Below are 69410 nucleotides of genomic sequence, written 5' to 3'. Positions count from 1 at the left end.
CTCATTTATGAGTCCGCTGTCATTCTTCCCTTCCGTTTACCAGGCTATTTTGCTTCGATCATCATGCAGTAGGTAAACTTGGGAAAGAAGGTACATACTAGCAGTTGCAAGGCATTCTGGTGGTTTTGTTTTGGATTTCTTTCCTTTGGTTAATTAGCAAGTGCTTGCTATATACTAATCAATGAGTAGTTAATTGGAAGCAAGAGAGAATGAAATGGGAATAATCAGATAGTGTTTTTAATGAAAAGTGTACATGCAATGCTATAGGGAAATATTACTAAATAGCAAGAGATTTTCTTTTCTTTTTTTTGTTTGGTGTGTGTTTACAAAAGGATCCATTTAAAGGCACTTACAAACTAAATCCAGGTATGTGAATTCTTACGTGTTTTTAGACTCTTCCCAAGGGGTGAGCCTTGGAAGATACCAGGAGCAGGGCAGACAGAGCCTGTACCGATCGCTCGGGAATCCAAACCACCCTAACCAGAGCCTGAAGATCTGTCAATTCCCAGAGAGCAGCGAGGAAATGGTGAGCAAGTGGCAGTAGTTGCCTAGAGAATTAGGGAATAAGTAACAGTGGTTTCTGGTAAATTAACCATATTACACTGTGCACAGCAAAGCGATGGAAAAACCCTGTTAAAAAACTGAATAATAATTTGCGCACATCATTTATGTAAAATGCCTAATTTTCCCTCTTCAGTGGACTTTGGTTTGATTTGAAATATGAACAGCTCCAGTACCGCTCACCAATGCATAATCTGTGAGATAATTGAGAAGGGGAGCAGGAATCAGACTGCAGGCAACCCCGTGTGAGCCACTGCACCCCTCCTCTCACCTGCAAATTTCGGAAAATATTTGCTCATAGGTTTCTGAAGGTCTCTAAGTGAGAAGTGTGAGGCATTAATCATTGTCATTGCTATCACTAACCATGACCTCACCGTATTTGACAGGGGAAAAGCAATGCTTCATGCTATTCAGTATTTGTCTGCTCTAATTCAAATAAGTACTTGATTTTGACTTGTAGGAAAATGGAAGTGAAGCAAAGGTATATACTTAAAGCAGCAAGCGGAGAACGAAAGCAATGTGCATGCAGCCAAAGGAGACCTTGGAAGATACGGAGGTAAAACAAAAACCTGTGTTTGCCTGGGATTCTGTTTCGGAGTCAAATGCAAAATGGGCACTGTGTTCCACGATTTTGCAGTCTACAACATCTGAAATAAAAAGGCATCATGCAATCCACCTGGACATTCAGAAGCTGTGTTACTGCTGTGAATTATCATACTTACTCATGACTAATCTAGGTTTCCAGAACCAGAGTGGTCAGAAGTGAGGCGGAATCCCATAGGTGAACCAGAGACCCTTCACTTCAACCATGCACTCCCCTGTCAATCGCTGTTCATTTTCCTCTTCTCCTCCCGTCCTCCTTTCCCCTGCTCCCCACCCCCACAAGAACCACAGAACTTTTATTTGGATACTCACTCATTCGCTTCTTCCCCATCTCCCCGCAATGGACCATTATTTACTTATTAGTGTCAGCCCTTAAACTTCAGTCTTTCAGGGCAAATCTGTCTGCTCCTCCTTGGTGGCCTAATCTCACCTCTTCTATAACCCCTGCTGGCCCCAAGAGCCTGAACTTGGAACCCCTAAATCTCAGTGCTTCCTATCTCTTGGGTGTCCATTTGGACTGGGCAAAGGAGCCTTCCCCAATCCTAACACTCCTCCCCACGCCTTCTTTCTCCCCGCCTCCAAGCCCTGCCCACTGGCCTAAGATTTATTAGACATTTGTTTTGTCCCTGTGCCTCCTGCCACCAGCTATAAATTGCCTTTTTGCAAATTAAAAAAAGCTACCGTACCTCAAGACACTTTGATACCATCTGCCAGAAAACTATCGTAATAAATATGCCAAGAGGTGATGTGATTGGCGCCCCTAGAATTGTGCAGAACACCACTGGCACGGCTGCATGTGACATCCCTGTAATTGGAAATCCCTGAGCTATCCTGGAAGCCCGTGTAAAATCAGAGCCACGGTAGGTCAGGCTTTCCTTTTTATGACAGTTGGCAATTTCAAAATCGAAATCTTTCAGCCATGATCACAAACTGCTGAGGGGTAGTTTCTGGAAGAGACAAAGAGCCCCACGCAGCAGTACTTACAACAGGAAAGGGCTGTTTATTCAGCCCAAGATTTGGCCAGCTGGCTGGGCAGCTACAGCCCAAACCACACGAGTGGGCTTGGGTGACTGGGCAGATGGTGACAGCATTACCAGAGATAAAGACCAGGAGGAGGGTTAGAAAAGAGATGAGATATGACAGACTCGTTGTGGACGTGTGGCATGGGAGGGACCTACAGACATCCACAAGGCTGTCCTGGCTGACTTCCTGCCTGGCACGGCAGAAAAGCGTGAATTTCAAGTCTGGACCAATTTGGGTTCAATCCACAATTCTACCACTGTGTGACTTTGGACAAGTTCCTTCACATCTCTAAGCCTCTCTGCCTCAGTTTCCTCATAAGTAAAATGGGCTCTTATGAAAACTAAGTGAAGTAAGGGACGTACAGCATCTAGTACACCGCTTGGTATATGGCTTGGTGTGGACTACTTCCCTTTGCTTCCAGTCTGTCCTTCACACGGTGGGAAGTAACCTAAAATCACTGCTTGGACCGTGTTGTTCTCCTCCTCAGAAAACGGGATGGTCCCCACTGACCCCCACTCATGGAGGAAGACCTGCCAGCCCACACCTCTTTCTTTAAATTCTCCCCACACCATACCTATTGAAGGCCATGTTTTTCACGTGTGACCTTCCCCCCAGCAGGACAGCTGACAACACCAGGGGCAGCTGCCTGGCCAGGAGGAACCAGTTCACTGACTGGCCACTAGCTAAATGGAATTGTCTCCCTTGAATTGGAACCAAGAACCAGGAGGCTATGGTGATGGATGCTTGGCCTACAGGTTAGGTTGAATCAGGTCTGAGTGGGACCAGTGGGGAAGCAGAGGACACAGTCCACAGAGGGAAGCAATGGTGGAAGATCACTGGCAACTGGAGAGAGTTAGAGCTAAAAACCATGGCTGTCCATGCTCTCGTGAGCCAGCTCGACCTCCTAAGAGGCATTTCCATGAGATTCCTCTAACCCTTGCAGTACCCAATCTCGTCATTTAACTAATTCAAGGTCGTTTAGGCCCCTGACCTTTAGGCTCCACTGTTTTGCCAGCCCCGTCTCTCCCCGCACCTCTACCATCACCCCCACCCTAGGTCCTGATGACATGAATTGTCTAGAGCTCCTCAAGCAAGCCCTGCCGCAGTCTCTTCCCCTGGCCTGGGGTCTTCTTCTGCCCTCCCTCCTCTTCCTAACAGCCTATCCATTCTTGGAGGCCCAACTCAAATATCTCCTTCCCATGAAGCCCTCCCTAATTTCTCAGTTATAAGGGATGGCTCCCTCCCAAGAATGGCCGCACTTGGCTTCCGGTCTCCCCACAGCATTCACTGCACGCCTCTCCCTGACTTTTCCTCCTTGCCTCTATGCTCACTGAGGGTAGGAACTCGGCACACATTAGGCACCCACATGTGACACTGAATTTAATCCAGTGGTCAGAATCCTAAAATACAATCTAAGTTTCTCCAAAAAGAGTATTATGCCAATATAAGGCATTGTTCGTTGAAATGGAAATGCACTTAGACTAATGGGATGAAGATCAAAGGGCACTTTTTTGGCCAGGAGTTCTGAGTCTTAGAGACCCAAATAAATTGTAGACATTTTATTTCCTGATTTGGTTGCAACCATAACACTGGATTTGGTGCTATAATATAAAACTTTCTGAGACTTTTAGCCTGGTGGGAAGCCTGTCACCTCTCTACTGGAAGCATGAGGGCAAGTGCCTGTGCCCATGGCTGGGGCTCGTGGCAATTCTGGAAGGCCAGACTTGGAAGAAGCTTCCCTCGTGGATGTGGAACCTGTAGAGCTGGGCCCTTTGTTGGAGTTACGAACACACCCAGCTTCAAATGGATCAGGAACGGGTGTGGCCGTATTGCATGTGGACACATGTCCACTCGGGTTCAAGATCCTGTGGACCCTTGATGAGAATGGAAAGCAGCTGTTCACGCAGACAGTGCTTGAAACCATAGCTGCATTTTGTAAAAGCGTGAGAACTTCCCCTTCAGAATCTGGACTTCAGCTTCGGGCCTGGATTCTCCTCCCGGGCCGCTGTCAGTGCTGTACTCCCAGTTTGAGCCACTTCGCATCTGCCTGCCCCAGGCTCCCCCTGCGTGACAGGGCTGGGTTTGGGTTCTAAGAGATCACGGGGTAAGCCAAGCCCTTGCCCCTGTGCCCAGGGAGGAAGGGAGACTCCCAACCCCTGAAGCAAAGTCCACTTTCTCACACTGCCCTCTGACCTTTCCCATGCTCTCTGAACAAACCCCAACCAGAGTAACCTAAAACCACACAGTTCCCAAACCTGCCTGTGCAGGACCTAAGAGAATCTTTCAAAATGCAGGTTTCTGGGCCCCTCCCCAGACTTGCTGAGTCGGGCCTGCTTGGGCAGGAAGCCCAGGAGTGCGTCACCGAGCAGGTATGCTGTTTTCTCCTCTCGCCCTCCTCCCACTGGAACGTGTGGCAGCAGAACTGCATGATGGTTCTTCAGGTTCCTTTTACGTCCCTCTCTCTGAGGCCCAGCAGCCCAGACGCGGGAGGCTCCTGCCCTCACCTGCGGTCTGGGCAGCCTGGCAACCATGTCACAGTCTGCCCCTGCGGGCAGGGAGGGGTGCCCAAGGAGCTGGTGACCAGAGTGCCCCAGAGCACAGCAATGGGTGCTGAGACTGAGCACAGAGTAGTCTCAGCCCTGGGACTTTCAGTTTTTAGAGAAGCCGGCCAGGCCAGGTGCAGTGGGCTTGGCCTGACTGAGCCCCTGAGAAAGCAAGTCCCTCCAGTCAGTCTCCTGGGAGCAGCCGTGACGTTGGACTGGGCTCTGGGGAGCAGGACAACCTGATTCACCAGGGTGGGATGCCCAGCCCGCAGCCCCTCTCCCACTGGACAGGGGCCTACGAGGCCAACCTTCAGCCTGGACCTCAATCCCACCACTTCAAGGAGGTGCCGCCCTAGTGGACTTGATGAACTGACCTCCAGCGGAGAGTCCCAGAAGAGCACAGATTTACAGGGCACAAGGGACCATTTTTCAGGGCCAGCTCCTGTGTTAGAGATGAAACTAGTCAAAAAAATGCATTGAATGTACACCTGAAACTAATGTAATCAATATAAGATTGTATACCAACTATAGTTAAATTTTTAAAAAATACATTGAAAACTCCCATCGGCTTTATTCCTGCCCCTACCTCATCCTTCTCACAGTGTCTCCGTGTGAAATGTCCCAGGGCTGGCCACATTTAAGGGATGCCCCACCTCACTGTTCAGGCCCTCTTTTGATAGGTGTAACTATCTCAAATACCTGCCCTGACCCCTCAGAAATTCAAATTTGCTCCCCCAGAGGTGGGGGTGCAACCAGGGAAGCACGGAGAAGCCTTGCCCTGTAGACAGGATTCTAGCAACTAACAGGGACTTTCTCTGGAAGCTGACTGACTCTAGAGCTTCTGGGCCCCATTTGACTTTCTTCAAACTGAAACCCCTCGGACAAAGTTGTCTCTACGTCCCCCTTGGCAGGGGAAGTCCTGCAGTTTGTCTTGGGCCCTGGCTAGTCAGGCTATCAGCTCTCACCCTGGCCAGCAGCTCATGCAGGCAACTGAGAGAACAAGGTCTGAAATTTTAGCTAACTGCAACTTCTGGGCTCTTCTGATCCTGGGGCAAGACCCAAAAATCTACATTTTTAAAAACATGAAATTTTTCTTTTGGATGGACACATGTTCAAAGCCATATATTGAAACCCTAAATCCCAGTACTTCAGAACGTAACCATAATTTGTCAAAACATAATGTGTATTAGAATGTGTCTAAACTCATAACAATAGATTATGGACAAAATAACTTTCAAAAAATTTAAACAGCTCTTTTTATAAAAAGATTTTATTTATTTATTTTTAGACAGATGGAGAGAACCACCTACGGCTACCTCTCACACGCCAGGCACGTGCCCTAGCTGGGAATTGAACCAGCAACCTTTCAGTTTGCAGGCCAGTGCTCAATCCGCTGAGCCACACCAGCCAAGGATAAACAGCTTATTGAGACATAATTTACATATCATACAATTCATTCATTTAAAGTGAACAATTTAATGGCTTTTTTGTATATTCACAGACATATATAACCATCACCACAATCAATTTTAGAACATTTTCATTACCCTAAAAGAAACTCCAGACCCCTTAGCCATCAATCCCCCCATTCCCTTCTCATCCCCTTAGCCCTAGGCAACCACTAATCCATTCTCTATCTCTGTGGATTACCCTATACAGGACCTTTCATTTAAATGACATCATACAATATGTGATCATTTGTGACTGGCTTCTTTCAGTTAGAATAATGCTTTCAACGTTCACCCATGCTGTGGCATTTATTGGTACTGTTTTTATTGCCAATAATATCCCATTGAATGGATATACCGCATTTTATTTACCCTTTCATTTGTTGATGGACACTCAATTGTTTCTACTTTGGCCTATTGTGAATAACACTGCTATGAATATGTGAAGTTTTATTCAAATTATTGTTATTCAAACTAAATAATCAATGACAGATATTCCATCTTTATGGATTAGAAACTTACTAATATTAAGATGTCAGTTCTCTACAGCAATCTATAGAGTCAAGACTATCCCAGTCAAAATCCCCACAAAAATGTTATGGGCATTGACAACAAGATTCTAAATGTATGAGGAAATACAAAGGACTTAGAATAGGTGAAACCATTTGGACTCGGAACAACGAAGTTGGAGGATTTACACTACCAGAGTTGAAGACTTACTATAAAACTATGAGCCGGAGGGGTATTGGGGCAAGGACAAACAATTGGCTGATGGAACAGAATAGACTGCAGAAACAGATGCACACATACAGGGGTGGGCAAAGGTTGGTTTACTGTTGTAATACCAATAAATAATATGATAATTTAAAAAGAATACAAAAATAAACCGTGTTTTACGTACTTGCAACTGTTAACCTACTTTTTCCCATCCATATATACAGTCCTTGGATTCACAACAAAGGCACCACTGCACTCGGGCACGGGAAGGATGGTCTTTTCAATACCAGGTGCCCAGTCATTTGCAGATCCATGTGGGGGAAAAATGAACTTCCACACCTACACCATATTAATTAATCTGAAGATGGATCATATTCCTAAATAGGAATAGGTCTCTAGAGGAAGATAGAATATCTTCATGACCTTAAAGTAGGCAGAGATTTCTTTTGAAGATTTCAACTATTAAAGTAAAGCAAAGAAACAGAACCTTATTAAAAATAAGAACTTACGTTCCTCAAAAACTCCAGTACAAGTATAAGGTGAGTCACAGACTTGGAGAAGGTGTCTGTAGTATATACGTCTCACAAAGTTCTCCTAGCCTGAATACATAAGGAAGTGCAAATCTGTAAGAAAAGATGATTATTTTTAAAATGGGCAAAAGACTTGAACAGGCCCTTTATGAAAGAAGATATCCAGATGGCCACTAAGCACAGGAAAAGGTACTCAACAACACTACACATCAATGAGATAAAAATTAAACTCACAGTGGGATAGCACTGAACAGCTACCAGCAAAGACCAACAACACCACTGCTGGATGTGGGGCACCATTGGGAGTACATATTTATCCCACCACTTCGGAACACTGGCAGTAAAGTTTGCCACATGCCTACTACCCTCCGTCCCGCAGTTCCACGCTCAAGTGCAAGCCACCAGAAATTAGTGCACATGCCCACAAAAAGACATGGACATGAATATTCATGGCAAGCAACTGTATTCGTAATAGCTAAAAACTGGAAATAGTCCAAATGTTTTCAACAGAATGGATCAGTGAATTGTGGATAAATTCATACAGTGGAATATACTGTGCAGCAATTAAAAAAAGAACTATTAATATATACCACAATATGAATAAAATCTCAAAGTTATAATGTGAGTAAAAAAAGCCAGACACAAAAGAGTACATTTTGTGCGATTCCACGTTTATGAAGTTCAAAAACAAACAGACCTCGTCAGTAGTGACGAAAGTTAGCCTAGCAATCATCCCGGGGCTGGGGGATAGTAACTGGGAGAGGGCGCGGAGGAAGCTTCCGGGGTGAAGGAAGTGCTCTAAATCTTGATTGGGTTGGTGTGTATGTAAGTAAAAATCCACTGAGCTGTACACTTAAGACTAGTGCACATTACTGAATCTCAGTTATTCCTTAATCAAAAAGAAATAAAATAATTGAAGAAAACTGCTCATATCAAAACATTATAGTGACTTAAACTTAAATGTGCTCCGTTTTGGGGGATGTGGCAGGTGGAATGTTTAACTTCTCTGAGCCTCCATTTCTCAGCAGTAAATAGAGATAAGACCTCCCTCAGGCATATTCACTTGATAATGAGTTACTATAGAGAATATGTGTCCTTTAACTTCTCTTCCTCCATTTTCCCATCTATAAAATGGGTATGAAAGTGGTAACTATCGCGTACCAGAAGCTAACCCATGTAAAGTAGTAAGAACAGTGTCTGAGACAGGAATCTTTCAACAAACGCTGACAGTAATGCTGTGGATGTTCTGTCAACGCTGTGGCCGTGGCCGGGGTTCGCTGCGAGGCCCACCCCGCGGCCACAGGCATCTGTAATAAGGGGAAGCCAGGAGGGTTGGGAGGGCGCCTGTGATGCCTGTGGCAGGGCTGTGATAGAAACACAGGCCTCTGGACTCCGGGCCCAAAGATCTTTCCACCACCCCTTCCAAACAAAAGGGAGGAGCCAAGGGCTGTACTGATTCTGTGCTGATTTTTATTCGTCTGTTCCTCTGTGTCTGCCAGTAGAGTTTCTATGTTCATGAAGCGTAAGGGGCCTCAAGCATGGGGAGGATAGGACACAATCTCTCTTTTTCTTCCCCTACAGGTGCTTAGACAATAACCACTGCTCCTAAATCAACCCCTGACATGCCATATCTGTTCTAAACAGTTTACTCACAGTAAGTCTTTTATTTCCATTTCATAGTGGAGAAAACAAGGTGCCTAAGTGACTTGTTCAAACCCTAGTAAGTGGGGGGAGCCAGGAACTGAGTGCCGACTGCTTCTGGCCAGAATCCACTCTGCATTCGACACCTCCTTCAGTGTGGGCTGAGTTTGCGTAGGAACGGTTGTGGGTCAGAAGACCCTCCCTGAAGCACCTTGCCTCCTCTCTTCTCCACCTCCTTTCTTGGCATGGAAGGAGCCCCAGCAGCATCAGCATTCCAGGTCTTCCCCAGACCACAGTTCACCGGCCCCAGTGGCACTGAGCTTCCTCTGAGGCTGCCTCCCATTCCCAAGCCTGCAAAGCTGCCTCTGTGGCTAGCTGTGGGGATGGTCTAGGTCTGACCCAGACTTCACATCTTTTTAGGGTGACACTCCCTTCCTCCAACACCTGCCCTACTCCCTTACCCTCCCTTTCAGCTTTCTAAGCCCTACATCCACCTTTTTTTTTTTTTTTTTTTGAGAATAATGATTTTGGAACATCTTGGCCAGCCTAGCAGTTGCCATAAGCCAGCCTGTCAGGGTTCATTTGGTTTGGGGCTTAGGTGTGTGAAAAGCTCTCAACTCTGTAGGCTCCAGGGTCCCTCGTGTTCAAAATTGTCAATGTGTGCAACCCTACTAAATCGAAAACAAAGCTGAATAACGTGGATTCTGCAGCAAATATGGGAGGCTGATGCAGATTTCAATGTAAAAAGCCCCTAAAATGTTTGGTTCAGTGAGTTCTTTCGGAGATTCTTTTTTTTAAAGATTTTATTCATTTATTTTCAGAGAGACGGGAAGGGAGAGAGGAAGAGAGGGAGAGAAACATCAATCTCACACATCCCAACTGGGGACCGGCCTGCAACCCAGGCATGTGCCCTGACTGGGAATTGAACCAGAGACCTTTCAGTTCACAGGCCAGCACTCAATCCACTGAGCCACCCCAGCCAAGGCTCCTTTGGAGAGTCTTTCTCCTAAACCAGAACTCTAAAGTAGAGCCACATAACCACAGGGAAGGAATAAAACTGTTGCTCCCCCAATCTACCCACCGTACTTCACCCATTGCCATCCCCGCCCCACCTTCTAATTCTTTGGTTTCTCTGGAGTCCATCAAAACCCCCAAAAAAGTTCCTGTTTGCTATCAGAGGGTGCTGCCTTCAGTGGAATTCAGGGACATGGATGCCTGTGCCCATGTCTGACCTTGGACCTCCTACAGACCCTCATCCTGTGGTCTGTTAGGCTACTGAAGCCTCCAGCTGACAGAATTTGCAATTCAATCAAGGGGTGAGTGGGTCTTACAGCAGACCAGCCTCACTGCCTGTCACCCCAGGAAACAGTGCTCTTTCCAGACTCAAATTCACGCCCGCCCTGCATGAACTTTACACAGTGCCCTGCTGCTGTTAAAAGTGGTTTTCTCACGAGGGGCCTGATCCTAGGGGGCAGACCTTCAGGAGACGTGTGCTAACCCCACTGGTGTCCCATAAACACACTGCCTGAAAGTCAGAGTGTTCAGTTCCCCAGAGGCCCTGGAATCGCGAGGTCTGGGGTGACACTTCCCTCAGGCTGTGGAGGCCAAGGTGTCTCCTGCTGGCCTTGAAGCCTGACAGCCTAATAACAGAAGAGGCCTCAGAAGCAGATCTCTCATGTTGTTACAGATGGTAGAAAACTCATGTGCTATATTCTTCCCTTTAACCAATACACACCCAAAAGGGGTTCAAACATATTGAAAGGAAAAGAATGTATGTGTGGCCCTGGCTGATGTGGCTCAGTGTGTTGAGTGCCAGCCTGTGAACCAAAGGGTCACCAGTTCGATTCCCAATCTAGGGCAAATGCCTGGGTTGCGGGCCAGGTCCCCAGCAGGGGGTGTGAGAGAGGCAACCACATATTGATATTTCTCTCCCTCCCTTCCCCTCTCTAAAAATAAATAAATAAAATCTTTTTTAAAAAATGTATGTGGACATGTGTTTGTGACAATGCATTTTGTAGGTATTTGTAGAGGGGTCCAAATCTGCCTCTGCTCTTCAGTGAGTAACGGAGAGAAGAGGCCCCTGCAAGAGGTCCAGACCTGGAGCCCCTGTGCCCCATGAAAGTTCTCTGTGCACTGAGGTCAACTGCGGGCCTCCATGGCAACATCGAGCTGTGGAGTTTGCACCAACAACCAACTCCCCGAAGTGAGAAATAATGTGCCCTCATGCTCACCTCAGGGAGGCTTTGTTCTGTCCCGTAGAGAAACCCAAATGCCACATTTTGTGCTTCACAGTGGATCATGGGAAATTGCTCTGGGGCTCTGAAATACCACACTTGTGAGTCATATTACCAAAGGAAGTATGTGATCCAGCTTCCTCGTTTGATAAGCTGAAACAAAAAGAATGATGGGTATTATCTCTCTGCTGTTTAAGTTCCAGGCTGAGGCTGTCCCCAGGCTCCAATGTGCCCAGTGCCTCAGTCGGAGAAATTAACACTAGATGCTGTACCAAAACTCCCAGAAGTCTCAGGGGTGTAACACAGTGTAGTCCCATTCTCGTCTAATGTGGGTTGAACAGCTCTCCTGCGGATCACTCCTCCGAGATGTGACTCAGGCTCTGTCCCTCTTATGACACCACCACCCGCTAAAGCTTCTGTGGAGCCCTCTCCTGGATCTTCTGCCTTCACCCGGACCTCAGTGAAGGCATAGTGAAATGACGGTCTACAGGGACATACACTTTGGAGGCCAGATCTGGAAGTAGCATTGATTATTTCTTCTCACACTCTATTGACCAGAACTTGTTGTATGCTCCACCTAGAAGCAAGAAGTATGGGGATGTAATCTCCTCATGTGCTTGAAAGAAGAAATGGAATTCGTGGGAATCTAGCCAGTTTCAGAGCCTTCTCTGCTGTCCTGTGAGCCACAGCTGTGCCGTCCTCAACAAATCTGAATGTGACGCTGGGAGAGCTCTACTTTGGGCACTCTACCTCAGCCATAAGGGTAGCTGATGTTCCTTTTCTGCCATTCCTATGTTCTTTAGAATTCTCTTTTATTTCTTACTAGTGCTTTGTTATTTAATTGTCTGTTCTCTTTAATAATTCTTTATATTATATTTCCCTTGTCCAAATTACTATGTAGATTCTCTCTCTTGATTGGATCAAGAGTGATATGGAATGCAAATGATCTTGGGGTAGAATTAACAAGAAGTCAATAGCACTCTAGTATAAAATAGTTGGTGGTGTTTTTTCTGGCACCTAGAGAACAGTGGGTGCCTTGGAGCTGAGAGAGAGAACAGTAAAAGGAAGACCCAGCAAGGGATGAGGGAGGAATCCTAAGGACAAACTTTGCCTGTTTCAGTGTTGTGCTGGGTTGACTGTAAGTGTTAAGTGCTACTCTTTATTTCAGTAGAACACATCTTTGGTTCCCCAGGGTCAGCCTAACAGCACCAGAAATAGGATCAAAGAATTAGTTTTGGGTTTTGTGTTTTTGGTTTTGTTGTTTTTTTTTTTTTTTTTTGGTGAAGCAGCAACTCTCGTCCTTTGATAAGTTCAGTACATTCTTCCCTTTGTTGTTGTGTTTCTTAATCACACATAAAAGTGTGCCACCGTATAAAACAAATAGAGGAGAGTTCCGGACGCTTTATTTCTTTGACAGAGCCTGGCTGCTCCCTGGGTGCGCATCAGACAGGACATTATCACCCCACAGCTGCAGGGAAAACATGAATCAAAACCACGAGCGCTGTCAGACGATGGAACGGCTCTGTCAGGGAGGCTGGTGCTGCCTTCTCTGCGGTTGTTAAAGACAGGAGGGCAGCTGAGTCTAGGATGGTATAAGTGTGGTCTTGATTAAAACCCTGAGTAGGAGGACCAAGACAACAAAGGTCCCTTCCAACTTAAAGAAAAAGAATCTTTTTTTAGCAGAGCAATATATCCACACAATTTCAAAAACAAATGGCACAGAGGATTTAGTGAGAAAATCAACAGTCCTCTCTCTTACCTCCCTTCTCCCAAATCCACGGGCTCCTGCTCCTCTGTTCTCTTTGTGTGCTGGGGTTCTACTTCTTTCCTACTCCTTCTTCACCATTTTCATAGGTCCTGGTGAGGGAGCAGAGAGAAACCCATGTGCCAGTTCACCATCTTGAAAAATCAACCTTCCTCTCAACACTGACTCATTTTTTTTCCTTAGACAAAGACGTAAGAAATAGAACCCAGTGTTCTGAAAATTCTCTGCTTACTAAGTCAAAATGCGTGTGTGCGTGTGCGTGTGTGTGTGTGTGTGTGTGTGTGATGTAATTCCTGTAATGGAAACATCCTTCCAACTAATCTAGTTTTTTTGACCTTCTAGCTATCTCTCTATCCTGTTGGCCATTTGGGTTCAGAACCCAGGCATTTGTCCTCATCTATGTGTTATTCTTTGGACAAACATTACCTGAACATCTACAGTTTGATGAAACTTGATATAGGACAATCGTTACAGTACCAGATTATAATGTGATTATCAGAATGAAAACAGCAATATTTCAAGTAGTGTATTGGCTACGACCCCAAAGTGCCATGCCCTGTGAAGACAGCCAAAGCAGCAAAGCAACTAGACCCCGGGTGGCTGCAGTGTGGGTGGGCACACCGTGTCCTCCTCTCCCCAGGGCGGTTATCCCCTCTCACAACCGCTGTCCCCTCAGCTGGCGTCTCCTGCTTTCGCCCACCATCTCTGCGCTTTCCAACAGGAAAATGGAGGGCTGGGTGGCGCGTGAAACAGAGACATTAGGCTAAGGGGATCTTTATCCAACCCAATGCTCATTAATCCACCTCTACTCACTTCCTCCCAATTGTGCTTCTCCCCGCGTGCAGCCACACCGCACAAGGCCCTGCCTGCCCAGCTCCCAAAAGCCGAAGCTGTGTTTTAATTAGCACCACACTCAAGCTCCTGTAATGCTATGGCCATTCGTCTCTCATCTTTGCGTATTAACAATTGTTTTAAAGACGGCTAAGCAGACAACACTCACAGACCGCATATGTATCTGGGTGGGTGTCAGCAATGGGAAGAGCTGGGACATTCGCAGCGCCAAAAAATGTCATTAAAACTCCTCAGCACATATTACATTTTAGCAATCAGAGCCAGAATCCAAAAGCATAATAAAGAAAGGCAAATGAAAATGCTTATAATTGTCATATTTTAAATGCCTTGTTTCCTGCCAATCTTACATCCGTTTCCAGAGAAGCAAAAGTTGCCCACTTCGCCAGCACCTCTGTCAGCTGCCAGCTGTTACTTCCCTGCAAAAAGGGTCAGAAGGCTGCTGGTAGCTAATAGCCAGCCAGAAGCTGCGAGTAAGAACCGTCCCTTGTGGGGTACAGATGCTGGCTGATTGTCAGCCGAGAGCTACAAGTTCCGGTTTGATAAAAGCTAGCTCTAGATTTCAAGCCATCTTTTTTTTCTTTTTCCATTTGTGCTCTGAAATTGTCATGCACTCCAAATGGAACTCTGCGAGCATGAGGGCCTTTGTTCTGCCTTGTTAGGCTCCAGCAGTTAGAGTCCTCTCTAGACAGTCACTTTGCAGGGAGGGCCAGTGGAGTGAGATGAAGCGAGGGGGGGTGGGGGTGGGAGGGGGAGGGTTGGGGCTGGATGAGCCCCACAATGCCTGATGGCACCTGTGCAACCCTGAGTGAGGGTGGACCTAGCAGAAGGGGTTTCATGCTTGGTCTGAGAGACATGCTCAGACTCTCCGGCTGTTTCTGTGATGGCGGGGGGTAGGGTGGGATTCACGTGTAAGTTAGAATCAGAATTTATTGACTGTAGCCCCCTGAAATGAAATGAGTCACCAGCTCGATGCGCTAGGCATGAAATCCAAATCTTAAACTGCCTTAAGGCTCCCAACTGTTCCCATAGGCCAGCAATCAAGAATTACCTTCTCTGAGCTGCAGTGTGGAACTCAGCTCTGTCGATTTCAGGGGGCTGGGGGAGAGGCAGGGGGCAGCAGGAATTCTCTACAATGCTGTGCTTTAAATTCGGATGCTTAGGGGCTGTCATGTGCAATGCATCATCGGCGAAAAATAAACACCCAGCAGAAGCTGGCTTTGAGTTAAGGCGAGTGCACAATAAATTTCAACTGGTTAAATTAATCGCTCGCTGCTTGTTGTGAATATTAATCCCAGGGAGGGAGCTGGCTTCAACCCAATCAAAAGACAGGTGAAAACTGAAAACAGCAAAACATTTGGGACCTTTAGAAGGAAGGTTTACCTGGGAGCTGAGCGTTGATGCTGAGTCCCATAGAGGAGCAGAATGTGGAAAAACAGCCCCTCCTGAGCAGGCACAGCCTTGCTGTAATAACCAGCTCCCTCTGCCCTCAGCCCTCACCTGCCCCCTCCAGGGCTCTCCAGGGACCGGTATGGAGGAGGGTCTTGCCTGAGGATATAGAAGATGAGAGAGCCAAGACTCCCAGTTTTCTATTTTATTGTGGTAAAGTATATACAATATAAAATTTCTTATTTTAACCATTTCCAAATATACAATTCATTGGCCTTAAGTACATTCATATTGTTGTACAACCATCATCTCTATCAATTCCCAGAATCTTTCCATCATCCCAGACAGAAACTCTACACCCATGAAACAGTGGCTCCCCAGTCTCCCCTCTCCCAGCCCCCAGTCTCCCCTCTCCCAGTCCCCAGTCTCCCCTCTCCCAGCCCCCAGTAACCTCTCTTCTACTTTCTGTCTCCATGAATTCAACCTCATGTAAGTGGAATCATACAATATTTGCTCTTTTATGTCTGCTGTATTTCACTTAGCACAATGTTGTCAAAGTTCCTTCATGGTCTGTCACGTGTCAGTACTTCATTTCTTCTTAAGGCTGAATGATATTCCATTGCATGGCTACACCACATTTTGTCTATTCATCCATCCGTCGATGAACATGTGGCTTGTTTTCACCTTTTGGCTGCTGTGAGTGGTGCAGCAATAAACACAGGTGTGCAAATATCTGTTCAAGGCCCTGCTTTCAGTTCTTCTGGGTATATGTGCCCAGAAGGAAAGCATTGCTGGATCATATGCTTAACTTTTTAAAAAATCCCCAAACTGTTTTCTAATTTGTTGTTAATATCCCTAAAATTCTTGATGTGACAGAAAGAAACAAAGTCATTACAGAACACAAAGGGATGCTCACTTTTGGCATTTAGGAAACGGCACTGATCTTGGTGGTAAGTGGCTGTTTATGGCATGGCCTTGATGGGACCCTGTGGGCAGTGAAAGGCGAGATTCTTACAGTGGTCAGGGGGAGGAACTTCCTACCAGGAGAAAGAACTAGATGGCGCTGCCTGTTGCAAGAGTATTGTTTTCCCTGGTGGTGCCAAGGAAGGGGTCTGGGGCCCTGGAGGGAGGGAAAGTCGAGATTTCTGGGTAGAGGGGGGAGAAGCTTTGTGCCACTGAGGCGAGGTATCCAAAGATGAAAGATGGCCAGTGAGCTATACACCAAGGCAAAGAGAGCCAATCAATGCCTCATAGTTCCTTTTATTTTTTTTATTTCTACTTTTTAGCTTCACCCAAGGACATGTTTATTGATTTTAGAGAGAGAGGAAAAGAGAGAGAGAGAGAAAGAACCAGCGATGTGAGAAACATCAATCTGTTGCCTCCTGTACGCACCCTGACCAGGGATGGAACCTGCGAATGGGAGGACACTCCAACCGACTGAGCCACCTGGCCAGGGCCTCTTAGTTCATTTTAAATACTTCTTGGTCTGCCCTGGGCTGTATGTAATTCCCCTCCAATGTCCCTAAAACCTTCAGCTAAAATCTGTTACATGCGAGGGAGTTGTTATAGTGGCCCTGCCAGCAAATAGGGAGAATGGGAGGGACAGGAAGGTAGGGAAGGGACTCTCCAATGTGCAGGGAGATGGGCTGCACTCACATTCAGTGAGATCAGGAGCTCAGAGTGCAAGATGGCTGCGAGGCACTTCAGAAATCCTCCAGGAAATGAGGGGGACTACAGCCACTTGGAGTAGATATTAAAGGAAAAGGGGGCTGCAGACCACAGAGGACTCCGGCTTCCTGGTTTTCCTGAAGATACCATGTCTCTGAGCAGGCCCACCAGAGCCGCCTGAAGCCTCACCTCATGTGCTGAGTAGGAGAGCTCTGCCTGGCGACTGTCCCAGCAGACCGGAAACCGAGCTGGCCTCCAGAGACATGTCTGGGCAATAGGCACAGCTTGTGAGTTCTGGCTGTGGGTTGCAGGGAGTTGGGGAGCATGGGCAGCTTAGGTTCAATCTAACCTACCATCACGATGAAGAACATCCCCAGACAAGGTGCGCCAAGGCAGGCCAGCCCTGAGCCACACAAAGCAGGTACTAGCCGTGGAACATGAACTTGCTTGGACACACCCAGCCTTCACTGAGACGAGAGCACATAAAGTGCCGTCAGCCTCAATAGGGCTACTGAGAGCATCAGAACTTTGGTTCTAGTAGTCAGCTGGGGTCACCTGTCTAGAGATTCACTTATAGAAATGAAAGACTTGTTGATAGTGACCGAACCCACATTCTGCAGGTGGAATCAGGTGTAGTTATATTATTCTCTAGTTGCACTTTTGTTCACCAAACTATGAACGATTGATTCACTATCACTTTAGTTCTGAGCCAAGTCCTGCATGGGCCCGGGGAGAGCAACCTGTGCGACTACGGGAATAACCTGTTGGGCCCCTCTGCTCCACGTGCCGTCTTGTTCTCATCCTGCAGCGGCTGCTCTGTGCAGGCCGTTCATACCTGCAGCAAGGCCCTTCCCACTAAGTCTCGGTCTTTGTCGATGTAACAGGAAAGAAAAACAGTTGATACTAAAAATAAATCACTGTAGCTGTGAGTCTGAATGCTAGAGGTGTTGGCTGGGGAGCTGGGGGAAGCAGAAAGAAAATGATGTGATTGTTTAAGAAAACACCTGTTTGGTTAGGAAGGCGAGGCGAGGCGAGCCTCCTGGCAGGGTCCAGAAGAACTAGGCTGCCTGATGAGATGGCAGGAAATGGAGGTTTTCCCAAGGCATCAAGGGAGATGAGTGTCCCATACCCAGAAGAGCACAAAGGGATCTGACTAGACTCCAGAAACATGGCTACAGTCAGGGCATCAGGAGAAAGGTAACTTCAGTGAGAAACGCTCCATGACAGGCAAAGCCGAGGGCCGTCAGAACGGCCTGCCGCCCTCGGGCCCTGGGCTTCAGACTCTTGCTGCTTAGACTGCGGTCCACGGAATGGCAGCAGCGGTAGCGCCTAAGAGCTTATTAAAGTGCAGAAGCCCAGGCCTCAGACGCTGTCATTTAAAAGACCCCCAGGCAATTTTTATTTACCCTGAAGTTTGATAAGAGATGTTTTAGAGCTTCAGTCTACAACTTTGGAAGTACATTGGAATTATCTAGGAAACTTGAAAATACTGATGGCCCACCACCGGAGCTCTCAGGTGATTCTAACATGTAGCAAAATCTGAGAACCACTGCCTTTGAGGGCTCCGAACTGGCCTTTCCTGGCTGTGCCCTGTGTATGGAGCGAGGTGTCCATGGGCCAGTGGCGCAGGGATAAACAGGCTCTCCAGGGGAAAAATATCTCATTTGTAGATTGAGATGTTTGTTAGTTCCCAATGTGGAAATAGTCCCACCTCACCATAGCTGATTTCAAGCTCCCAGTGGGAGGGCACTGAAAATGGAGGTAGAAGGAGGTGATTCGGCTCTGAAGAGGCATACTGGCCAGCACACTCTGCGTGGGGCCAGTGCGTGTGTGCCCACTGAGCCTCCCTCCTCTTTCAGAACCATGGAATTCCCTGATCCTAGGCAAGCCTCTTCCCAAAGAGGGTGGTACAGAGCTGAAACACAGGCTGGGTGTTCATACGTGAGGTCCCTCATGTGCAGGATGGACTGGTGTTAGGAGGACCGTGGGTGAGAGGCTGAGTGTTGGGGCCTCCATTTGTACTTCCGTCCCATCCCTGTAAGTGTAGGGCGGACCTCCAGAATAGCCATGGCTCCATTCTGAATCTGCAGCTCTTTGCTGAGCTCTGCTATGGTATGGTGTTCCTCAGTTATCGCCAGACACCCCAATCCATGAAAATCCTTTAACATGCTGGGTTTGGCTTAGGTGTGCCTTGGGAAATGAGGGGGTGAGACAGTGCTCTCAAACTGGGTGAAGAAAGGGGAGAGAGGACAGAAGATGCCAGAGGCAAAAGGGCTTAAAGAGATAAAGAATGAAGTGGAAATAAGCAGGAGAATATAACTCAACCGCCCACCCAGGAATCCTTGAAAATGTTGGAGAGGCTGCTGGACTTCCCACAGAATATGGGAGACGGACTGGAGTCACGAACTCCAATGAACTCTCCTGTGAGGCTGGGAGTTTCTCCCCCTGCCGCCTCAATCCCCGCAGGTTTTTTCAGTCAGAGGTTTTGAGGCTTTATTTCCCCACACTAAACCCCTGGGCTTTGCTGTCTGTCTCGCTCCCCAGTTGTTCCTCCCTGTTTATCTGCATGCAAATGTGGGACCACTCACTCTGCCAGCTGCTGCCTTGCTGCGATCCTCTCCGCCCTGGCTGCCCATCTCTGCCCCTCCTACTGGTCTGGATGAATGTTTCTTCTTTAACTACTTGGCTGTTGGACTTCCATACAGTTCGATTTTCTGGCAGTTCTGATTGCTTTTTGTTTTTAAATTTGTTGTTGTCCTTCTTTTTGTTGTGTGAGGAGGCACAGTGTATCTACCTATGCCTCCATCTTGGCCAGAAGTCCTAAGAGCATCTTTCTTATAGATATCATTGCTATCCCTGTTTCCTCTTAGTTCTATATGCATTCTGCCAGCCAGACAACCTGAGAGTGAAGATCTTTTAAATTAAAAGAATAGATTTTTTTTCCTTCTGCCAGGAAGGTGTGGCATCAAGGCAGCAAGCTCAGAGAGAGAAGACAACTCTGCTCCCACTTGAGATCTCCTGTGGTCTGAGAGTGAAGTGGTCAGTCCGTCCCCAGACGGAGTGCAGAGCACGGCAGGCAAAAGCCCTCAAGAGGTACGTGGTTAGACCTTTGGTTGTCCCTCCACTGGATCCTCATGTGTGATTGGATTCTCTGATTTGTAGTAAATTCTCTAACATACAACACACCCTTATTTATTTGTTAGCATAAAAATGCATCCTATTGCTACATATGCATATTTGTATGATCTACTATTTTGTTGAGCTTTTTTTTCTTACTGTATTGGCTGATAACTAATTGAGTTATGCACTTACTTAATATGTAATCTTTAGTATTATAACAGTAGCTAATATTTATTGAGCACAATGCCACACCTGCACATAGGTCGTTTCATCTAATCTCCCTAACAATCCTGCAGGGCTGCTGTGCACAGCACTGCATCTGATACCTAGCTGAGGAGGCGAGTGGGGCTAAAGTCAACCCTGGTCCCCAGTCACCACGCTCTGTGCTGGGGGACACACTTCATCTCCTTGGAGGGAAGAAGACGTATTCTGCACACAAAGGCTGTGGCCAGGACCAGTGCATCTGGAGCCTTGATCACCCATGACAGAGATATCTTACTCTTCTCATTTCCCAGATTAAGAAACCGAGATACCAGGAGGTTAAGATACTTCCTTAAAATCACACAGCTGGCAGGAGGTGGGGTTGGGACTCAGACCAGAAACCTGACTGGCAGCCTAGTCTCTTCACCTGGATACTGTCGTCTTTTCCTCTCCCACGAGTGCTCTGCTTCAGGGCACTGAGCCCCGGAAGACAGGCCCTGGTGTCCGCGTGACTCGCCTCGGTTCTGTACGGCACACACTGCCAGCTGGTGCACCGAGTGCAGTCCTGACACCAAAGGGCTACTCGCTCAGATCAGCTGGACGGAGCTCTCCAGCTACTGCACCCGCCGCCTGAGACTGGAATGTCACAGTGACAAGAAGAGAAGCGTCGTTGAGAATTGCTAGGGAAATGACACCAGGGGGAAATCAACCTTCCAGTGGCTCTTTTCTCGGATGTGCACAGTTCTGATGACAAACAAGACTTGGAGACTGGAAGTTAGTCGCCAAGTTTGCTCCAAGGGGGCGGGGCGGGGCGGTTCACGTATCTCTCCTGCTCCAGTGCCTCACATCTTTGCGTGGCCGTGAAAGACCAGTCTGTCCAATATATATATATATCTCCTCTCTAACTTTGTGCCTAAAGTTTCCACCATTAAATGCATTTCCTTGGGTTCTGTCTGCCCTACCTGCCACCTCCCCCCTCCCACTCCTCCCTGCTTGGTCCCTGATGCCTGAAATTCCTTTAATGTGGAACAAAGGCTTTCATTTCATAGAAGGTGATGAGGCTTAAAATGCAAGCACCCCTCAGAGAGGGAACACACTGATTTAAATTCACACCATGTAACTTCGGTATAAATGAGTGATCAGGCTTCTTCCTGAGAGCGGCTTTTGATGAGGGAAAGGCAGAGGAGAGAATAAGGACACTGGAAAAAGTGCTGTTGAAGAAGGGCAGTCTGGAGAGGGAAAAGGGCGCAGAAATGAGATGACTCTCTGTGGCCTCAGTATATGCCCACTGCCCTCCTTACCACCCCCTCTAGTGGGGGCCAGGCAGCATGGTGCAGGGGACGGGCGTGGCCTTCGTAGGGAGTCATATGTGGTTTGAAACCCAGCTGTGCAGCCCTAGCAAGTACCTAATGAACTTCCCTGCACCGTAATTTCCTCACCTGTAAAATGAGGTTAGTAAAACCTACTGTGCAGGGCTGCTTTGGAAATTTTTATTGTATTTTAATTGTGGTGAAATACACATAGCATAAAATTTATCATTTTAACCATTTTAAGTGTACGGTTCAATGGCATCAAGTATATTCACATTTGTGCAACTGTCCCCAGCATCCACCTCCAGAATTCTTTTCATCTCGCAAAAGAGAAACTCTACACCCATGAAACAGCAGCCCCCGCTGCTTCCTCTCCTGGCCCCTGGCAACCACCATGCTAATTTCTGTCTCCATAAATGTGATTACTCTAGGTAGCTTATGTAAGTGGGATTATCCAGCAGTTGTTCTCTTATGATCAGCTTGTCTTCTTATGACTTACCATAATGTCCTCCAGGTCCACCCATGGGGTGGCACAGATAAGAATTTTCTTCCTTTTCAAGGCTGTATAATATTCCACTGTGTGGACATACCACTTTTGTTTAGCCATTTTTCATCCAACACTTGGTTGCTTCTCCCATATGCCTATTACAAATAATGCTGCTTGAACCTGGTATACAAACAGCTCTTCCAGACCCTGCTTTCAATTATTTTGGGTAGATACCCAGAAGTGAAGTTGCTGGGTAATATGGTAATTCTGTTTTTAATTTTTTGAGGATCCATCATACTGTTTTCTGTAGTGACTGCACAATTTTATGTTCCCACCAACATGCACAGAGTTTCAGTTTCTCTGTATCCTGTCCAACACTTGTTACTTTCTATTTTTTTGATAGTAGCCAACCCAATTTTTAAATGTAACCTAAATAAAGCTACCCATGTACATGTCCATCATCAAACAATTGAGTACATTTAACCAGAGAAGACTTGGAGAATAAGGTAAGATTATTTATTGCCTTGTCTGGTGTGGCTCAGTTGGTTGGGCGTTGTCCTACAAAGCAAAAGGTTGCTGGTTCGATTCCTGGTCAGGGCACATGCCTGGGTTTCAGGTTCACTCCCTGGTCAGGGCACGTACAAGAGGCAACTAACTGATATTTCTCTCTCACATCACTGTTTCTCTCCCTCTCTCCCTCCCTTCCCCTCTGTCTAAAAGTGAATAAATAAAATCTTTTTGAAATATATTATTTATCATAGATTTTTTTGAAGGGACCCAGGGACCCCCTCCCCACGTTTTCAGTGCCACACTGCTCCACAAAGGCCCTCCCTGTCTCCTCCACCTCCTCTGCAGGCACGTGCCATCTTCTCATCGTCCGTTTCCAAATGTTCCTCTGTCATCTGACCAGCCCTACTGTGTTCAGCCCCCATAAAAAGCAGAATCTGGGTCTCTCTCTGCTTTTTTTTTTCTCTTGAAAAATGCCTGTCTGGAATCCTGGCAAATAAATTTCTCCACTTGATTATAAAGATAATAAAAATCACTCGGCACATAGTAGATACTCAATAAATGGTAGATAATCTTATAGTACCCACCTCATAAAATGAGTAAATACACACAAAGTCCTTCGAACCCTGCTGGCACTTAATAAGCCCTCTCTGCAGGCTAGCTCCTACTCGTGTGGTGGTAGAATGGGAGCCCAGTGTGCGAGGACGTCATCATCTGTCAGCAAGACAAGCTGCCAACAACTTTGGGTCCAGCTGACCATGAGGGGAGTCACCTCAGAGCAGATAATCTTTGGCTTTTTTCAGAACTTCGGCTCCCCTTTAAGTATGCAAATGTAGGGTGAATAGACACCCATGGCCCTGGGAAAATGACATGGCAGGACCTTTTGTAGCTTGATGAAAGCTGCTGCTCCCAGGATCCCCTTGACAAGGGATGGGGGTCAGTAGATCTGTGCTGGCACGGAGGAACCTCTTGGAAGGGGAAAGATTGAGGGCCCTTTCCTTGTGAGAGTCTGTGTCACCGGGGCCTCTCTACGAGACTCATTAGGCCCTGGCTGATGTGCTGACAGAACAGGAAACAGTTCCAAGAGGGAGCTCGCTGAGAAGGAGGAAGCCCTGGACTGGTGGTGGCAGGGTCTGGGCCCGCAGGTGGGGGAGAAGGGTGGCGATGGACTCTTTCTGCCTGCGTCCGGTAGCCCCTCTGCACTGAAAGCAGCCCTCCAGGGCCGCAGAGAGCCCACCAGTGGGCTTGCCACTGGCCTAGTGGCACGTTGGTTGGCAGCTGCCTGCGTCGCCACAGTTGTAACTTCTGAAAGGGACGTGAGAACATGTTGGGAATGTTTCAGTTCACAGGCCTGGCACCCAGCACTGTCTGGAGTGACCAGAAAGGGCCGGACATGGGGAATCTGAGACTCTCCTGTTCCCACCTCTGCCCCAGCAGTGACTCCATGACAAGAAGTCACGGGGAGTTGACCAGAGCTTTTCTGAGGGCTGGCGACCCTTCGAACAAGGCCATTCAGGGCCATGACGGGAGGGAGTGTGCTCTTCCTTAGGATGTGTCGTAGTTTTACTCTGCCCTTCCAACACTTGCAATCATAGCATTTAAAAAACGGAAAATCAAGCCTTGCCCAAGGCTCTTCCTTCCCCACCCCCTTTCTATTCATAGAGTAGTGCTGTAGAATGGAAAGTTTCTGAGCATTACATCCAAATGATTTTGTTTCATTTTGTTTTCAGAGGTGGGGAGAACTGACCTTTATCTAGAATACTGAGCAAACTGTAGAAGCTGACCAACGAATCCTCCCCTGGCCCCCAGACTTCTAACTGCAGAGAGAAGGCTGACCCACATCCTCAACCTATTATTCGTTACTGCAGCCATCACCGTATAAACCTAGCACTGCCCCTTTATTGCCTACACCTCTTTTTTTCTCCCTCTTGAACATTGTCAAGAGTTAGGAGAAGAAAGCACGTTACCCGTGTTCCACCCAAACACGTAGCAAGGACAGATGGCAACAGGGCAGAGGGGGAAGGGGAAGTAACCTTCACCTCAGCAGTGAGATAGTTTTGCAATCCACCCCAGACTGGCTGTGTGACCTTGGAGAAGTTACTCAATGTCTCTGAGCCTACAATTCCTCAAAGATAAAGTGGGAATGACAGTAAATACAGCTCACGGGACTATGTGGAGGATCCAATGCATTAACAGGTAATGTGTGGTAGGTACTCCTGTGATGGCAGCTACAAAGGGCTTATGTGTGAGCCTGAGAATGAGCTCCCAGTGGGGACTCCTGAAGGCCCAAAGGGTTCATTACCCAGACTCCCCAGCACTTCTTTTGTAATCATATTTCACTGTAACTGCCTGGAGCGTGTTCCAACAGAGGTTTCTCATGTTCAGAACGCCGTCTCTAAACAGCTTACATCCTCAGGCTGCTTTACAGTAGGGGGCCCGGCAAAGGCTTCTAGGTAGCAACCATCCACTCTTTCCCCAAGTGCGGCCTTCCTGCTTAGCACACGTAGAGACAGGAGGCAGGCGCAGCTAACGGCAACTAAAAACACTTCAGCACTTGGGATTGTTCCTAGAGGACCCTTAGGCCCCACAAATCTGGGAAAATGGTGGGGAAAATGGAAAAGCCCCTCTTCTTCTTCCTGATGGGTCACATTCCAAGGTAGGACTTGACAGAAGCATCTTCCAGGATTTTCCAAATCCATCTGAGGGCATCAGGCGAAATGAAAAATATTTTCACCCCACCCTTTCCCTCACTCTCCCTCTTGTTTCTGCTCCCCGCCATTCTTCTCATTCCCATTCTCATCTCCTAACACCAACAGCTCTTTCTAAGTATTGTGGTACCAAGCACTCCACAGAGAACGCTGTTTTACCCTAGCTGAAAAAAAGATTATTATAATATTTTGAGGCAGAAAGCTCGAGGCCAAGGTAACATTTACTATTTTTTAAAAAACCTTTGTTCTTTTTAATGAATAAAGTGCTATATGTTTGTTGTGGGGGAACATGTGTGTAGAGCATAAAAGCCCTCCATTCTCATTCAGTCCCTCTAATCCCATTCCCTGGGGGTGATGGCCACTGAACATGCATTCTTCCAGAAATTTCTGTCACTTTTGGCCACTTGTCAGATATAAAGGGATTGCCTACTATGTTCTGGGTGGTGTGCTAGGTAGTTGCTGGGACTAGTGGTGAACGAACAAATCTATCTACGTATATATGTGAATGTGTGTTTACTGTTACACAGGGTCGGTCTGGAAAAAGTCCAGCCATTGTTAATATAACGAGAATGGTTTGCATGACATCGATGTACCCTGGCAGCCAAGGACAGTGGGTTGGAAAGCATATGCATGAACAATGACGACTTCACTGCACTAGTCAGTGGGGGCGGTAGATGCTGTTGAGTGAGCATGTGTCCTGTGTAGACGTCACATTCAAAATGACTAGGCAAGTAGAGCAACAAATCTGTATCAAATTTTGCATTAAGTTTGAACATTCATCTGCAGAAACTATTTGGATGATTCAGAAGGCTGCAGCTACAGGCAACTGGTGATTGGCAGCTTCGTCACGACAGCGTGCCTGCTCATGCGTCACAGCTCGTGCAGTTTTTTGACAAAACTGAAAATCACCCAGGTGACTCACCCCGCCACAGCCCAGATTTGGCACCCTGCGACTTCTGGCTTTTCCCACAACTAAAATTACCTTTGAAAGGGAAGAGATTTCAGACCATGGATGAGATTCAGGAAAATACAATGGGGCAGCTAATGGCGAGTGGGAGAACTGTGTGAGATCCCAAGATGCTCACTTTGGAGGGGACTGAGGCATCATTGTCCTATGTACAATGTTTCTTGTATCTTGTACCTTGTTCAATAAATGTCTCTATTTTTCATAGTACATGGCTGGAGACTTTCTGGACAGACCTCACCTATATTGGCAAAAATGAGATCATGTTTTTCACTAAATAATATTCACTTTCCCATGATGATAGTTTGTATCAAGAAATATATACATAAATAAATGTTTATTATTTTTAACAACTGCGTAATATTCCATTGTAAGGATATATCAAAACATAGATGACCTGAATATGCTATTTAAAAATAAGCAGCATTCCCTCTGCTTGCAGAATGCAGAGCAACCTGCTTCACATGGCTTGCTGGAGCAGAGCCCTGCGGCCTGGCTGGGGGTGCCCTGGGGTCTGTCCCCTGCACAAGGGTGGGGAGACAGCCAGCACTAGGAGTACAGTGTGCCTGCTCAGGACCCAGATGTGGTACCCAGCTGGCCAGTGTCACAACTGAGCTCGCACGAGATCCCTCTGACTCCAGAGCTCCGGCCACCACAGCCTCCATCACACTCCGCTGCCCCCTCATCCTGAGTCCGGCATCTCCTTCAGCAAAGAACTCTGTGGGCTACTGATTATACCAGGAAAGGGAGGGGAAAATAAGCTTGAGGTCATGAAAAGTGCACAAGCATGTATATGTGTGTTTTATGTCTCTTGTTTTGTTTTTTTAAATTGATGGGTTTGAGAGAGGGAGAGAAACATCGGTTTGTTGTTCCACTCATTGATGCACACATTGGTTGATTCTTGCATGTGCTCTGGCTGGGGATCAAACTCACAACCTCGGCGTATCAGGACTACACTCTGACCACCTGAGCTACCCGGCCAGGGCTGTTTTCTTACAAGTAGTCACTTTTTCATGTCTGTCAATGGGGCAGAGTATGTGTGTGTTTGCATGCGTGTGTGCATGTGTATACATGTACATGTGTCTGCTCACAAAGGGATACATTAAGGGCAGCAAATGATGATGTTTTAAAAGCAGTTAAAAATATTAAGAAGCTCTTGCTTTATACTCCTCCCCGCTCTATGTTCCCAATCTCCTTGGAACTGCTAATGAATAACCGATTTTAACACCCAAGTGTAATGCCCTCCCCTTGCACCTCCCAGGCTGGGGTGCTGCCGTAACACTGCAGTCCAGGGCTCCCGGGACGTTCCCCAGCAAATACTCAGCTGTGTGATGAAAACAAAAATGCAGCCTAATTGGTCAGTGGCCTTTTCTAGTGAATGAAGGAGGTTTCTGTTTTAAGAAATAAAGTGACTTCTCAGCTGTTGATTCACTGCCCACAGGGATATTTTAGAGCTGAGGCTTCCTAGCCTCGGTAGAAATTTGCATACAACTTCCACTTCCTGCTTCAGAGCCTGTTCTACTGCTTACCTGGGCCTGGAGAGGGTGGAGGGCGGCGGGAGCGACCCAAGGTAGAGTGTCAGGGGAAGGAGAGAGTACGACTACCCTGTGGCCAAGGTCTGCCCGCCGTGGTGTGAAGGTAAGTTGTTCAGACTTGTTGCCTCCCGAGCCTTACTTCTGAACGACTGACCCATTTTCAGAACAAGCTGTTTTTCTCTTTTACTGAAATCTTCTGCCTTACTTTCCTCCACCCCCCTCTCCCCACTTCTAACTTGTTCTTGTAGAGACCAGCTTGGGCTGAGAAAATGACAGTGAAGTTTCTGCCTCGAGAAAGAGAAAGTGTTGATGGTTTAGTATTTCAGACAGACTAGTGGAGATTAACTCTTTGGGGAGCAGAGGCGCCCACACCAGAACGGGACGGTTCAGTGCTGCCTGAGAACCATTTGTTTGAGGACTTAGCGTCCCCACAAGTTTGGATGAAGAATTCAAGCCCCACTTCCCCAAGGAAGGAGCCGGGGCTGGCAAAGATTGAGTAATTGGCTTCCAGCCCCAGAATTCGTCAGTAGCAGAGGTGGAAGGCGAACTCCCAAGTTTTCTTGATCCCTGTTTCATGCAGGGAAAAAATTAACACTACATTCTTGGGCCAGAAATTCAGCTCAGCGCCGTGCTGGCTCTGGGCTGCCACCTCAGCCCTTCCCTCCCACAACCCAGACATTTGCTGGCACTGGACAGAGCCTTTAGGGAAAATGAGGGGGAAATGCTACTCCTTTATCTTAAAAGGTCATCACGCTTCATGTATCTTTTAAGTTCAAGATGATCTCTTAGAATAGGGGGATGTTTTTAAATGAGGAGAAAAAAGGAGACCGAATACTTTTCAAAAGAGGACAAGACGCTTGGTTTCAGGTCCCCACTCCACCTCTCGCTGGCGCTGAGACTTCGGCAGTTCACTTCGGTTTCCCTAGGCCTGGATTTCTTCATCGATAAAGTGTGGGGGGGAGGGGGCTGGTGGCGAGCTAACACGAGGCTGTCTGAATTCCTTTCTAATGAAATAAGGCTAGGGTAATGCGAGTCCCAGAGGGGAGCCGTGACGGGTGGTCTTAGAAGACTTGTTTTGTTTACTGATTTTTCAAGTATATTAATTTTACCTCCTGCTGCTAGATGGTTAGTCCCTGGAGGAAAAGGCTGTTGTTTCTTAATCCTTTTCAACCCACTGGCCCCCCAGTATACTGTCAAACACCTCGTAGGTGCCCAGGACCCTTTTCCCATAGGCTGCCCTGATTTCTGTCTCACTCATCTGCTCTCAAGGCTAAAGGTAAACTAGTAGTGGAGCACGAGGCTGGGGAGAGCTGGGCAGTCACGTGGCTCTGCGGGAGGGCTGCCTGGAATTTAGGCAGGATTCCTGACCCCAGCTGAATAGGAGAAAACGGGGCTTTCTTGAATTAGTTCATGTCCCGTTTGGGTTACGCAGGAAGCACTGTCCTGCTCATTTGCCCAGAGTCAAGGCAGGCCGGAGAACTGGCTGGCGAGTCTTGGCTCCAGAAGACTGCATTGCGGACTTCGCTGGAGCTGGAAACCACTCCCGGGCTAGACTGATCACTATGTGGGGGGCCTTTCATGGGAGCGTAAAGGAGGCTGGGAGGCACATCCTGATACCATGTAAGGGTGGTGACTAGGACTGGACACATTGTTCAATGGCAGACACACAGAATCCTTAACCTTTTCCAAACCACTGTTTTGTGTTTTTGTCATTATTGTTTCTTTTGGGCAATTACTCTCTGTTGGTTCAGTTCAAACAGGCCCTGGCTAACTGGGATGGGCTGACTCAGGGCCCTTGGTATTGCTAAACTGTTTCTGTGGAATATCAAGGCCTGGTGTGGTCCTCATCATGTTTTTAGATGACTCTCCCTAGGCCCCTGGGATGAGGGTCAGGAATTTCGAGATGTTTCACTTATGATGGGTTACTGATTTTATTTTCAAATGTCGATGCACCATTATCTGAAATCAGGCTAACTGTTGTTTGGCTGCCAGCCTAGTTTTGATCCAGAAAGACCACCCACAGTCATTCTGAATCTGGTGCTGCAGCTCCAAGTCATTCCACGATGGAACGCGATGAGCTAGACACCGCGGTAACAGCTCTGCTCATTGTGTGGGGCAGGCTGACGAGAAGTGAAGTCTGGGCAGGGAACCAACATGTCGGGGAGGCTCACTTCTGGAGGGTGCAAAGGCAGAAAATGTCTGGGCCTGCTTCCGTCAGGATGAAGGAGTTAGTGACTTTAAAATGCCCCAAAAATAAAAGGAAGAGAAGAAGGCATATTTTCAGGCATATATTCTTTAACAGACACTCAGAAAGGTAGATCATGTGGGTAGTTTGTCTAAATCTGTGTTTTTTACACACCTAGGAATCGAAATCTCAGGAACACCCTGAATTCAAATCATTTTTCTGCTGCGGGCAATTTGAGATTAGTCTTTAAAAACATCTATCAGTGGAAGGCCACTGATGCAGGACGGAACACAGAGAAGGCACATCGCACTTTAAATTCCTCTCAGATCCTGCGAAATGACCCCTAATGTTTGATCACATTTCCCTAACAAAACAATCCTGCCTTCCTTTGGTGTGGAAGCCTCCCAGGGCTGGAATCAAGAAGCCCTCCCCCGGGCTTCTCTCCTGTCTTCCCAGAGCATTGTCACCAAGATATTTTTAGTTCCTGAGACCCGGGCTGTCCTTTCTCCCTCCGACATTCTTTGCGTCTCTGGCCCAGCAGACCTCCTCCACTGCCACATGTTGTTCCATGTGCGACCGCTCAGCTCGAGCCGTGCCTGTGTGTGTGCGAGTGCACGCACGCAGATGTGTGCACACACCTTCCTGGAGACAGGAAGTTGTACACTGGCCAGGGGAGAGGGTGGGCTTTTATCCCCCTTGTGACCCTAAGTTCTGTGCTAGCTTGTCTTGGTTCCCTGATAAGGCAGCTGAAATCAAGCTATTTGGGACTGATGAGCCCCCCAGCCTGTGTGTCCCCCTTCCTTCCACCCCACAGACCTAGGCTGGTTGGGCTCTTGGCATCTCCCTCAGTGATGAGGGAAACTTGGCTTTTTTCTGGCTCGTTGTCCCCAGTGTTTTTCCTGCTTCCCCTCCCAGGGTCACCAGGTCTCCCTCCATCCCTGAACTATCGTCTCCCTTTGTGATGCCTGCTAAGACCCTTCCTGGTTTACCAGCTTATCTGTAACACTCTTGCTTTTTACCTGGATTCATTCTTTCCCTTTCCTTCCAACTGCCCATACTCACAGATATGTAAAAATCACTATTTAAATGTTTCTCTCTTACGCCAATAAAGAGCAAATTTTAAAAAAGTTTTGCAAGCCCTGGCCAGTGTGGCTCAGTTGGTTGGAGCATCATCCCATAAACCGAATGGCCATGGGTTTGATTCCCAGTCAGGGCACCTGCTTAGGTTATAGGTTTGGTCCCTAGTCAGGGAATGTAGGAGAGGCAATCAACTTATGTTTCTCTTCACATCAATGTTTCTATCCCTCTCTCTCTCTACCTACCTCCTCCTTCCTCTCTCACTAAAAGCAATGAAAAAAAAAACTTCCTTTAAGGCCTCTACACTTTCCTTGATTCTCATCTCTTCCATTCTCCTTCCTTCCTTTCCATCCCTTCTTCTTTCTCTCCTGATTTTTCCTTTCTGCCCATTCTTCTCCTTCTCTCTGGGTTCTGGACTGAATTAATCACTAATGTGTTTGTGGAGAAATCTTATCTGAATCAAGCAAGCAAACAAATAAACAACCCATGGGCTGTTTTGAGGTTGTTCTCTTAATGTTTATTACCAATGTCCAATTAGACGGTTCATCCCCATTAGTCTATCGCCTCCTTGTGTAATGGCCCAGAGGACTTCAAGAGCGGCCTTCTTCAAATCAGGTCAGGTCACGCTATGCTTCCTTTAGCCTGACGTGAGTCATACTGTGCACGGTATGAACAAGGGCCAATACATGTTCCCTGGTCTCCAGGGCTCACCATTGCTTCCAGTCCTCTGGCAAACCAAATGGAAGAACTGCTCTGTCTGGGAAATTCTGCAAGTAAACTTGGAAGTAGATCTTCACTGGAATTTGACCCTGGGCCAAACAAGTTCACTCAAAACCAACTTCTATTAAGCAAAGCGATGTTGTGAAAGTTTGCATGCAATTGGGCACTAAGCAAAGAACATTAATGAGTTTAAAGATTTTTTTTAATCCATGACTTTCAGACACATGAGAAAACTACTCCCTGTGGAATGAAGTAAGACCTCGAGTATCTGTCGCTGGAAGTGTCTGATCCAGTTTGGATCTGAGGATCTTCCTAGCTGTAAATTTATATATTTATTTATAAAGTTCACCTGAAAATATTCATGCTGCATGTCTAGGACTCTTCAACCCTATTACTGACCCAAAGAATGCTTGGGGAAAAAAATCCAAGCAGCTGGCTTTCAGCGGCAAGCCTTGATTGCTTGGAGCTGGTGATGTGGTTTATTAATTACTCAGGCTGCTCACTCCTGCCCTTCCCTGTTTCTTGCTCTGCTATTTGTCTTCTTCCAGGGACACAACACCTTCATTAAATCCCTTCCGTCCTTGCCTTGGAAGCGTCCCCTGGAAGCTATCCCCTCTCTAGATGCATCGCCATTTATCATCACCCTTTGTTTGTGCTCTGTCAACTAGTTTTCAATTTATTTTGAATTTGGTTTATGATTAAAATTTAATGAGATCCAATCAAGTGCCTTTCTCCAATCAGGATGCCTCTGCAGTCTCCTCCGTATCCTCTACCATCCCAGCGTGAAGGGAAGCGCCCGCAGGTTCCCAGCCTGGCAATTCTGCATGCAGCACAGGCGGCCTGTTTTCACACCTCCCCACCTTCAAGGTGAATGGTTCTAAAACACATTTGTTCCAGAAGCTTCTACAGGTTACTCCACTCCTCTCATCCCCTTTCTTCCCACCAAATTGCTGTGTGAGTGAAGGCTTCCGAACGAGATACAGAATGGTTAAGTGCACAGGCTCTGGTGCTGAACCGCTTGCATTTGAATCCCATCTATGCTACTCGCTGGCCATGTAGCCTTGGGAAATTTACTTAACCTCCCTGTGCCTCAGTTTCCCCATCTGTAAAATGGGACAGACAACAACTACCAAAGAGGGTGGCTGTGAGGAGGAAATAATTTAATATATGCAAAACACTTGGAATAGTATTTGGCACACAGTAAATATTCAATAAATATAAACAATTATTATTAACAAAGTGCAAGGTTTCTTAAGCATATCCATTTCATTAGGTTTACGTTTTGATTCAACAGCATAATCTATATCAGAGTCAGTAAATAAACTACAGCCCTCAGGCCAAAGCTGGCCCCGAGGTCTGTGCCATAGGAACGGTAAAGCGGGGCCAAGTGCACTGCCCATGGCCCAACTTGGTTTAAGGACCAAGAGGGGTGATATGTATCAAATATGTCAGAAATACACGTTAGTTTGAAAAGATACGATCTCCAAATATTAGGTTCATGTATTATTAGCATCCAGGTATAAAACCAGTGACCGTAGTCCAGAAAGAGTTCCAAAGCCCAATTGTTTGTTGTAAAAAGAATAACGAAATAGCCTCTTTACTTTTTGAGAGTTTGATATGGTCCAGGCCCTGCAGGCAGCACCGTGTTAACATCTCCTTTTGTCCTCACACACGCCTAAGGTGGGAGGGAGTGTTGTTATTTTCCCTGTTTTCCAGATGAGAAAAATGAGGCCCAGAGAAGTTATTTTTGCAAGGTCACATACCCAATCATTCAGCTGGCGGAGAAATAATTTAAACCGGGAGGTTTGAATCTGGAGCCTATGCCTTTAACTATTGCACATTTTCCCGCATCCTAGAAATATGTGTTGAGTCAGGGTAAGCCCATCTGGGAGACAACAGCCACAGTTAACTGTGAATGTACGCGATCTGTTTCCCACCAGGCCAAATGGGGTCTCATGGACGGTCAGAAAGGGGGGTGGGGATGAGGGGGGCAAAGGAGCTTTTTAATGAACTCTGGGATCCGTAAGTAGTGTTGTGAGGAGTCATAGACCCTGTTCCAAGACATGAATAAATTAAGTCAGGGTGTGCTGAGGGAGCAAAAGGGTGCTGGCAACAGACATGAGCAAAGACTTGGAGGCACCTCAGGGGGGTGACTGAGAAAGGGAGAGAGAGGGAGGGAAAGAGAAAGAATGGGAAATTCTGTGAATGGGACACCAGGGAGCCTTGTCACATGGGATGTCAAATCTGCTGCCACTAGTATAAGATCTTATCTGCAAAACCAGGCTACCCTGGGGTAGAGTCGAGGAGTAAGAGAAAGGTCTCAGGCCCGAGGAGGCAAAAAGGAAGCCAAAGAGACAGATTTGGGCAGGGAAAACTTATAGGAGGATTTGAAGAAAGGTGGGCTCGGAATCCAAGAGCAGGAATCATAGCTCATAACTCAAAGGGCAGTGAGACCCCCGAGAATGAAAATTACTGTCTCTGGAGTCAGCTCAGAGTGAGTCAGAACCAGACTAGTTTCAGCCTAGCTGTGTGTTCATGGGACAAGCCTGTATTCCTAGCTTGTACCCACCCCGCTCCCCCCAAGGGAAATGTTCTCACTCCCTGCGGATTGGTCTTTTATAGTTTAAGGGACGTGTTTATGCTCCTGGGTGGTCTCAGCAGTGCCACATTCACATCGGTTCTTAATCTTCGTGAACATCAGAATCACTAGTGGAGCTTTCCCTTTTTCTTTTTTTTTCCCCTTAAATCTTTTAAGTAGATATACAGCCAATTGGCACAAAATTTAAAAGGTATAAAACGCTCTGAAAAGCAAGTCTCCCTCTCGCCCCTGTTCCCAGGCGCCCAGTTCCCTTTTCGGAGGCAGCCGCTGCTCTGGAAGTCCGACGGCGCGGTGCGCGCAGACACAGCCTGGGACTGGACCCAGGGCAGCGTGCTCTGCCGCACGCTCCGCTCTCTCCTGTTCTTAACTTCACAGTAACTCTTGGAGACAGTTCCACATGAGTTCACACAGCACTTCCTCCGTCTTTTTAAAAGGCACAGGGTATTCACCGCACAACGGGACGACAGTTTTTTAAAAATCAGACCCGTTTTGGACACGTGGCTTGTTCCTAGTCTTTGCTGTTATAAACAGTGCCGGTCACACGTCTCCGTGGCCTCTTCTTTTCACGTGGTGCACGTGCACCGCTGTAGAGGAGACTCTTAGAAGTGGAATTACTAGGTCAAAGGGCATCAGCTTTTCAAATAATTTCTGCCTAATTGTGCAGATTACACTCCCCTCGGGAAAGTATGAAAGAACCTGTTTACCGGTGGGTGGCAAGCAAACAAAAATAAACAGAAGTCTGGGCGTCTGTACTGTGGGCCGCAGAAAGAGATTCTGAGCCAGAAACCCCCTGGGGTTCCCTCCGCCTCCAGCCTCTGCGCTTCCCCCAGGGACCTGCCGCAGTGAGGCAAACGTGGCCTCAGGTCGACAGGCCTCGGAGCTGGGAGCTCAGCATTCATGCTGAAGGGCCTGTGGGGCTGTGCGGGCACCGGGGCTCGCAGGGGCCTGACTGGCAGGTCTCCCTTCCCTCTCGGGGGTCAGAGCCTTCTCTAGGTCATAGCTAGAAAACAGGGTTTTCCGCTTTAACCCAGGTTCCCCTTGTTAGGGACTGGAGCAAGGCCGTGCCAGGCTTACAACCATGTCATCATGTGGAGAACCCTGGAATAAAATAGGGGGCACGGAAATGGTTAGAAGTGGTGAGACACTGAGTGATTTTTTTTAATGTGTAGTATTTTTACAATATTGACATTAAAGACCAAAAAATAAAACTGCCAAGAACTAGAACCACAGCTCAACCCATTAATCTGCCATTGTCCTCTGATGTGGCATTTTTGTGGAACTGTTCTTGGACACCCTCAGGAGGGCCTAAGGCTGGGAGGGGCCCATGTGGTAGGTGTGTGTGCCCCTCCCTCCTGAAGTTCTGGGCCAGGCTCTGAGGACACATGAACACACCAGCTGCCTTGCTGTCCGTCACATGTTCCTGTCACACTGGGTGGTAGAATCACCTTTATTCTGCAAGTAGGGTTGGGATCCACTCCGACCATGGGTGGGACCTCTTAGGCATGGGCCAGGCCCACCTTGGGACCTGACACTGACTAGACACTTCTAAATATTCGAGAGGAGGAAAGCGAAGAAGGAAGTGCACCCATATGGCATAATCTGAAGGACTCTGAGGACTTGGTCCACCAAAAACTTCCTGCTACCTCTCATGGATCCTGACATCCTCCCCGTCGGCGATCCTGCCAGCCGCACGAATCTGTCGGCTCTCCAATACAGGCATCACCCATTGATTCATTCAACAAATATTTACTGAGCTCCTACTATGTGCCAGGTATAGCTCTAGGTGCTGAGAGTATAGCTGTGAATAGAGTAGTCAAAAATCACACTCTCGTGAACTTTAAATTCCAGGGGGCGGAGGGGGGGGGAAGAGAGATGGCAATAAACAAAGAATGTAGTAGATGTTTGTATTTACAACATACATTTCATAATATGTAAGATGCTGATAACTGCTAGAGAGGACAGTAAAGCAGGGTTGAGAGGGAACGAGAAGGGCGTGTAAAAACTTTGGAAAGGGTAACCAGGGAGACCTAACTGAGAAAATGACAGCTGAGTAAAGACCTGAAGGAGAAAGCAAGCGAGCCATGCACTCTGCGGGGGAAGAATGTTCTGAGAAGTAGACATAGAGAGTGCGAAGGCGCTGAGGTAGGGCCTTTGATTTCCTGTATTAGTTTTCTCTCTCCATCTGGATCACAGGCAACTGGAAGGTAGGGGTATGTTTCCTATGTCTTTAGAAATAATTTTGATTGCCTTTTGCTGTATACCCATTTGTCCTTGAGTTTTGCATCACTTGTAGGTATTATATACGGTAAACAAATTTTGGTTAAGCTTACACCTAAAGAGGACACACAGCATTGAGCTGGATACATAGCAGGATTCAATAATTATTTGTGTTTAACTATTTGATAGCAACATGTTTAAAACATCAGGGTCCTTTTTTTTTTTTTTTTTTTTTTTTTTAAGGATTACTAATCCCATAGCTTCCCCGAGAGGCTGCACATTGCTGTGCCAGGTTTATTTACTACCGTCCCAGGGACCAGTTTTCACTGTAGAATTCCTACCACAGGATGGGCCTCATATTTCTAGTTATGTAATGTGACCACACTTGTCACCTTTTTTGTTAGCTCCCTCCAAACCCCTGAAGGCTCCTCATCCAGAAGAGGAGAATTTGCAACTTTTGTGGTTGTTTAGGGAAGCACTTCTATGGTATTCACATTTGAAAACCAAGGGAGAATGTAAACAGCGGGTGATGAAAGGGAATCGCTAGAAATAGTTGACAGAATTTAGTCCTTTCTAGTGGGCTCGCTTGTGCCCCCTCCCATCAGCTGTGAAGCCACAGATGCTAGCAGATTACAGGACACTCAGCCAGCCCTTCAGAAAATGCTTTGTTTCCTGACCAGCTGAAGAACATGTTGCAGGGCATATCCAATTTCATAGCTGTAGAAAATTGTAGTAATGAAAGGAAAACGATGGCGAGCATTGAAAAATCATAAATAGTTGGAATATTTGTGGTTTTGGCAGGTTCCTAATCAACTTAGGTGATGAGGTCTCTTTTCTGCAGAGCTGAGGGGAAGGACCTACACAGCCTGCAGAGCAGCCTGGGAAGGAGAGAAAAAGGAGACTGAGGCAGGGAGAGGGGGCCAGCGGGAGTGAGAAGCCGAAGTTTTCTGCTGTGCCAGAAAGCCGTACAAAGGTTGGGTGCAGCAGATGGGTAAGGTTGTTACTGAGTGTGGGCAAGAGAAGAGCGTTCGCATCCATTTGGCACACAGTGGAGAGGCAGATTCAGGCGTCTCTCTATAGGCAGTGAAGACAGAATTGGTGGGAAAGGGCTGGCCCCACTTCTGCTCTGAGGGGGAGCGTTTGAAAATGCATGCTGGTGCGTTGCCATTGGGTTAGATACAGGGCTTCGGAGAAGGTGAATTCATATTTTTCAAAACTTTTCTTAGAACAATAGTTGAGGTACATCATGATTTTAAGCAAAGTAAGCCCCCAGTAAATGTTTGTGGTTGAAATTCTACGTGGATCCAAAATATGAATATGAAAACCCACCCCCACGAGCACCACCCCTTTCTCTGCTTGGTATTTAAAGTACGCTCAGTGCAAGGCCTGCATGGAAGAAACCTCTGGGATTTTTTCCTTTGTCACGCCCTCATCCCCCCCCAGGACACCTGCTCCTGCTGGGGAGGGGAATGCAGACCTCAGTCGCTCCCACGCCTCCAGTCACTCCCAGCTGTCCTCCCTCCCCTAAGCCTAGGCATCCTGGGGCACCATCGCAGCAATCCGTACTGGGAGACCAGTTTCCTTTCTCATTTTGTTACGTTGATTAAGAATTCTATTTCCACAGGTAAAACCAGTGTTACCTGGGCTGTGGGCTAAAGGCTAGTTTAGCAAAGCTTGCTAGTTCAGCCGGTACATCACAGACCAGGTGCGCACAGCCATCTTCGTCTCAGGCACACTGCCAGAGGAAATTAAGTCCTCTAAGCAACCTGTAGTCATTCGGTGGACAATGTCACTGTGACCTTTTCTCAGTGCCTTTGAGTGCAGCATTTTTTCCTTTTTTGATTGGGCAATAGTCACACAGCAGAATTTTGAATGTTTAAAAGGTGAACACTCTCTCTCCCACATCTCCCCCCCCCCCCGCCCCCCCCACCCCCCGCTCAGTCCCATCCCCAGGGACAAGCAGTGTCCCACTGTCCTGTGTCTCCGCCGCACACGTTCCGCACGTCCGTAAGCACACACGAAGCAGCCCGCAACAGGAGTCAGTTCTCTTTCCTCCACAGTCCGCCTCTGGTCTCCGTCTGGCTTCCCTGTGCTGTTCACCGCACGGTCGTCCAGTCGTATTCTTTGAGTCGCTGTCCAGATACAAGTATCTTAATAAGCACGAGTGCCTTTGCCCGATGGATAAGTAAACAACGTTATGTGATTGGGGCTCCACAAGCACGTTGGTGTCACACTACTGTTAATTTAAACCATATCTTGAACGAGGTCCCTTAAGGTCATAAAGTAGGGACTCCAAAACATGATCTCCCTTCTAAGGCTGTGGCATGTTTCCTCTTCTTTCAGAAACTAGGATGAACCGAAGCATTCCCGTGGAGGTTGATGAGTCAGAACCATACCCAAGTCAGTTACTGAAACCAATCCAAGAATACTCCCTGGAGGAGGAGTCAGAACCACCTGCCCCAAATATAAGGAACATGGCACCCAACAGCTTGTCCACACCCCAAACCCCTGACTGTTCCTCAGGAGACTTTTCTCAGGTTCACCCACACCTAAAACTTTCAAATTGCCGGCGGCCTGTGTCCCAGCAGATCACCTGCCTGCGCACTAAAGTCCTGGCGGAGGGTGAAGACAGCTTCTGGAGGAGACATCCGGACCCAGGCAAAGATCTGTCCTCAGACTCCTCTGCAGCCAGTGAGTCTGTGGTTGGAGCCCTCCCGCCAGAGCATCAGTTTTTATTTATGGAAAAACGTAATCAATGGCTGGGATCTCAGCTTTCAGCAGCTTCTCCTGACACTGGCCATGACTCACACAAATCAGACCAAAGTTTACCGAATGCCTTAGCAGACTCCTCAGGTCATAGCCAAGAGATGGTGCCACGGCCCCAGCTCCACAGGAACCGAGCAGCCCCAGATCTGCCAACGATAGACACGGGGTATGATTCCCAGCCCCAGGACGTCCTGGGCATCAGGCAGCTGGAAAGGCCCCTGCCCCTCACTTCTGCGTGTTACCCCCAGGACCTCCCCAGACCTCTCAGGTCTCGGGAGTATGATCCGTTTGAACCGCAGAGGTATCCAGCGTGTGCACAGATGCTGCCTCCCCACCCTTCCCCACATGCTCAGTGGAACTATCACTACCATTGTCCTGGAGGTCCCCATTACCAGGTGCCACGTAAGTGAGCCTTTCCTCTTTTGAACATTCTGGGCTGGGTAACTCGGTAAACAAGGTCAATGCCTCGTATCAGCACAGACAGGTCAGAATGCAGGGAGGGCATTTTGCTTCCCATAGGGCCTTCTGTGTGTGGTTGGATTTGTAAAGGGCTTTAGAAGAATGCTTTATCTGGGCCCAAAACCTGTCCCACTTGGAGCCTGCTTCTCTAGAAAGCTTTAAGGTCAAAGAAAGTTTCTTCTGTCTAGGTTAGTTTAACGGAAACCTGCCTAGAGACAGGAAGATGACCCAAAGGACTGCTAGAAAACTTGTTTGTTCTCTTCATGCTTGGGCATCTGGGTTCCTCCTTCTCTACAGGCTTCCTACCCATCTTAGATTTGGCAGAGAAAGGGGCCTTCAGTCAAAAAATCAGAATGTCACTGAGACTCTGGATTTGTACCATTGCCTGAGGATCACACTGCTCCTGTGATCCTGTTGCTTCAATCCCTCTGGAGACGGCAGCCATCCGCTGCTGCCCTCTCTGCTAGTCGCACCCCAGGACAGCAGCCCCCCGACTGGTCTGGCTGTTTCCCGCCCCAAGCGTTTGCCCATCCAGGGTGCTCTTCCCCTTATTGTGCATTTGACCCAGCCTACACCTCTTCTTTTTCTTAAACAGCTTTATTGAGATCTAATTTACATGCTGTAAGGTTTACCTTTTACCCATTTTAAGTGTACAATTCAATGAATTGTAGTATATTTACAGAGTTGCATAACCATCACCATGTATATCTTTTAAGACTTAATGTTCCCTCTGGAACACTCCCTAGATGAGTCCCTCCTTCCGGCTCCCTCTATCCTTGTTCTCTGCCTGTCAGGGCACCTAATGACCAGGATGTCCACTTGTCTTTCCAGAGCACAAGCTTTTGCACATTAGTAAAGATGTATTTTCAATCCACAATTCCCCAGCATGTAGCACAGTGACCACCATATACTAGACTCTCAGTAAATTATTTCTGAATGAATGAATGAATCAATAATGAGTATCAGTACATTAAGCATCTCTGAAAGTGATACAGTCTTAAATTGAAATAAAAGATTCATCATAATTCTTGGTAGTAAATCTCCACCGAGGCCACTGAAAAATAACAATAGGGCTTTACAGATCAAACACGGGGCTCTGAGATAGGATACTTTTCTTAGCAAGTAAACACTGTACCCAAAGCAATTTGAGTGGTACAAGAAGAGTCTTTCCAAAGGCCTGACACCTAGTTTTAAAATAAATTATAGGAAGAATTACAAGTGCTATATAAAGCACAATTTATGTATTGTGCATGTACATTTAGTATAAAGCTCCCTAAACTGAATGGAGCAATAAGTAATTAATAGTTTTTTTAAAGGAAGGAAATAGAGGAATTTAACTTAAAAGAAACAGGTAAGAGGGAGCATGATGTTCAGAGAAAGGCCAGGAGATGCGAAAACAGCAGGGCTTGAGGAGAAAGAGTCTCTGAGGCCTGAAAGGGAGACCCAGGGTGGTGGGTGCTGGGAAGCCAGCTGCTGGGAGTTGCGGCACCGCCGCCTGCTCCGTGTGCCCGGCCTAGCACGTGTGGTGGCCGGAGTTCCCTAAGTGAGAGAGACAAACCTTGACCTTGACAAGGTCAGGGTTGCCTTTATTTCTCAACGATTTCCAGGTTAAAAGGTAATACTTTGTGAGAACAATACCATAAACTACTTTTTTAAGACATTTATTATCTGCACTTAAAGATAATTTTTCTGATCATAACAGTAATATTTGTTCACACTCAGAACTGGAATATGCCCAAAAGTTCAGTTCGTATTTCCGTCACCCAAATATAATTCCCTATTGGGTTTTTGACGCATTTCTTTCTGTTTCCTTTTTCCTTGCTTATACATTTACTGTCAAATCAAACTAGTTTCCAAGGACATTCAGTGCACTTCTTCTAGCGTCATTTAAAAATGCTGCATAGTATTCCATCCGATGAAACTACTAAATTGTTTTATTCTCCATTGTTGGACATTTTAAATAGTTTCCAGTTTTTTATCCAATAAGCAATGATGTGACAGACATTCCGTACATAAGTTATCTGCATCTCTGATTAGTCCTTTAGATCAATGTGTAGATGGGTGAATAGTCAAGGGCTTAGTGATACTAAATCCCAAGCAGTTGCTTTTATCTCCAAACAGGAGAAAGCCTCATGGTGACAGACAAAGGAAGCTTTGACTCATTGGAATATGAGGGTCCCAGGAAGACCTTCCTATCTGAAAATATTTTTCCTGTTGAAGCCTAAAATGGCAGCATTAACAGTCGAGTGTTTGGAGGTAGGCCTCGCCCGCTCTGGGCAGGCTCTTTAAACTGCAAACACTCCTTCCTGCCTGGGGACGCTTTTAGCCTCCAGTACCTCCAGGCCTGGCTTCTTTCATTAGGTCCCTTCCCTTTGCTTTCTGTATTATTTCCTTCGGTTGAGGGGAGGGAGGAAGGGGATGCCTGGGATCCTGGGAGTGAGGAGAGGCGATGAAAGGCAGAGAGGAGAGAGACTTGGACAGGAAAAGGGAACAGTTCACAGAAAATATACAAATAGCCAATAAACATATGGAACCAAGCCTAACATTACTAAATTTAAGAAAAGTTTATATGTGCAAAATTTTAGAGATACTTGTTTCCTAATGAGGTGCACAAAAACTGAAAACCTTGAACGGCAGCCAGTGTTAGTGGGGTTTGGGAGAAAGGAGCACTCCCGTCTACTCTGAGCAGGAGGGGAGGTCAGCGGGACCCTCCCGGGGGCACTCTCACTATTTAGCGAAACTTAAACGTGCTTCGTCTTTGGCCCCGCAGCCTCACTCGTAGCAGTTCGTGCTACAGAAGCATTGAACAAGCATGTGACAATACATGACCAAGGGTGTTTATCAAAGCATTGTTGCACTAGAGTAAAAATAAAAAGTAAAATCCCTATCACTAAGGGGACAGATAAATAATCTGATTGGTTTATACAGTGGACGACTAAGCCCCTATTACAGAGTAAAATACACATTCTGACATAAAAAAAAGATTAAGTGGAAAATCATGCAGTGTTGATACGTGTGGTGTTTTAAAACTATAGATTAAAAACTATATGTTAAAAAATCCGGCCGCAATTGTTAGAAGTGGTCATGGGGGAGGCAGAAGTAAGAAGAGATGGGGGGATTTTCCTTCTAACTTTATGTACTTTTGTTAAATTTGTTACAGCAAACAGGTATTACTTTTATAATTGAAAAACAAGTAAAAGAAAGAAAAAAGAAGAGTAAGGGGAAATGAGAGTGTATAGGGTAGCTCACCCTAATTCACCCTAAGTGTGCCTTGCTCCTGGCTCCCGAGGGCATCTAATCACGGGAAGAGGGTTGGGGTTGGGTCCTTTTTGTCAAGGAAGCCCAGAGTTCATGGTTTTTCTCCAGAGCAATGCAAGCCCAGAATATGTCATGGGGCCCCAATAGCAAAGGCTTCGATGAAGTTGCTGTGAGGATTAAATGAGATGATGTATTAAAGATATAAGGAACATGGGTGGGTTTTAGTAAGCCCTCAGTAACTAGCAGCTCTTCATTATTGTTATTATGTAAATTAAAATCTGCAGCACAGCCCTGTAAAGTGCTCCTCGACTTCCAGCTTCTTTTTGCTGGTACAGATTTTAAGTATTCAAAGCATGTGTAGAATGCTTAGTTTCATGTCGGGGCTATAACAGCATTTAATTGCCAACAAAACCACTTCAAAAGAACCGTTCACCTAAGGGATGCTTGTGCAGTTGGAAACCATGGCTACGTGATTCTACTCGGCTTTAGAAGAGCATTACTTCCTCATCTGTTAATGAAAATATAAATAAATAATGATCACCATGCAAATGGCATATCTTCGCCTTTGCAAGTTAAAGCAAAAATGGTCACCGGTCTCCCCTTTCATGTGAAAAAAAAAAGTTTTCAAAGCAAGTGAAAAGGAAAAGTGGAAGTAAGCCTGTGTTTCCTTTTCCCCCAACCATTGCAGAAGGACGCCTGAGAATCCTTCTGGGAAAGGCCACTGGAACAGAGATCATGGCTGTGCAAGCAAAGGAAACCCATAATGCAAATAAATTAGGAAAAAAGGACATATTAAATCTAAAGAGCCCCTTATTTTTACTATGAAACTCCTGCTTTATCTACCAAGGAGACTGAATAAAGTAAAACTGTGGATACATACTTACTGTTGCTCATGTGGACCACCCCCCCGAAAATGATGATTTGTGTGCTAGAGTGCATGCACAATCAAAAGCAAGGAAAAGACAAACCAGGGGGAAGCAGTGTTGGAGAAAGGAGTTGCCCTTCAGAGCCCCAGCTGCCGGGAGTGAGCGAGTTCCTATAACAGTGTATGTTGGCCACTTTGTCTCCTAACTAAACTGCATTATATCATGATGTTTTTCGACAACTTGAAAATCAGATTTTATTTGCTCTCTCATAAACTCTTTTAATTCCATTCTTAATAAGGAAGAAAAATGTTGAATGTTTTGTCTAATGGAAAACCTCATTAGGATTTGGTTTACAAATTCCAAGTGGTAAAAACCCAGTAACATGAAGACCGTGTGTACCCAGGCCAAGAGGGTCATAAGACTGACAAATAACATACTGTTCTGGGCACCATTTATTATTCTAACATGTGTATTGTATCTTGTGATTAACACTGCCTCAGAATCGAGGAGTTACCATGCTAACAAGTCATTTGTATATCACACCACCCACCACCTCCTATTCTTCATCTCCCAGAGAATAAACTCTCTTGATGGGATTTTAGACACTGGGGACAAGTCAGTGGGGGAGGTTTTGGGGGGCAGCAATTCTTAAGTCTACCATGTAGGTGGCTGCTGACTCGCACGCCTCTCTTCACACACTAACGAGTGTGGGTTTGTGTTTCAAAACAGACACCCACGGACACACAGATTTTCTCTCTTTCTCTCTCCATTTATTTTGAGCTACTTAAGAGAACTGTATGCTATTTATCTGTGTTCACCGAGTGTCCAGCCATACAAATCCAATAATATTTGTTGAATGAAAATAAAGAAACCTGTTCCCTACATCCCAGGGAGAGGAGTGATCCCTAATCGTGAATAGAGTCTTTGTGATATCCAGCACTGAAAAGGCCATCTCTAACTGTCTTACGGGACAGGGGCAGAACAGAAGGAGGTCAATGGGATTTGGAAACAGAACTTTTCCATTCACTTATTAATTTGCTCAACAAATATTGGCCAAGTACTCTGCTAGGCACTGAGTATACATTGGTAACTGTAACACATGGTCTTTTCTTCTGCGGTGTACTGGGAGACAGATAAGTAGAAATCAGCAAACAAAACAAGTAGAAGTAATAACCAGGTGTTAGAACAGGCATTAATGGACAGGGTGGCCAGAGGAGGCTTTTTGGAGGAGGCCACATTTGAGCTGAAACCTGAAAGATGAGAGAGTCAAGGAAGCAGGAGCTTGCTAAGATACCCAAAGCGAGCCAGCAGAGCTGCAGCGGGGTGAGCAGGGAGAGACTTGATATGCTAAAGATGATGGATGCAAGGGACGGGGTAAGGAATTTGGATTTGATTCTAAGTTAAACTTCTTTAGGAAAACAGAACATTGAACTCTATAATCCTGAATAAAGAATTTAGAACGGTGCTTGGCATGTAGCAAGTACCCAATAAGTGTTAGTCATTATTATATATGTAGCACCCAACCAAACTAGTAAGACTCTGTCAAAATGGCACTTGCCATTGAAATGATCAAAAATTGAGCAATGAAAGATATTCATCTATCTGCTAAACATAGTTTTATTTAGCAACTTTTCTATACAACCAGCCAAATTCCAGACAAAACCAAATTCCACTTACAAAAAGGAAAGCTTATGTTTGATATATCCTCTGCTGTTCAATATTTCCTTTTTTATATGTACAAAGGGCAGCATAGAGGACTATAGTGTCAGTGCCTTAATTTAAAAATAGATGAGGTGGATCATTTCATCTGCTCATATAAACCTTAGGTTTAAGTTTTTACCACAAGTGGCCATTTCAGAAATGGAAGTTACAGCTAATCAAACACTTAGCCCACATGCCTTGGTGATTTTAATGATAAGATTTGTTGCTATGAGACAAAAACGTGTTGTGCGGGAAATAATCTGTTAGAAATCATATGACCTTGATTCAAAGACTTTTGATTAACAGCACTAACATTCGCTTTCTGGAAAAGAAACAAACCCTGTGATTAGAGCTTGGTAGTGCTTTTAAAGCAAACAAAACCTTATTAGCCACTTATTAATGGATATGGGAAGCCAAAATTGCTTCAAATATTAAAAACGTTCAAGGCCACTGGCAAAGTTTCTCTTCTGTTGCCTTGTCTTTGTTCTTCCTACTTCCTGAGGGAGGCACTGAAAAAAATGGACAGCAGATGAGAGTCATCTAGAAGACCCAAGACCTAGCAAGCAGGTTGTGCCATCCTAAATGGCTTCTGTGTGTATGTGTGTATGTGTGTGTGTGTGGAGTTGGCTTCTACGGAAGACTGTAACTCTTCAGTCCTCATTCATTCATTTATTGAGCATCCCCTGGAGACTGTGCTCGGAGACTGGATGACAAACATACAGTCTGCGCTTTCACAGAACTTAGATGCTAGAAGGGAAGGCGGACAAGAAGTTGATAAGTAAGAGTCATGCTTACTTGAACCAAACACATAAGTGCTGTGAAGAAAATAAAATGGAGCTGGGGGTGATGGGATAGGACAACTAAGTGAACACGTGATATCTGAGCTGAGCCCTGAATGACAAGAAGTTGATCTGTAAAGACATAAGGCAAAAATATTCTGGGCAGAGAGGATGGCAACTGAAGGTCCCAGAGGTGGGCACAAACTTGGGGCTTTCAAGGTGAAGAAAGATGGCCAGGGTAGTTGGGGCTCAGTGGGCATGCAAGAGCGTTGTAAGAGGTAAGAGACCAAGGACTGGGATCCAATCATGCAGTGTGGATTTTAAGGGCAATGGGATCTCTGGAGGGTTGTACCTATAGCTGGTCTTATAAATGTCCCACTCATGCTTGACCTAGCTAAAAGCAGGGCTGGCCCCGCCTGGTGACCTGATGGCAGTGGTGCTTTTTGCCCTTTTCTAGCTGGGAATAAGGAGCAGCGGTAGTGACTTGCCCTGTTGGCCCAAAACTTGCCATCTGGACCCTTGGGACATATCTGACCAACCTCAGGAAGGCTGTCAAAGCAAAACCTGCATAGTGTTTCTTGTCTTAGATCACAGGGGTCTCTGTTTCCCCATTTTGGAGATGCCCTCCAAGTCATGGTCTCCTTTACTTGGCTGGAATAGACCCAGGCAGATCCTTTTAGCCTCTTCCCCTTGCTTAAGCCCCTAATGTCATGGCCAGTCCTTAGCAATAGTAGGGGTACAGTCAGGGCCAGGAGACAACTTGGGCTGGAGGGCAATGGTCACTTTTGCCAGAGGAAGCATGACAGGAAGGACCTGGCTCGTGTCACAGGTCAAAGCAGACAACAGATTGAATCCAGGAAATCTAACCATGCTTGAGTGACTGGCTTGGGCACATTTCCAGAGTCACCCAGCCAAGTTTCCTGCATCCAGACAGTGGCGACCTCAAGGCAGCCACCCCAGTGAACACACACATTTTTTTGTCTTCTGTTCTGTATTTGAGGACATCATTCCCCTGAATGTTCCCCTGAAAACGTCAATGGCCCCTGACTACTTACCAAACTAAGAATACAATGATTAGCCACAGTCTCACCGTCTACATTCTGGTTCCAATCTACCTTGTCTGTTACTTTCTTGCTTGCTTGTAAGTTTTATTTCACTTTCCATCCCTGCATGTATCCTACCTACAGTGGGAAAGCTTGATTATTGCTTTTTATAACCAGAAAAAAAGATAAAGACCATATGTATTTTTGGAAAAACAAGGTTCTTTCTTGCCCTAACTGGCTAGGCCTCCTGGATCATCCAGCTTCATATGTGGACAGAGGTGGCAATGCTTGGCTCACAGGAGGTGCTCACGGCTCATTTTTCAGGGTTACCCACTTGGCTCTCTCCAGCTCCCTCAGAGGCTGGGCCCACCCCCAAGGCACATCCCCACCTCTCAGATTGCCCGCACTTGAGCCACTCTGGGCCAGGGCAGTTCCCTCAGAGCCTTCCTCTCTCAGCTGTACCGGGTTCCCTGCTTCCCTCCTCTGGCCTTCAGAGCTCTTCTCTCACCTGGAAAGGCAGGCTGCCCTCTTCCCTTAAGACTCTGCTGCTCCTAGGGTTGGCGGGACCAACTTTCTCCTAGGTTACACGGTCACATACGTCACTGCCAGGCCTGGCTGTGCTCCGAGCCCTGCCCTCTCTGAACTGACCTGGCGTCAAGCCCACGCAGGCTTTAGCAAGGGAGGACCAAAAATGTTGGGTGGTATTGCCAACTGGTTGGCTATTTCCCAGAGGTATGAGCCAAGTTTTCATTCGTTTATTTCTTTGTAAAAGAAAGTGGTGTGTGAATTTCACTTGGGGGGAAAAGAGAAAAAAGTAGTGATTCTGTATCTATCGTGGGGACAATTTCTCCTAGCCTTGGGCTCTAGGAACTTGGGGGAATTACGGTAGGAAAGGTGGTTCTTCATGGTTGGATTATCCTAAGTATCTTATTAAAATAGAGGCCTGTGTGGAGCTTTGCACTTTCCAGTTAGAACACCAAACTCGGGATTTCACAGATGTTTTTATTTTAGAAAAAACCCTCAATGACTCAATTTAATAAAAACCGTCAAGTAAATGATAGTACGGAAATACGGCAAACGTCACAGAGGTGGTAACTGATATCTGGAATCCTCAGCTGGGATCAAAGCAAACACTTTCAATGAGCTTACGTCTCCTTTCACATGAAGGGGCTGGAGTCAGTCTTCCCTGTTCTCTTGGCTGTCTTCGCCTACAGATGGCCACAACTACCCTCGGGCAGCCTACCAGCAAGTGATCCGACCAGCTCTGCCTGGGCAGTCCCTACCTGGAGCCAGTGAAAGAGGCCCGCACCCTGTGCAGAAGGTCGTTCTGAACTATCCCAGCCCCTGGGACGGAGAAGAGAGGCCCGCTCAGAGAGACTATTCCTCCCCAGGGCTCCCGAGGTATCAGTAAGTATTAAGGGGCCAACCTGCAGACGGTTTTAACATGAAAACGCATGATGCCAATGTAAATGAGGTGTATCAAAACTCTGTTGCTTTCCTACCCAGTTTAGTGGCCAAGTCACACAGTGGAACGCCTCACACAGAATTTTCAGGTCAGGAGGAAATGGAAGCTGGCCGACAAGAATCTCTTTACCAGACATAAAGCCACGGATGACTGATCAAAATTCTCTTAAAAGAAAGGCTCTTAAGGTGCTGAGTCTCACTTGATTCTTTTACCTTCAGATTACCTGGCCTTTTAGCCCAGGAAATAGAGTTTTAGTTTTACTATGACTAACTTCCACCTCTAGGAAGTTCTTTTTTTATAGCCCTAGCTTTTGTACCTGTTTAAACCATTTCTTACTTTGGAATTTTAAATTCAATTAGTTCCCAGTAGAAATTTAAAATAACCTGTGATTTTCTTTCATAACAAAAGCATTCACACTTGTTGAGTACCATTGTTAGGCCTTTTCTATACTTCTTCCAGAAAAACAATTCTGATTTTTCTTGACTGTGATTGTCTAACACTTCACTCATTTTTCTTCTCACTGTTGTCATTTGATTCTTCTTCAAGTTTCACTTTTCTCTCAATTTATGTATCTCAAATATGTAGGAAAAACTGATGTAAATGGAGCTTCCCAATTTATGAACTTTATCAAATGAGCAAATATCTTCTGTAACAACCAAACAACTTTAGGGATAAAGGGATTTAATGCCAGAAGGATATGGAACTGGATTCCCATTAGCAGAAGGCATATTTTGTAGACATATTTTTTCCATATTAATAAAAATATAAAATAAAAGTACCTTCCTCAAATATTCAAATTTTAGAAATATAGTTTGGATTATTTTATTTAAAATCCTATTGTATACATCTCAGAATTTCTGATAACCTTTTTGGGTAAAAATATGAAAACATAAGCAATAATCTATTAAAAATTGGCATATACACATGTTTTGCGATCAAGACTTTTTTTTAATTTAAGATAATCTCAAACACAAAACAAATAGGAACATCCATGTTCCCACTACCTGGAAATTTAAAATGTTAATGTAGTGCCACATTTGGGTCAGTTTTTTTTAAAGAAAAAAAGTTAGTCCCCTTATCAGTCAGGATTCAGTGAAACAACTCTAGCTATTTTAAGCAGGAGTTTCATTTGGAAACTGGGTGATTACAAGATTATTGGATGTTGAAGGAAGAAACTTGAGGCTGGGCATCCAGGGATGATCCCAGAGCAGCACCACAAAGGACACCAAAGAGGCTGCTTCCTGTGTTACGGTCAGAGAGGCAGAGGGTCAGACAGTCTCTGTGGAACCCTCCCTTCTTGGCCACGCTGCCACAGGACAAGCGAGCAGCACTGCAGATCGGCACTGCCGGCTAGATCGGCACTGCCAAAAATGGACACCCATGCCCTGACCTCGACGCTGCGAAGCTGGTAACGGAATACTGGGGTGCTTTCCGGGGAGCTCGGCACCTCACGATGGCACTTACCGACAGAAACCACAGAAGTAGCAGAAGCATGGCTTCCATTTCCTTCTGATTTCCAAATCCCACATGAGTGCATCTGATGGCTCTTCTAGCAGAACGTTCATGGGGATACTGGCAACCCCAACAATAGTAAAGATGCCATATAACCATGTGGTAGAAACGTTCTGATAGGATCTTCAATATCAGATGTTCATCCATATAGTAACAACATCAATGCTTTTAAATTTACATGGCCATTCTACTTTTTGATGCGTAATTAAATGTTACTTATCATGAGGTAAAAGTCCTCTTTGTCTGAAGACCTATACCGCCAACCTCATATCACAATATACTCTGTTTTATTGGTGGCCTTATAAGCCCTAACCATGAGACTTATCTTCCCACTTAAGCAGTCCTTGAGTCGAGAAATCAAACCCTGCTTTCTTCTTTGGAGCCTAGCACAGGCCCTTACTCATGGCAACCTGCCCTATTGCTCATTAACCGAAACTCCATGGAGCAACCCTTGCCCCTGTGGCTCAGAAAATAAATGGAAGCAGAAGAGAGAGATAGCTCACTGGTATCTTCCCATAGTTCTGAAAGCCTTCCTGTTTCTCAAGGTGTGCCTTTGTTGAAAATGAAAATTCTAATTGTGAATGTATTCCTTTCCAGGGACCAGCTGTATAACCAGCCACGTAACAGAGCTGGAGCTCCTGATGAGTCCTTAGAGTGTCCTGCAGAGTTGAGACCACAGGGTCCCCAGGCTCCATCTCCAGCCGCTGTCCCCAGACCCCCTAGTAACCCTCCAGCCAGAGGAACTCTGAAAATAAGCAATTTGCCAGAAGAATTACGTAAGTTGTTTGCAGTATGTTTCTTTCCCCTTCTTGTCTGACCTTATACTTTGAGAGCACTTCATGACTATTCATCCATAATCTTGGATATTTTTCATATATACAGGAAGAATAAAATTTACTTTTTTGCTTTTTGCTAAAAAAGAAACCAACATTTTGTATGCATGTTTTTAGTGATTTTGACTCTACCAGCAATACTCAAAGTGCTTACCACTAGATTTTCCTCAACACGCCTTCCAACAACCAATAAACCCAGTGCTTTTTCCTTTTTCTAAACTATGCTCTTGAGTGGACTTGTCCCTGGGTAAATTGATTGGATACCCATGTGGTATTGGCCAGGGAACTAGCGTCTCACCATAAATTAGCAGCAGCCATCAAGAACGAGGTCATTTCCTGGAGGAATGAACAGTCTTGTTGGGAAAAAGCAGTCTCACATTCTCCTCACTGCCCTACAACCAAATGCAAAGTAAGACTTTTATTTAAAGAAACATTCAGCTATGTGTCAGGTAATGATTCCTTTTCCACATTTTGCAGCTAGAAACAAAAATGTTGAAATATCACCAAAATGTTCTCCTAGTAAGGTGAGTCAGGGGCAGTAAGTTCCAGAGTTCTTAAGGAGACAGCCACCACTTGTGAACTTGTTATATTCTGCCATGCTTGCTCGAGAAGCTCAGGTTAATTTTGAGAAGTCTTGTCCAAATCCGGGCACTTCTTTGAACCGAACTTGAAAATTAAACCCTTTACGTGTATTAATTTCTAAAATCTGTGCTCTTCAGTCATTTAGGACTTGAAAGATTTCTATTACTATGACCCATTGTTGTTTTTCATTCAAAAACTTTTTAAAATCTTCTTAAAATCTTACAAATTTTAATTTTGAGGATTTCTGAAGAATGGATGCTACCCTGAATGGGATATATTTCTGGTGTCAGTCTATAAATCATATTTTTCTTACCATAATCTATAAAGGGTGTCCTAAATATTTGTATAGGAATTGGTTGAATATTGGGTGTTGAGAAGAAAGGAAGTTGAGCGCCATCAATACACCTGGCTCCTTAAATGAGCCAATGTGACCTTTGTACACACTTGCATTTGAGAGGCATGTTTTAAAAAACCAGAGCCTAAACATAGATTAATATATACAGACTCATATTTTCTTCCCAGCTCCACCCTCTTCCCCACTCTCTGCCCCAGGGGTTTCCTGAGTTTTAGCAGGTTCATTCCAGACTAAAAACCAACACACAGAGATTTTTCATCTACCACATTAACGTGCTAGCCAGATAATTTCCCCAAGGCTTAAGCCTGAGAAAACACTGATTCTCACGCTGACTGGCTCAGTAGGGAGGCACAATGCTGTCTGTTGCTCTAGGTCGACCAAGGCAGCAGCAAGGGAGGCAGTGGTGCCGACCGCCCAGAGGCAACATCTCTCCAAGCTGCTGAAGTTGTAGTGACATTTCTGACTTGTGCTTTAGTCTACTCCCACTTCCTGGCCTTCCCCCACCACAGAGTGGATGCGGAAGGTGGAGGGGGTGGGGAACCACTTTCCCTCTTCCCTAACTTGCTCTTGTCAAGCAAGAATTTAAGGCAGCAGAGAGCATCATGAGATCAAAGGAGGACACTGCAGGGTGGCCCCTTAGCAAGACTCAGCTTCTTGGCCCGCTGTGAGAGTATTCCTTAGGCACAGTGCCAAGTGTCTCTAAGAAACCAGGTGATGGCCTGATCTTTAGGACCTGCAGGTTCTGGGGGATGGATTTTTTGTTAATGCATCATGTGGTTTTTCAGACCTCCTTGGCTTGTCTCAGCCTGCCAGTGCTCTTCTTTCCACGCACCCCGAGCAGCCTGCACGCCCTTGGACCAGCCCCTGCTCCTCTGGGCTTGCAGAGCTAGGTCCTGAAGACAGTGACCCACACTGTTGGAGGCGTATCCCCTTAGACCGGCCCCATCCAGCGGCTCCCTTTATTATTCTAGAACAAAAGACACTGCATGAAATGTACAAGTGTTGTTCAAAATATAATTGTTATTATTTGCCTAGTTTCTAATAAGTGAAAAATCTCTCTTAGGGAAAGTCTTTATCACTTATTCTATGGACACAGCTATGGAGGTGGTGAAATTTGTGAACTTTTTGCTAGTGAATGGCTTCCAAACCGCAGTAAGTATTTTATTCGAAGAGAAGACTGAACAATTACAGTGAATGCAGGAAAAGAAAAACAAAAGGAGACAAATGATAATAGCTGTTAATGTTTTAAACTGTATTATTTGAATTATGTGATTATGAACTAAATACTTATGAATTTAAGTAATTATTTTTTAATTCTAATGTATCCAAAATCTCCAGCATGGTTTTCTTGCATACTTTTTGAGTATGTGCCCCTGAGCACCTCTGAACAGCCCAAACGTAGCTGACCCCTGGCCTGAAGGAAACGCCGGCCTCTTGCCACACTTTGTACCTTTGCCCTTTTTCATGCCTGCTTCGATTGTGCAGGCGGCTGCAGGCTTTACCAGGCCACCCGCTTATTTTACAAGGTCTTTTGTTGGGTACTGGGCTGGGAGGTCTGAAGCAGAAGCCCTGCAGCCTGGGCCCCCACCGTGCACAGCTGCTGTTCTACATCTGGATGCAGCCGTGATGCTTCTACTACACGGCCAGGTTCTCGGCTGGTCTAGTCTAGTTCCAGTGGAGGTAGACAGCCCAGCCCTCCAGCTCACTGTGATCTTGGCTCAGGAATCTCAGGAAGCGCACACTCCTCAAGTGCCCCTGCAGTGCCTTGCAACAGCTGAAAGCCATGTAACTTCTTCTTTAGAATAAATAAAATATCACAGGAACCTACTTGGAAGGCTGGCTTTCCTCAAACAGTGAAATCACTTCTTTTCCTTCCCAGAGGCTTCCTCTGGGTATTTAGTGACGGTGAATTCTAGAGGGTGGCAAAAAAATTAAGGGAACTGTCTATGGATAAGAGCATTAAAGGATAAAGAGGGAATATTTAGTAAATAAATGTCTATTTTAAATATTATTTGACATTATTTAAGAGGAGTTTTTATTTGAATATTTCCTTTATAATTTTTTTAAATGGATGTGTTTGAAAGTTTAAAAAAGTATACGATTTATACACTCCACCTTCATGACTATACAGAGACCAACCTTTCAATTTCTCATTTCTGGAATAAGGAAGTGCTGTGGCAACCACGACATAAAGTCAAATTACAGCACAGAAGGCCAACATTTCAGAAAAGATCTCACTTTTGGTCTTTTCCAAATAAGCATACTGATTGCCCCGGGAGGAGAGGACAGATTTTTGTGACCTTAACAATCAGGGGCTGCGTAGGCAGAATTTAAATTGCCCCTTGACCCTTATCACTATGGAGCCCTGTGGTAGAATCACAGAGCCCAGTCCTGACAGCTAAGTTACTAGATTGATATATTAAGATCTCTTTAGAGGAGAAAAAACTTAATGGGTAATTTAAGGAGAGTTTTTAAAAGGGACTATTTTTAAAACGCTAGATACTGTTTTGGGGAATCCACAGGGAATCGTGCAGTATCCCGAGAAGAGCGAAAGCAGGGAGTTGCTGCCCCCGCACTACCACCCCGAGGTCTAAAGAGGCGAGGAACAACAGTTACCGCAACCCGAAACGGGTGCCTGCGTTGCTTTGCTGGGGCTGCCATAAAGTACCACAGACTGGGAGGCGTAAACAACAGACACTTATTTCCTCACTGTTCTGGAGGCTACAAGTCCAAGATCAAGGTTTCAGCAGGATTGATTTCATTCTGAGGCTTCTTCCTTGGCTTGTAGATGGCCATCTTCTCCTTCTGTCTTCACATGGTCTGTCCTCTGTGTCCTAACCTTGTTCTAGAAGGATATCTATCCTATCAGATCAGAGATCACCCATATGACCTCATTTACCTTAATCACCTCCTTAAAAGCTCTATCTCCAAACATTCACATTATGAGGCATGAGTAGGGGGGGGTTAAGACTTCAATGATTGGGGGGTACACAATTTGGCCTGTAACAGTAGCTATGTGGAGAAGATGGCCTGAAGAAGCTGTGGACTGTGGCAGAGATCTGGAGAGACAAATGGATGATGTCCAGTGCACTGTGCCACGCAGAGGTCCAGCTCCCAGCATGGAATAATTGAGGTGCTGGGATAATAATAATAAAAATAAAAACAATAACCATTTATTGAGTACCTACATCACGCCTGGCATTATGAGATGCCTTTTCCATGTTTACTCATTTTAATCCTCACAACCACCCTAGGAAGTACGTTTATTATCCACATATTACAAATGAAGATAATAAGACTTAGAGAATTGTAGTAATGTTTCCAAAGTCAGGCAAGTGGGATGTGTAGAACCAAGAGTAGAGCCAAGTTGTCTGCCTAAGCCCCAACTTTGTGGTGCTTCCGTCTTGTATAACAGAAGTTATACAAGGAATACTGGCACAGTAACGAGGGAGTTAACAAAAGCTTTCTCAGGATTTCTTAATGTAGTCATTGGACCCCAGACATTGGACCCCAGCAAATCGTCATCCAAACCAAAAGGAATGCCATTCCATGTTTGCCGTCCAGTCAGTAAAGGAACACACCCTGAAATCGCATTATGTACTGTATGTATCTGCCAGTTTGGAACACATGAAGCATGATCTTGTTCTAGGAAGCTTGGACCCAGGTTGAGAGATAAAGCAGACGTAAATGAGGCATTTAGTGAAAGAGAGGATGTTATAATAACGTGTTCATTGTCCAGTACTACTTGTGGTCACGATGGGGTGGAGTTTGGGGAGGATTCAGAGAGCAGAGGGCTTGCACTGTGCTTTTAGGGTGTAGTGCAAGGATGCCAAAGTAGGGACTAAAGTAGGAGGGGAATGTGGGGAGAAAAGAGGTGAGACTAGCTCATAGATGGCAGGGAAAGCTCGCTGAATGACCAGGACTCGACTTGATCGGTCCTAAATTGCAGAATGCCCTTTAGGACAACCGATCGGGGAGTAGTGTGGCTGAATCAGCCAACGCCAGCCACCTCAGCACACTCTCCCTGAGTCACCCATTCCAGCATGTAATCCCCCTTCCAGTCAAGAGCCCCCTGTACACACTCACTAGTCTCTGACTGTAGGACAAATCTGAGCCCAAGAAAGGCCTTACATCTTATCTTATGTAAAACAAAATAACTAGCTTCTCTCCCCTTCCAATACTGCTTCAAAGATTTCATTTACTATGTCTTTTCAAGGCCCAGTTTGTCTACCTCTTGATTTTCAACATAAACCGTTCCTCCACCATCTTAGTAATTGTTTGTGTGACTATTCCTTGGATTTGCTCCAAGTTTCATACGATCCTTTATAAAACATATAGGTTGAAACTGCACATAATATCATAATAATGATCTGACTAATGCAAGTAAAGCATCACAGTTGTATCTTAACCCTTGCACACATTAAGATGTTCCAGAATGGGGTTTGCCTTTCAAAATACATATATATTTGGTTTGTCTACTGTTGGTTTACATCCGACCTGGTGGTCCATGTCTCTCAGATTTTTAAAACATAATTATTGTGTAGGCAAAGATACATTTTGATGCATATCTGTATTTCCTAATCACAGATTTTAAATAGTTCAATGCCTACTGACGTTGAAATAGGAAACATTCTAAGAAAATTATACTTTGTTTTCCAGACTTACATGTTCCTCCCTGCAAACGGCATTAATAATTTTTTCTGCTTTCAATGGATGTAGTCTCATGTTTTCTCTTGCTCAGCATCAAGATAAAGCCTCTCATTAAGAGCCACCTCCCACATCTTTTTCTTGTAGATTGACATTTTTGAAGATAGAATCCGAGGTATTGATATCATTAAGTGGATGGAACGCTACCTTAGAGATGTAAGTACATTCTGAAATTCTGAGTTTATTTTCCGGTGAGAAAGACAATTAGCTTGTGAAGCTATTTCAGGAAAGAAGCCCTGGCATAACCCCCAAGTCCCAAGCTGAGAAAGTATCAACAAAGCCCCCCTTGTCGGCAGCCCTGCAAAGACTTGGAAAGGAAGGATGGGGTTGCCCTCCTGGACATGCACAGGCAGGAAATAACGGTCAAACCAGACACAGGTGGTTGATAACAATCAGAGCAAACAATTTTTTGACCAGAATAGGAAAGGAGGAAATGAAGGCGGGAGTGGGGAGGGAGCGGCAGAATTCAATTGAATCTGAGGCCACCCCAAGTGTTTTGTAGGACTGGGCTGAAGAGCTTTCCTGGGCACTTTGTGCTTTAACAAGATAGAAATTGATTGTTGCCAGCATGTCCATGTTCACGCTTTGGCTGCTTCCTTTGGAGAAAGAGCGCTGGGGACAGAGCAGCAGCAGGCTGGGGTTTTGTGGCTTTTCCTTTTGTCTGCCGCCTGACGTTTGCTTTGTGTGGCAGGGTCTGGTCCTCCTGGCTGCTACAAGCAGGGCAGGCAGGAGCGCAGTAACTGGCAGCTTAGATCAGCTGCAGGAGGGAGGGGGTTTGTCATCGTTGCTGTTGCAGAGCCGTTTTGCCACGTTGCAGTCACTTAGTGATTCGGGCTTTCATTAGCCCTTTACTAGTGATGGTTGTGGAAAATGGTGGACACAACCGCATTCACTTGGAAGAGCCCCTCTCAGAGCCATTTGCTCTGCGTGTCTGAAGGGAGCCAGGGAGGGAGTCAGAGAGGAGAGGGGCAGACAGGAGTCTGCCAGTGCCTTTCACTGTCCACGAGAATGAGCCCAGCCCTCCATCCTCCACTGTGTGAGAGGAAGCTTACAGCCCTGCTGGCCAGGTTCCAGCCTGCCTTCACCAAATGGACCACACTTTACACTTTCATAAACATGCTTTCTCCCTCTCATTAACAGAAGACAGTGATGATAATCGTAGCAATCAGCCCCAAATACAAACAGGATGTGGAAGGCGCTGAGTCGCAGCTGGACGAAGATGAGCATGGCTTACATACTAAGTACATTCATCGAATGGTGAGTGGTGACTGGAACCGCAGCCCCTCGCAGGCCCTCAGAGACGGGCTCTTTCTTCCATGAAAGCCTGTCCTTCACCAGAGACTCAGTGAAGGCGGCAGATATGGGTGAAGAACCCCAGGCAGGAGAGGGGGATATGGGTTCTGCTCCCTCTACATTTGGGACTTTGGGCAATTCACTACACCTCTGAGACTCAGCGTTCTTATCAGCAACAAAGGAAGATTAATCTGTGATCTCTAAGTTCCAAGATTCTGGAAAGCAGAGCCTTGCTGGCTTGATTATTTACCAACAAGTGTGAAGTCCTGGGAGGGGCAACAGACAGGGCTGTGAGGAGTGAGGCTCCTGCATCGGTGTCGGATCCCATCCCCTGTCTTTTCAGAGGCCGAGGAGCCGAGTGGAAAGGACTCGTGCTGTTGTGTCAGAGAGACTTGGTTCAAATTCAGCTTTCTCGTGTGGAGATTGTGTGACCAGGGGCCAACTGCTAAAACCCCTTTGTGCCTCTGTGTCTCTCTTCGTAGAATGGGTCACTAACACTTGCCAAGCTGTTGTAAAGATTAAGTGAAATGTTTTTGAAGTGTGTGGCACATATTGGGTGCCCAGTGAAGGGAAGCAATTGTTGTTCATAGCTCATGAACTATGGGGCCTGGTCAAACTAAAACCAGAGGGAGAAATTTATAGGGCGTTAGACTTACTCAGCATCTGAAGGAACACTCTGACCTGGCTGTTTTATGGGCTAGCCGTCTTCCTGTTTCCTGTGATCGGAGAGCTAGCACAGAGGTAGTCATGCTTGTCTAGGATGTCAGACTAGACTTGTGACTTTCAAACTCTCCCACGGAGTCGCTAATGGGTGCTCCTATGTGCTGGGGGTGTGGGTGCTCTGGGCCTCCCACCCCATCTCAGCCAGAGCTCATCTGCCTTTCTCAGGCTTGTTTCTTTATGAAGGATTCTGAGATTTTAAAAGTCTTGAAAATCACTGGACTAGAACATGTAAGCCCCATTTCAGCCCTAACATTGCACAAGGGGGGAAGTCACCTGGAATGGGCCTAAAGGATCACTGACTGGGCCAGAAGGATGGGGCAGGGAGCAGAAGTGGTCCAGATGGGGCAGGGAAGCAGCACAAGGCAGGAGGAAGTCAGGTAGCCAAGGGACTTGCAGCTTGACCTCAAGGGAAGTGGACTTAAATCGGGTCTGTCCTGTAGATCAGGAGCACACGAAAGAGGCAGGGTGGGTGGGTGCTCCCCCTCTGGGTCTTCAGGGTCTCTGTCTCCTCCTCTACCAAGTGCCAATCACTTACTTGGGCTCAGAGCCAACCCAGAGTAAAAGCCAAGGCCAGGTGGTGAGGTCAGAGAGTAATGCCAAGGAGCCTTCAGACATGTCTCCTGCTATTCCACTCTCTCCCAGTCTGACAGCCCAGGGGCAGGGTCCAGAAAAGGACCAGTTCTGCCCTAAAAGGTCATGGCTGGCTGTGGGTGCTGCCATCCTTTGGCTGTCTGCTGCTGCATGTCTGCATGGGCCCCAAGCACTCGGTGTCCTGTCTGCATCTCTAGGAACCAGCCAGTCCCGGGAGCTGACAGCTGGTATGTGGGAAGGGCTCCAGGTCCCTACCAGTTCCTGAGGAAACCTGTCAAGCTCTGCTCATGTGTGGCAATGCCAGGCAGTAATACACAGCTCAGCCCAGAGCTTGCCTGCCTGTGCCCAGCTACGCACCAGATTGTCTCAAAACTCAGTTTCTTGGGGCAGCGATGTCTTGGGCGCTTCCTCACCACTGAAGGGGCTGAAGAGGCCAGATACAGAAGTGCCTTCTGCCCGCCTGGCTGCTTTCCTGGTTCCTTCCAGGCAGCAGCAAACTCCAGGACAGAGGGAGTGAAGAGGTGCCCAGGAGGAACTGCATCACACAGCCAATGACTTCACAGAAAGCCAGCATCTGGAAATATGAGAGAAAATAGACACGCACTGCTGCCGGCTGGCCGCTCCACAGACTGAGTAGCCTAGTGAACAAACAAAATTTTACAGTATGCAGCGTCCTGGAAGTCAGACACGAAAACCGGTGCCCTTCCTTTCACGTGTTTGTACTGATGTAGTGGATGCTTTTAGTTGCCTAGTACTTGGGTCACTTTAAAACATGCTATTGGGTCCTGGCCTGTGTGGCTCTGTTGGTTGGAGATTGTCCCATAAACTAAAAGATCACAGGGTTGATTTCCAGTCAGGGCACATACCTAGGCTGTGGGTTTGATCCCCTATCAGGGCACTTACAAGAGGCAACCATCAATGTTTCTCTCTCTCTGTGTCTCTCTCTGTCCCTCTCCCAAGGCAATGAAAAACAACGACATGCTTTTGGTGTTGTCCTCTGATTTTCAAAGGGAGGTATTTCTGCAAAAACACCTTGTGGATAATTTGTGCGTGTTTGCAAATAAGCATGAGTGTGTAAAAGCGTGTGTTTATGAGGGGTTTCTGTGGTGAATTCAGTGCTGCTGTCATCTTCTTCTCGGTCCTGTTTTTATTCCATGCACGATGGAGACTGCTCCGTAATAAAAATCAATTGGAAGTGAAATAGTTAGGAACTCATAATTCCTCATCTCCCTGTCATCAGAAGACCGAACACTCGGTAATGGTCACAGGATTTGGAAAACTCTGACTCCTCTCTTATTGCAAATTCTGGTTTTGATAGAGTTCCTGGCAGTTAAATCTCTTTGGGCCACTGCAGTGTTAGAGCAACTGGAACTGGTGTGGGAAACCTAGAGCTTGGGAGACACCTCCCAGCCTCGTCTTCCATCTCCTGCTCCCTCCCCAGCCCATCCTGTGATCTAGCTGCAAGGCGTTACTAGTGGGTCCCAACCCTCTAACATATTTTTCACACCTCCAGACATTTGCTCAGGCTCTTTCCTCTGCTGAGAAGTCCTTCCCCACTTCCCCATTTTTCCTGCCTGACCAACTCCTTCTTCTAGTATCCAAATAACACCTCCCTTGTAACTGTCCTTCACAGCACCGATGTAGAATAGATGGCCCCCATTTTAGCCTTCCACGGCAGTTTTTTCATACTTTTTACACTGTACTCTGGTTGGTAATTGGCCTGACTGCTTGCTGGACTGCTTTTTGTGAGCATAGGAATTATATCAGTGGTATTCTAGTAAACTGGTCTCCCCCACTCCCCCCAAAATCCTGATTCATGGCACCTGCCCATTTCCATGGTATAAACACTCTCACCATGGCCAATTTCAAGCTACCAATGTGAAGTCATTGAACACAGAATTGGGAAGAGGCACACAACTGGCTTCTGTGGGCTGGTGGGAACCAGCTCGACAGATCCCGAAAGGTACCCTAATCCTTGAAACCCGCAGTGTAGCATGGACTGTGACTTGAGCAGGCCCTCAATCAATGATTGGTGAGTGAGTAAATGGCACAGATGTGTAATGGGGAGAGCTTCAGATTATAAGGGTGTGGCACTCAAAAAAGAAATCGGAATAAATGTATGGTGTGGGCTTGCATGATTGCAGGTACCATTAACTCCTCTTCTTTGGTCCTGAAAATAAACCTTGACTTTGTTCTGTTCCAGATGCAGATTGAGTTCATAAAACAAGGGAGCATGAATTTCAGATTCATCCCTGTGCTCTTCCCAAATGCTAAGAAGGTAAACAACAAAAAAAACCCCTTAGAATTCAAGCTTTGCTTTGTTTGCTATCTGGGATTTTAAGTGGAAAACCTTGTCAACTCTTTTATCACTCCTTAGAGATAACAGTGTTACCAGAGAGATCAACAAGCTGTACCACGCAGTTCAGCAGCATGAACTGAGAGCATTATCTCATAGACCATCTCTGTCCTAATTGTTCAAACAGCCATCACACACAAAGAAGTCACTTACGTTTTAACTTATGAGCAAGAAAAGAGCCTGTTCATCTGATACTTCTTATCTCTTGTACGTAAAAGTCAAGATGTGTACATTTTTGCTGGCTGTTCCACAGAAGTATTTTCTTACACTTAGTTCAGCTCTCAAAGCTGTTGAATACAGGAATTAAATCTACACAATTACCAAAGTGAACTTTGCTCTAGTTCATAGGAGGGTGTTTGCCCCAGAAGGGCATACAAGCAGGTTTGGGGGATGGGGTCAAAGAACCATTTGAGGCCATGCACCAGGCTTGGCAAAGGGAAGGCAGTGGCGTAATACAAGTCTCGAGAGTCAGACCGCAGCACCCTGAGCTCAGGCCCAGCTTCACCCTGGAGGATTCCTAGATGTCAGCACTGCATTGACACTTCTGCCCTGGGTGGCAGAGGTCCAAGTTATGTGAATGGGAACCTGGGGTTGCATAGTTCACAGCCTGCATGATCATATGCCTTCCCATCCCTTGCCCAGCTGGGCACTCATTGCTCTCACTGAAAGATCTTCCTACTGGCCTCTGTGTCTCCACCTGGACCGATCCTCTGCCCTGCTGTCAAAGGGGAGCATCCAAAATGTAGCTCTGACCTCTCTCCAGTTGAGAAGTTTTGTAATGGTTTCCCACTGACTACAAGATCATATGCACCTTTCTTTCATGTTTCTGTGCCTTTGCACACTCTTTTCTCTCTGCTGGCAATGCCCTTCCCTGACTGGCCTGTCTGGTGAACTCTTGCTTCTCCTTAGGCTGCCCAGTCTCTCTAACCTCTCCTGGTCTCGCCCTCTGTGCCGACCTTGATTCAATGGTCTGTGGTTGGAGTGCAGGCACTGGGAGTAATTGTCTAGAATAACTAGAGCATGGCGACAGAAAAAGCTGACTAACTTTTAGTTGGTTTTATTGATGTTTTTAAAACTTCTTCAGACATTTCCTTTGTTGCCTGTGCTCGGGGCAGACTGCAGCCACCGCCTGCCCCCTGGGTATACACTGACTAGAAAATTGTTTTTTTTCTGTATATTTTGACTCCCTCATGAGACGATTAACTGTACAAGGCAGTGACTGTGTCTTTTTCATTTGGGTGTCATCAGGACCCTGCATAATGCCTGACACATGGCAGGGGCCACTTCTAAGCTTATCCCGAAGTCCCCAGAGGACTGCCACCTACTCAGAAAAACCTGCAAGGCCCTGTGTGACAGCCCATTCTACTCCCAGACCCCTGCCCCTGCTCTCTCGCTTGCTCTTCTTTAGCCACACTATGTTGCTTCTTGAACAGGCCAAGCAGGCTCCCACCACAGTGCCTGGGCCCTGACTCTTCTACCTGCTTAGGCCAGACCTCTTTAAAGCTTGGCCCCCCTCCCCCCACTCCCCCCAATCCCCCCCACTCTTCTCACCACCCTGTTTAAAACTGCAAACCATTCATCCTGGCTCCGGCACTGCCTATCCCCTTTCTCTGTTTTATTTTTCTCTGCAGTATGCATCACCATCAAACACACTGTACATTTTGCTTATTCACTGTCTTTCCCCAACAGAATGGCCACTCCATGAGGGCAGTCTGAAATTGCAACACACCCCCACCCCCACCCCGCCGCCAAACCCCAGCTCACAGTGTCTGCCTCTGCTGGTAACTGAGGTCTGCTGGGCTCCTCCTCCCACTGCAAGCCAGACCTGTGGCCGGAATGAAAGGATAATGAATTAGATTAAGCCCACAGCCTTGGCATACTTCTTTCCAAGTTGCAGGGGAATTCGCATCACTCTCCATGACCTCAGTCCTACCCCTTTTATGTGCGGGTGGTGAAAAGCACATTGAAATGCAAAGGGCAGGTAGCCTGGGAGACTGACAGAAAACGCTGCGCACATGTGGTTTCCATAATGAGATACAGCTCGCACCCGAAGCCAAGAGCATGTCACAGGCTAACCCCCTTCCAAAAGCAAAACAGCGCAACTCCCAGGGTCGGTAGTACAAGACGCCCCTGAAGAGAAAGCCGTAGGTGTTTCGGAACTGAGGCTGGGATCTGGAATCCAGGTTTTCCTCTCATGGCCTTTGCTCCTGTCATTCTCTCTCCCATAGGAGCATGTCCCCACCTGGCTTCAGAACACTCACGTGTACAGCTGGCCCAAGAATAAAAAAAACATCCTGCTGCGACTGCTCAGAGAGGAAGAGTATGTGGCTCCTCCGCGGGGGCCTCTGCCCACCCTTCAGGTGGTTCCCTTGTGACGCCTTGCACCCCCAGATCACCAGGGCCATGCCACAGCTGGGGCCTTGTTCTGACAGACACTCTTCCAGCTGAGGCTGGTTGGCAGCATTCAGGGCTGTTTGTTCTCAGTCCCTCCCTGAGGGGCCCCCCAACCCCAGAAAACCTGTTCTGCACGGTGTGCTTCCCCCTGAGACCTCCACAGGCCACGTCTTTGAAGTGGAGGCCCCGGCTGCTCTGCATTCCCTGCGCCCTAGACACACTGCCTGCTCCTCCTCACAGTCTGACCGGCCGGTCGGGGCCTCTCACTGCTTAGCAAGGACATCGTGTGAATGATGCTGCAATACACGTAAAGGACCCCCTTCCATTGCTTAAGGCCACTTTTATGTGTCAGCCAAACACGTGTGTGGCCTCAGACCGAGAAGATTCATGTACATATAATAAAATGTTTACTCTTTTGTAACATTGTGTTTCACTTATCTCAAAGGAGGTAGATATGTATTAATTTATAACAATATGGGCAGTTGCTTTGGAGGATATCAATAAAGCTTTTTAGATCTAATATTAGATAAATGTAACAGACTACTTTGTATTGAAAGATTCAAGTCAGACAATCAATCCCTTTAACATAATTTTGGAAGCTTTATTCTTTTAGGAGAACTTTCAAACAGGACAGCTTAGCACAACACATGATGCTGATTCTCAACAGAACCATAGGCCCTGGGGTCTGGCGCCGTGCGCGGAAGTATCTGTGTATTACACGAAGCGACGGAGTGTGTGATGCAGGCTGGCGTCCTGGTTTGGGACACCTGTTTTCTAGTCTCGGTGCTGTCACTCACTAGCTGTGTGACCTTGAGCAAGTCCTTTCACCTCTCTGAAACTCCAGGGACTCGTTTATAAAATGACATAGACAAAAAAGTATCTCTGACGACCCTAAAAGGTTTAAGGTCTAAGATCTAAATTCTAAATACTCTTTTCAGGAATGACTGAGTTTTCCTTTCCACAGTTATATTTTGCTGGGGATGAAATTACATTTTCTTAACAGGGACATTTTCTTCCTGTGTTTTAAAAATCTCTGCAACAATATCCTCACATTAATAATTTTAGGGAAAAATGCATATTTTGCTCATCTGGTCTACAAAAAAACATTAACAAATATATAAATATATTAAAATATAGTATATTCTATAATACAGAACAAGGAGGGATGACTTTAATTATGGCCCGAGATGAATAAGCCAATATGAAGAGTTTTGGGGACTGAGACCAACTGCTTCTCTTGTCTACCTAGCCTCTTAAACAAGACTCAACTTTGACATAGTTCAACCCTATGTCACCAGAGGGAAGACACATACTTCTCAGCTATAAATAAGGAAATTTGCAAAAATAAATAAATAAGTAAGGAACTTTGCTAATGAAATGTAAAGAACACTAGTTATATGTACATTATAACCTAGATGTCTACAGAGTAAGATGGATGTCTTTGTTTTTTTTTAAAAAGGAAAGAAAAGCTAGTATACTTTAAATACTTATTTGTAAGATGCAGTCACAACTACCTTTATCTTCTCTCTTTTCCTTATCTTTTTTGCCCAGAAAAGACAGCATCAATAAGGATTCTACACACAGTTATAAATAGAATGACATCAGCAATTAGTTCTCAGAAGTGTTTCTAGTTTGCAGAAGTTTAGTAATGTGACGCTATTAGCCCTTCCTCCCCCCAGAGACTGTGCTGAGCGCTCAGCCACTGCTGCAACCCCAGGTAAACAGCGAGGGACGGTCCCTGGTGCTCCACACACAGTCATTAAAGCACGGCAGCTGGTAGCACAACCACCAAAAAGTGCACGTGCGCGTACACGTGACACCTGGCTGAGACGAAAGTTGACCGCTGACGTTTCTATGAAATCTGATGACCGCAGACATCAAAGGAACTTTAGCAACAGTTTTAGAGCGCCGACGCTAAGATCAACACTTGATCCACTCAGGCATCGTCCTGGCCCCAGTGCGTCCATCTGTAGGTATTTGGGGGTGGAGAGGGCGCACGGCTGACTCTGTAAAAGTAATCCCTTAGCCTCTGGCTTTATTCAGACCTCGCCTGATTTTAGGGTGATGTGTGCAGAACACGGGGTTAGATTCTTGTCTAATATTTAGTGACTAACTTAATATTTAAAATATAATTTTTAATTTCAGTGATTGGTTTCAAAATGTCTGCCAGCTCAGTTGAATTTCACGTCCTTATTGTCCAAAGTCATCTCGGTTCATGGCTACAATCAAAGTATCAGACTAGCTATTTCTCAGTTCAGTGCTCAGAAAAATTATTGTAGTTGATAACCTTTTTCTCTTTTTCCTATTAAATAAATCTCTGTTTTGAACATTCCAGACCTTGTTTCATGGTCTTGCCAAGCATTCTTCCTAACCTGAGCCATTTGGTGAACCACCTCTTCCACTTTGCCAAACACCCCACTGTCATCGTCACCTTTGCCAAATGAATGACAAAGTCCTGTGATCACTGGGAAATGATCCAGAAAGAGTCTCTCAAAACACAGGATCTTTCTGTTTCTTCTTAATGAGCCAAGAAGAATCGGTGAGACCCACCTCCCAGGAGCAACTGAAAAGACAAGGAAGGTTAGACTGTGGGAAAATATCACAAAGTAGCAGTGCCACTCGTCCTGGAGAATTGTGCACTACTTTTCAAGAAAATAGCTCTAAATGAGCCCACCAACCAAATAAATAAAAACTGGGCAGGAGAAAGGAAGCACCAAAACCACAGAGATCGGTAGAGCCAGAGCAGCACAAGAAGCAAAACCACATGTCACTCACGCATAGAGGGGCAGAGAAGGGATCCACCACATACCACAAATAACCAAGGTCATGAGGCAGCTCCGAAAGAGGATGAAAAAGTCTCCAGGAAATAAGTGTGTAAGGACGTGGAAATTAGGTGATCTGAATGGCGGAATTCAAGACTGCAGTCCTGAAAAAACAAGTTCCAATACAAGAAACACAGAGAGGCAGCTTGACGAACCCAGAAATAGAAATCAGTGAACAAAACGAGTACTTACCAAAGAGATTGAAACTTTAAAAAAGAACCAAATAGACATTCTGGAGATGAAGAACTCCCATAAAAGGGATAAAGAATGAAGTAGCAAGGGAGGGGAGGGGAAGCACCAAAATCGACTTAATTCCCATAGCATTTATTTCTGTCATAGAACTTTCAGTCTGGAAACGACCCTAGAAATCCTGAACATCGACCGTTTCGTTTTCTGAGTGAGAAATTGGGGCCCTCGGAAACCGTGGCTCGTCAAAAGTCGTGCTAGAACCTAGATGCCTTGGTTTCCAGTCTGCAGACATTTCTTTGGCGAACATAGAAAGCTTTCTGGGTTTTGATGGCAGATTTGTTCAACAACTGACCCAGCATCTCCCGGAGGTAAACTGAGCCGCACGGACTGGGGAGGCCTGAGGGAGGATGCACCTCTGTCCTCTCGTGGCTGGAGGATTAAACGATCATGTTGCAACTTGTTCAGTGGGAAATTCTTCCGGGAATTAATTACTGCTGTGATTACGCGGAGGGTGGCTTTTCTCGAAGTACCTCGGCATGTTTATTTTGTACTGGTATTATACAAAACCAAGACACAATGTAAAAGACCTTGACAGCTTCCTGAAGCTTATGGTCAAAACCTGCTACTAGTCAGATCAATTTCTTTTAGATTTATCTGGCCAATCTCCAAAACAAAAACAATAAAAAAGGGTTTTATTTTGAAATATGTTCTATTCATCGTTCCCTCACATTTCTGATGCTGCAAGGGTGGCACTTACTGGAGTAACACGTAGCTGTTTGCACCATCTGGACTGCCTTCCAGAGGAAGAAATGAGAAGCGCGTGGGTCACTTGACCTCTCCTTTGGGTGGGGGAGGCTGCAGGGAGGGCACCTTTTATCTGGAGGTGTATCAGCAACACAAAGGAGTCTAGCTCCGTCAATAGAGCTGGCACTCAGGGAGGCCTTGTGCCCAGGCAAGATAGCATGTTCCTAACATACGTATTTGTCCCAGTTTTCTGGTGGAAAAAGCTTTCAGAGAGAATCCCAGAACACTTGATGGGAGGTTTTCACAGACCCCGGGCAGTCAGTCACCTGCAGCCAGCCCACCCATGGGTGCCACAGCCCATCCATCTATGACTATGTACTTGCTCCCAAATTCTTAGTCTCGAGCCAAGCAGGCTATGAGAGGAACACACAGTGCTGTTTAGTTCCCTACTTACCTTTCAAGGAGTGCATGAGATGGGTCTAGGTCACACCTACCTAGGTGTTTAGGAAGTGAGATATTTGAGCCTTGGCTAAACAATGAAAGTCTTGGACCAAAGTGCACCTGGGCAAAAGTGACCACGTTCTGGGCTTGCCTGTTGTTTTCTAGAAACATGCCTATGGAAAGAGTAATTGCAGTCCCTAGAGCTCCCAGGACTTGCAAACTAAACCTCGAGGACACATATTTCTTGTCCCTTGCCTGACCTCCCTTTGCTCCCTTCACCAGGAAGGCAATGACGGCAGCTGGGGAGACAGAGGAGAGGGAGGGAGGGGGGAGGGGGAGAGAGAGAGAGAGAGAGAGAGAGAGAGAGAGAGAGAGGGAGAACTCATGCCTGATGGATCCCATTAGGCTTAGTGTGCAAAGTAAGTTGAGATGGAGTCGCTGCTCTGGTATGCGTCCAAAACTGCTGTTCTATTTTTAGTTTCTCCTGCGTGCTTCTTAGCCCCACATTGTCCTCCTGGGCACCTGGATCAGCAGCAAAACGTGGAACTGAGCCACTCATTTGTAAATCTGGAAGGACAGAGGCCATTGATGCAGGGCGTGTTTATGGCTGACGGGGAAGAGGGACCTGGAATGTTAATGAGGACGGCTCTCTGAAGCATGCCTTCATGGTTAGCTAGGAGTTCAAAGGAGGAGGCAGCCTCAGTCCTGCACAGAACAAATGGGAACCGTTGATAGAGGGAAGGAGAATCAATTATGCTGTCACAGGCTTCCATGTCATTGTGTTGGAGTTGTTAGAAAAGGTAGGACAAGGACCAGATCTCAAAAGGAAACAAAGCCACATGGCCTTGAAGTATAGCGAGTTTGCCATGGCAACTGATGGAAATGAGCCTCCCGGGCACTGAGCAGGTGTGTTATCTTACAGAATAAACA

The 69410-nt window shown here is 46.2% G+C and overlaps 1 protein-coding gene across 3 annotated transcripts; it reads left to right on the top strand.

Annotated features, from left to right (window-relative positions):
* Nucleotides 1–27666: 27666 nt before the first annotated feature.
* Nucleotides 27667–64705, top strand: TRAF3IP2 (TRAF3 interacting protein 2). Of its 3 annotated transcripts, XM_024551818.4 has the most exons (9): nt 27667–27906; nt 38945–39769; nt 48688–48880; nt 51048–51226; nt 53284–53372; nt 57015–57083; nt 58068–58184; nt 61738–61812; nt 64119–64705. In XM_024551818.4, exons 2-9 carry the CDS (start codon nt 38953–38955, stop codon nt 64263–64265), a joined length of 1686 nt encoding a protein of 561 aa, XP_024407586.2. In that variant the 5' UTR covers nt 27667–27906; nt 38945–38952; the 3' UTR covers nt 64266–64705. The 3 variants fall into 3 exon arrangements, with proteins under 3 accessions (XP_024407586.2, XP_024407585.2, XP_053769958.1); XM_024551817.3 differs by lacking the exon at nt 27667–27906 and having other exon boundaries at nt 38926–39769; XM_053913983.2 differs by lacking the exons at nt 27667–27906; nt 38945–39769; nt 48688–48880 and adding an exon at nt 48962–49123.
* The last annotated feature ends 4705 nt before the right edge of the window (nt 64706–69410 follow it).

Source organism: Desmodus rotundus, chromosome 11 (genome assembly GCF_022682495.2).
Source record: "Desmodus rotundus isolate HL8 chromosome 11, HLdesRot8A.1, whole genome shotgun sequence".
Classification (NCBI taxonomy): domain Eukaryota; kingdom Metazoa; phylum Chordata; class Mammalia; order Chiroptera; family Phyllostomidae; genus Desmodus; species Desmodus rotundus.
The sequence above is the reverse complement of the archived record's forward strand: the minus strand, read 5'-3'. Positions and strand labels throughout refer to the sequence as shown.

Coding starts and splice junctions, on each gene's coding strand:
- TRAF3IP2 (XM_024551817.3), top strand. CDS start 38,926: ATGTTTCCTCTTCTTTCAGAAACTAGGATGAACCGAAGCATTCCCGTG. Junction 39,770..48,687: donor TCCCCATTACCAGGTGCCAC/GTAAGTGAGCCT, acceptor CTTCGCCTACAG/ATGGCCACAACTACCCTCGG. Junction 48,881..51,047: donor CCAGGGCTCCCGAGGTATCA/GTAAGTATTAAG, acceptor ATTCCTTTCCAG/GGACCAGCTGTATAACCAGC.